This window comes from Rattus rattus, chromosome 15 (assembly GCF_011064425.1).
Source record: "Rattus rattus isolate New Zealand chromosome 15, Rrattus_CSIRO_v1, whole genome shotgun sequence".
Lineage (NCBI taxonomy): Eukaryota > Metazoa > Chordata > Mammalia > Rodentia > Muridae > Rattus > Rattus rattus.
This window is the reverse complement of record NC_046168.1, coordinates 70339927-70411749: the sequence shown is the minus strand read 5'-3', so window position 1 is coordinate 70411749 and position 71823 is coordinate 70339927. Positions and strand designations below refer to the sequence as shown.

Here is a 71823-nt window from a genome sequence, read left to right as displayed (position 1 = left end):
CAACTGGGGAGGGGGGCGGTTCCAGAGGACCTGGATTCAGTCCCCAGAACCCACAGGTCAGTTCAAAATAGCATTCTCTTCTGATTTGGGGGAGCACTGCACACACATGGTACACAGACACACAGAGAGGCAGGCTGGACATCCATATACACAAAATAATAAAACCAAACCAAACAAGTGTGGAACAAAAATCATAGCATAAAGCCAGAAAAAGAGAGTTACCAAAATCACTGTGCTGAAAAAAAACAAAAACAAAACCTCCGTGAGTTAAGAAGAGAGTGACACAGAAATGAAATAGAGCAAAGACACATCTGTGTCTGTCTGTCTGTCTGTCTGTCTGTCTGTCTCTCTCTCTCTCTCTCTCTCTCTCTCTGTGCTCTCTTTATAAACACATGGTCAGACAGGTGGTACGTGTCTTAACCCAAATTAAACGACAGCTATTTACCCTTAGCCAGACTTCCCTGGCTCTACTTGGAAGGTTGAAAGGGGTAGAGAAAGGAGACCATACAGTATTTAAAAAAAAAAAAAAAAAAAAGCAGGTCTTTTTATAGAGCAGTGGGTCTGCCCAGTCTGTGTCTTCACAATTGTCGATCCACAGATCTAAAGCTGTTCAGCCTGTCAATAAACAAGCCCCAGGCTGTGGACTGTCAGGCTTGGTGAATGCCATGCTGCTTGGGTGACAGCACTCGGACACACACCCCCTCTCCAGAGTTAAATAAGAAGCCATTGATTTGAGCTGGAGCAGAATCAACCAAGGCACTGTTTGCTGCAGTACTCTGCTGATCCAAGAGAGATGCGAGCCAGCTGTTGGCGAATGCTGGGCCCTGGCACAAATTCAATGAGGCCATGTGGCTGGGCAAGAATGGTGCTGCCAGGTCCCAGGTCATGTCCTCTCCTCTCCTTTCGAAACATTCTGTAAGGTTCTGGCAAGGGGGACACCTAGGGCCCACCTTCTTTAGAGTATCTGCGAGTTTCCATTTTTACTTTTGACTTATAGTGAACTGAGGGGCTGGAGAGAGGGCTCAGTGATTAAGAATGCTCGCGGCCCTTCCGGAGGACCTGAGTTTAGTTCCCTTTGCCAATGTCACTCAGCTCACAGCCACTTGTAACTCCAGCTCCATGGGGTTTGGAAGGCATCTGACCTCAGAGAGTTCCTGCGCTCACAAGCACATACCTACAAACAGGTACACACATACATGTGATCAAAATAAAAACAAGTATCTTAAAAATAGTGCATGTAGGGGTTGGGGATTTAGCTCAGGGGTAGAGCGCTTGCCTAGCAAGCGCAAGGCCCTGGGTTCGGTCCCCAGCTCCAAAAAAAAAGAAAAAAAAAAAAAAAAAACAAAAAAATAGTGCATGTAGTACCTTGCTGCACCCTTATTTAAGGTGCTCTCCCACGATACGAGCTGGGTTTTGCTAGTCACGATATCATTGGCTTTATTATACTTTCACGTGTACATTTTTGTCTTTGGGGTGGTGCATGAGTGTGGAGGCCAGAGATCCCAGTGGGATCAGCCTCTCTCCACCCTATTTATTTATTGGCAATCTCTCACTGACCCTGCAGCTCACCGATTTGGCTAGAGTAGCTGGCCAGCAAGCCTCAGGGATCCTTTTATCTCTGCCTGTCCCCACTCCCTGGGCTGGAGTTACAAACTCCCCAGCAAGACCAGCCTTTTAAGTGGGTGTTGGGGATCCAATTCCGTGTCCTCACACCTTTGGGCTTTGCCCCGTTCACGATCTCCCCAGCTCCATTCACATACACACTTTTTAAAGTTTACATTTTAGGTTACTTTGTACACAGCCTAGTTCCTTCCAGGCCGTTCCTAACTGGCACAGCAGTGTTTGATCGGATAATCGGCATCAGCCCTTCTGTTGAGCGTCTGCTGTGTGCCAGGTATCAAGCTTTATCCTCAAAACAAACAGGAGGGCAAAGTACGGGGCCTGGAAAAGGGCAAATTGGGCTTCCCAGATCATATAGAAGGTCAGGAGGCTGCCTACTTCTCCACTGTCTGTCTGTCTCTGTCTTTCTGTCCCTCTGTGTGTGTCTCTCTCTCTTTTTACCCGCCCATTCCCCAGGAACAAACTGTTCTCAGAGATTCTGCCGGGATTGGCAGTGGACGGCTTCTTTGCAGGACCACTGACCTCCAGAGGACTAAGAGCCAGCACCTGTGCTAGGGGTGCGCCGCGCCACCTCCAACTTGCCAGCACGCAGGAGCCACGGTTCTGCTTTCTGGACCCAAGTTCTGATACCACTTTACTACCGGGTCAATTCTCCCTTCAGTTCGTCTTGAATTTCTGACCCTTTCTTCCTAGGTCTTGACCGGTCTACTCAGTTTCTTAGCCAAGGCTCTTTACGGTCCTTTGAATCTTCCCTTTGTTTTAATGAATGCTTTATTAAAAGCCGCCTACCAGGCAGCGAGGTAAGAGACAGAACAGTTATCATTTGCTCTAGCCCAGCTTACTTTCCTGGACCTTCCTCCCACCCAGAAAGGGGATCAGGGGAGCCACCTGAATCTGGTGACTCCAGCTCCTAACAGGGTAGAGATCCAGCAGTGTGGGGCCTGGGATCCGGCCACACCCTGCCTCTCTGCTTACCCCCGACCCCCAACCTCGCGCACCTCATCTGTCCAGCAGCTGTTTCCCCGCAGCCCTCCTGGCGACATCCTGTCGCCAGGCTGGACTCACCGCGCACGCGCCGGCTGCCCTCCGGTGTCACTCGCACCCGCTGGGCTCGGGCTGCGAGTGCAGCTCCTCTGTCTGCTGTGCACGCGCAGAGCGCGCCCCCGCCTTTGTCAGTTGCCACTCTAAGCTTAGGTTGTTTTCGGCGCGCGCTCCTCACCCAGCAGTCGAGGGCGTTCCCAGACCGCGCCTCCGCTGGTCCGGGGCGGGGCAGCGCCACACCTGCCAACTCACCTGCCCGACTTCACCCCAAAACCAGGGCCACAGGTCGGCTAGTGGGCTCTCCTGCTGGCAATGGGTTTCTTCTGTACTGCGACCAGAAAACTCCAGGGCAGTGTCTTAACTTACTTTCCGTTGCTGCGATTAACACATGACCAGAAGCAGCCTCGGGGGAGGACTGCAGTGGGTATCAAAATCACAGCCAGCTCTCAAAGGAAGTCAAGGCAGGAACTGAAGCAGGGTAGGAAGCTGGAGGCAGGAACTGAAGCAGAGACTGTACAGGAATGTTGTTTACTTGCCTTCTCCCCGGGGTTTTATTTGCTCAGCCTGCTTTCTTCTACAAACCAGGGGCTTCAGGGGTGTTATCATCCAGAGTGGGCTGGACCTCCCCACAGCGATCATTAATTAAGAACATGCCCCCACAGACTTGCCTAGAGGCCAGTCTGAAGCAGGCATTTTCTCAACAGACCCTTGCTTGTGTCAAGTCCACAGAAACTAACCAGCTGAGGAGTTAAACCTGGGAAGCACTGAGGGTTCTTGCTCCAAGGGTCTGTGCACGCAATCTTAGACAAAGTTGCCAGCTTCTGGGATGAGAAAATGCTGGTGTTTTATTTCGTTTTATTACAGTGAGCGAGGGTGACCTCTGGGTACTGAAGATTCAGAAGTTAATTCCACAGCTAGGGTCCCTGTTAGCCTTGGACACTGAACCCACAGTTGGAAGAGAAAATACAGTGAAGCCCACAGTGTTCCTTATCAGTTACCTAAGTTTTGTTTATAGGGACAGCACTTACCAGCTCTACCCTCCAATTTATCTAAAGACAGGGTCTCACTATAGAACCAGAGCTGACCTGGAACTCACTATATAGACTAGGCTGGTGTCAGACACACAAAAATCTACCTGCCTCTTCCCTCAAGTGCTGGGATTTAAAGTGTGCACACTACACCTGGTCCAGATTTTTGTTTTTGTTTTTTAGTAATGATTTCTTGAACTTTAAAAAAAAAAGTGAATATCACTTTGCCCCAGTGACAGCAACCCAGAGAGAAAAACGATTCACCTCTACTTCTTTCTTCAATAGTCGTCGATCTTTAAAATTTACCTACCTAAAAGTTACATTTGTCCCACAGAGTGGTGGCACTGATCTCAGCACTTTTTTTTTTTTTTTTTTTTTTTTGGTTCTTTTTTTTTTGGAGCTGGGGACCCGAACCCAGGGCCTTGCACTTCCTAGGCAAGCGCCTACCACTGAGCTAAATCCCCAACCCCTGATCTCAGCACTCTTGAGAGGGAGAGGCAGGCGGATCTCTGTGAGTTTAGCCAGAGCTAAACAGTAAATTCCTGTCTCAAAAACCAAACCAAACAAACTACATTTATTTGTCTCATTTAAAATTCAAAAGCGTATTCTCAGGATTATTTCTCCTTGATCTTTGGCTTGCTTTAGTACCTGGCATACTGCCAAAGACACCGTTAGCCCTGAATTAGTGTTTGTTAAGTGGGTGGGTAAGAGACTACGAATTAAGAACTGTGAAAGACAGAGAGAGAGAGAGAGACAGAGAGAGAGAGAGAGAGAGAGAGAGAGAGAGAGAGAGAGAGAGAGAGAGTTATGATTTGAAATGGGACAGCAGATATTTTGGGAATCAAAAGACAGCTACCCTTTTCTCTGCCATTTCTCCTTTTTCCTGAGGTATACAAGACTTCAGAGGAACCCAGATAGAACTCCCAAACCAATTACAAAATTAACCATACTATTATTTAGAGATACGTACTAAGCTGCAAGATTGAACTCCCTGGGATTAAATCTATCTAGAGATGATGGACTAACTGTGCATGCTAGGGTCTTCAGCAGTAACAGAAACTGGTACTGGTTAACTGAAGCACCAGCAGAATGCATTGGGAGATCGTAGGGGGCTCGCTGAGCCAACAGAGAGTTAGAAGAGAACTAACGGCTCAGCAGTTAAAAGTGCGTGCTACTCTTCCAGAGGACCTGAGTTTAGTCTCTAGCACCCACACCACTGTGGGCAGCTTACAGCTCCAGGTGGGTCTGCTACCTTCTTCTGGCTTCCACAGGTAACTGCACACCCATGGCTCACAGGCATACAGGCAGGTGTGTGTGTGTGTGTGTGTGTGTGTGTGTGTGTGTGTTAAGTCTTAAAATCCTAATAAATCTTAAACAAAAGGGACAAAAGGAAAGAGTGAAGAACCAAGCTAGAAACATGGGCAGGCATCAAAGGAAGCTAGATAGTGATCTTCAACCTGTGGACATATCAGATATCCTCTATATCTGATATTTACATTGTGACTCATACAGTACCAAAATTACAGTTATGAAGTAGCAATGAAATAGTTTTATGGTTGGGGGTCACCACAACACGAGGAACTGTATTAAATGGTTGCAGCATCAGGAAGGTTGAGAACCACTGGGCTAGATGCTCAGATCCATGAAGAAACCACACCACAGGAAAGATGCTTCTGCTCTAACACTGGCAGTGGGCTCTGGGTCTGGTGATGGAGGTTCAGAGTTGACCCAGCTGTCATCCTCCGAACAAGTGTTGACTGATATCTTCACTGAAACTCACTACAGTTGACTGAACACTTTTATGAATTGCCTGCTTCCCTTTACCTCTATGTGTCTGTTTGTCTGTTTGTCTATCTACCTACCTATCTGTCTGTCTCTTTCTCATCATAGTCTAAGATGAACAGTGTATTTTTGTTGCTGTGACAAAATAGCTTAGGAGAAGAAATTTTATTTGTTTATGGTCTCATAGGTTTAAGTCAATGACTGTACAGGTGTATTGTTGTTAGGTCTGAGGCAAGGCAGAAATGTCATGGAGGAAGGTTCATGATAAAAGAAAGCTGCTCGCCCCCAAGAAATCAGAAGGGAGAGGGAAAAGGAGAGAGAAGGAGAGCGAACAGAGATCTAACCCTCCAACTAGCCTCAGCTCCTGATAAACCCATTCTTCTATGAATTCATCGGTGGATTGATCCATAGAGATCAGTGTTCTTGGGATCCATTTGCCCTCTAATAAAAACAAGTGTTGGTTTCATGTTGTCTTAACTACTTACTAATCGGTATGATTAAAATATCCTGGCAAGGGCTAGTGAGACGGCTCAGTGGTTAAGAGCTCTGACTGCTCTTGCAGAGGTCCTGAGTTCAACTCCCAGCAACCAATCAGCCGTAATGGGATCTGGTGCCCTCTTCTGGTGTGTCTGAAGATAGCTACAGTGTACTCATATAAATAAAATAAATCTTTAAAAAATATATATCCTGACAAAAGTAACTTATGGGAGAAAGGGTTCTTTTTGGCTTACTTTTTCGGAGAGATATGGTTCATGAGGGTGGGAAAGACATGGCAATAGGCAGGGAAGGTGAGTGGCAGAGCAGGAAGATGATTGGTTTTATTACTCTTGCACTTAGTAACCAAAGTGTGAGCAGGGCCAGGCTTTAAGACCTCAAATTTCCCAGTAACTCTCCAGCCTCTGACAAGGCTTCACCTCCTAAAGGATCCATAGCCTCCTCAAACATCATCATCAGGAGTGTGTGTGTGTGTGTGTCCCCAAACATGAGCACTTATCATAGGGGAGCATTTCATGTCAAACCACAACACATGCTGTGATCCTGCAGCTGTCCATTCACAGTGCCTTCAGTGTTCCGAGCCATCAATAGACCAGGCCCAGTCCTCTTTCTCTATAATCATAATAGATCTTATGAGGACATGGGCACAGGCTTAGGGGTGGGAGAGACTGTAGCAGAAAGAGGATCGGTAGCCATTTTGGCCACTTCTTCATATAACTCACACATGCCTCAGGATACACTTGAGCCTGGGCACAGACGTAGTACATCCATTTAAAGATGGATTGGTCCTGTCCGAAAAAGCTGGCTGTCTCAGAAGTCCCTTCAGCTTCCTTATATCTGGACCACACCTTGTGAGGTGCCAATCACATGGAGGTGGGTCTTCCCCTGTCAATTAATCATCTTCAGAAATACTCTCACAGACACGCCTAGAGATGTGTCTCCTAGGTGACTAGGAATCCTGTCAAATTACCAAGCCCAAGTATCACATTTGTGAAAGTGTTTCTAAGGAGAAAACGTTTATCAGTGACCTGAAAGAAGTTTGTATTAGTCAGGGTTCTCCAGATGGTGACAACCAATAGAGGTTATGTACACACACAATCCGGACAAAGATGGGGAGGGAGGAAGAAAGATGAATTTCAACAGTTTGGTTCAGGAAATTGTGGAAATGCCGTGAGAATGAAGTCTTCGGTGGATGCTAGTAGGCTTGGGACTTGGGAAAGCGTTAAAACTTGTGGTCCAAGCCATCTCCTGAAAGAGTTGTTTCCAGGTTGGTGGAGGTCAGTCTTTGTTCTCTTTGGGCCTTTGGGCTGGAACTCCTTAGAGAGACCAGGCTAACCTGGGACTGATAGAGATCAGGCTCCTTCTGTCTCTAGAGTGACTTGATTAAAAGCATGTGCTACAAAAGCTGATGTCTCCCTGAGCAGGGCTCTCAAGCCTTTTCCATTTATGACCCTTTTCTCCTAAAATCCCACAAATATAGATATATAAAAAAGTGTTACAAAACCGAACACGTATTAACACATCATAAAGAAATTTTAGGGTTGGGATTTAGCTCAGTGGTAGAGCGCTTGCCAGGAAGGCGCAAGGCCCTGGGTTCGGTCCCCAGCTCCGAAAAAAAAAAAAAAAAAAAAAAAAAAGAAATTTTAAAGCAAGTCTTTGGTATACGTTTTCTTCTAAAAAGAAGGAGGGAGAAAGGGAGGGAGAAAGGGAGGGAGAGAGGGAGGGAGGGAAGGAGGGAGGGTTTATTCTGGTTTCTAGTCCCAGGAGGTACACACCATCCTGGGAAGGAAGGCACAGCAGTAGGAACAGGAGATTGCTGGTCACACTATACCCACAGCCAAAAATTTGATGGTATAAAATTTAATAGTACAAACTTCCTATCATTTCACTCATGACAAAAGCACATTTTAATGGTAAGGTTGATATTATTTATTTTACATAAAGAATTCAATTGGAGGGGCTGCAAAGATTAAGAACACTGGCTGCTCTTTCAGAGGACCCAGCACCCACATAGTCCCAGCCATCTGTAACTCCAGTTCCAGGGCACCCGATGTCCTCAGGCACCAGGCATGCACATGGTCTACAGACTCACATGCAGGCAAAACACTCACCGCATCAAATAAAGCGAATGAATCTTGTAAAACGTTAATACTAAATTCTAATAAGCAGGTTTCTGAGGCTACCCTCTGGACCTTTAATCATTGGGCCAATGATGAAAGATAATTTAGAGATGAAGAGGAACCAAATTTCTGCCTGTTAAGACAAAAAAACAAAGCAAAACAAAAAAACAGGACACTGGAACTAGGAGTATACAAGTTGAAGAAGAGACAAACCAGGAACATTGAGCACACTTAGCACCCAGATCTTGACTTTTTTTTTTCCCTGAGCTGAGGACTGAACCCAGGGCCTTGTGCTTGCTAGGCAAGCGCTCTACCACTGAGCTAAATCCCCAACCCCCAGATCTTGGCTTCTAAGTAGCATTCCTCATTAAAGGAGCCACGGCTCTCTTGGAAGAAGGGGCTGGTAAGCCTACGACAGCTTGCTTTAGTTTGTTGTCCTGTTCCTGCAATAGAACAATGGCCAAAACCAAGTTGGGACAGGGGGATTTTCATTTTGGCCTTCCATGGCAGGAACTCAAGGCAGGGATCTGGAGACAGGAACTGAAACAGAGGCCACGGAAGAGCTCTGCTTGCTAAATTGCTTCTTCCTTTCCTTTATAGCCTAGGTCCATCTGCCTAGGAATGGTACTGCCCACAGTGGGCTGGGTCCTCCTGCAACAAACAGTAATTAAGAAAATCCCCACTGCCTGCCCACACACCTTTAATCCCAGGACTTGGGGAGGCAGAGGTGGGTGGGTCTCCGTGAGTCAGAGGCCATCCTGATCTACAAAGCAAGTTCCAGGACAGCCAGGGCTGTTACACAGAACTCTATTTCAGGGGTGAGAAGTGGGGTGTGGAAGAATATAATAGTCGGAACGGTAAAAGAGTTAACTTGCAAGGGTTTCCTGGCTAATTCTAAGCTAATTTATCAAAGTAAGTATCACCAAGGAATGATAAATCAAGTATAAAATCATCATCATCATCATCATCATCATCATCATCATCATCATCATCTAGGGCCTGACAAGGTGGCTCAGTAGATAAGAGCTCTTGCTGCTCTTCCGTTCCCAGTAACCCTGTCAGGCCTTTTACAATGGCCTGTAAGTCTCACTCCAGCAGCTCTAACACCACCTTCAGTCCTTAGAAGTCTCGCACACGTGGCATACATTCACACAGACAAGCACACATACATGCAGATAAAAATAAGCATTTTTAGCAATAATAATCCGCAAGCCCATACTGATATAAATAACAGGATGAATGAACAAATAAATGAAGACTGGGAAACTGTTCCTTACAGACTAATATACATGAATAGTCTGTTAGAAAACTCCTTAAAGGTTGTTGCTATAGTGAAAGTTTGATATGAATTGGGGTCAAAATATCTTGCCGAGCTGGGAATGATAGTAGAGGCCTTAATCTCAGTCACTTGAAAGGCTGAGGCAAAAAGAGGACTAATTCAAGGCCTGCCTAGGCTACAGAGTGAGTTCAAGGCCAGCCTGGGCCTGGTGTGGTGGTACTTGCCTTTTAATCTCAGCAGAGGCAAACAAAGCTCTGAGTTTGAGGCCAGCCTGGTCTAAAAAGCGAATTCCAGGACAGCCAGGGTTAAACAGAGAAACCCTGTAAAAAAAAAAAAAAAAAAAAAAAAAAAAAAAAAAAAAGCAAAAACATAAAATAAACAAAGTCAGCTTGAACAAGTGAGTGAGACCCTGTTTCAAAGTAAAAATTAAAAAGCACAGTGGTCAAATGTGTACCATACAAGGCTCTACACTCAGTCCTCCATACTGAGGGCTCACACTTCTGGAGGGCGTGGAGGTGGGGCATGGGGATTACCATACCCACTCATGAGTCACAAAAGCAAAATGATGTCTTTGCAGTGGAATAACTGCCTGCACCACCTTAACCAAAATTTAATCTCACCATCACTGAGATGTCCTGGCAGCATGTGACACCCACAGGATACAAAGGAAAGGACACAGCCTTGCCACAAACAGGCTCTTGCTCCAGATGTATAACCTGGATATACTTATGTGGAACCATAACATAAATGCAGATTAAAGGCCATCTCACAAAATAACTGGCCTATCATCTTCAAAAATGTTAATTCAGAGAAACAAAGAAGCCAGGAGTGCTGGCACAAACCTGCAATCACGACACTTAGAAGGCAGGTATAAGGGAATTGCTTGCTGTAAGGTCAAGCATACCTTGGTCTACAAAGTGAGTTCCGACTCAGTCAGGGAAGACAGCATATCGAAAAGAAAACAGAACAAAGAAAAATAGACCCATAAAGAAAGGCTAAAGAGTCCAGATTGAAGGACATGGATGGGATTGCGTAATGCAATGCAGTTCTCAATGCTGAATTGGATCCTGGACTGTGGGAAAATGGCATTATTAGGACAACTGAGGAAGCTCGAATACAGACTAGGGATCAAACAGCAGTATTGTGTCAACATGCAATTTCTTGATTTTAAAAATTTATGGTTGGAGAAATGGCTCGTGGGTTAAGAGAACTTTCTACACTTCCAGAGGACCTCGATCAGGTCCCAGTGATCAGTCAGGTGATTCACAACTGCCTTTAGTTTCAGTCCAGGGTCTCTGGTGCTTCCCTCTGGCCTCATTGGGCTCCTATATATGTCATGTATGCACTTAGACACACACATAGACAGACAGACACACATAAATAAATAAATAAATAAGTAACCAAATCTTTAAGAAACTGGGGTTAAAAAGAAAGATCCCATTGCGATTGGGAAATATACAGAAATATTTAAAGATATGGCATATGGTTATATATAATTAAAAGTTATATATATGTATACACATATTCATAAAATTAGAAGTAGAATGATATGCAGTTCTCAGCAAATAATAGTCCTGTCGGTATCTCGTAGTAAATAAAGTGGCCCTTGCCGTGTAGTAAAAGGAAAATGAATTTGAAAATTTCACAAACCGGCCCCTCTAATTATCTTTGTTATTAACTTTGGATGTATTCATTAGTGTTTCTGGGACTTAGTTTCTTGGGTAAAGCAAGTATACAACCTATATGCCTTTTGTTTTGTTTTTGTTTTTGTTTTTATTTTTGTTTTGAGACATGGTCTCCCTGTGTAACTTTAAGTGGTCAGAACTCACTTAATAGACCAGGCTGGCTTCAAACTCAGAGAGAGATCTGCCTACCTCTACCTCCTGAAAAGCGTGTAGCACCACCCTGATCAATCTATATGACTTTCCCAGCGTTGACTGACAAAAAAATGAAATAATGTATAAGAAAAAAAATATAGGGTTGGGGATTTAGCTCAGTGGTAGAGCGCTTGCCTAGGAAGCGCAAGGCCCTGGGTTCGGTCCCCAGCTCCGAAAAAAAGAAAAAAAAAAAAATAAACTTCAGAGTGCCCAAAATGGAAATCGCCTAACCATCTCCCAGTATTTTGTGGGATTCATTGAATTTAAACTAATTCTAAATTTATAGACAAAATGACATTTCTTACTCAGACCTTCTAAGTCTAGACTGGAAACATCCTAAATGCAGGGAGTTTAGAGCTTATCACTTACTACAGTGACTGGCCCACAGTGGCACTCAGTAAATAATGCCGTGCTAGTAGATGTGCCTAATGGCTGTCCTTAGTGGTCACTGAGAAGGTTAAATATGTTTTCATTTCTCTTAGTCACCAATATGCTTTTGCTAGTCCTGAATAGACTTGGTACAGAGTACTGAATGACCTGGGAATCTAGAAAACCTGCTCAGCTACGACCTTGAATTTGTCCTCTGTTCTCTATGTCCCTCACTCATTAGGTCACAAAATACAAACAGACCTGAGAGTCATCCTCATCGATCACTGTCTACAGAGAGACAGAACACACTGCACAGGGGTTATGACACAGCATGACGTCATTATAGTAGGAAGAAGAAAGGATTCTTTGCAGTATGTATTGTTCTGCACATAAGGTTTAATTGTTCCCGGACGTGGTCTTTTTCGTCTACCATGTTCTATAAGCATCATATTGCTTTCTTTTTCAGAGTGAGTTCAACATCGTGTATTTCCTCGGGGGTTATTTTCTTCTCTGTGATTGGCAAATGCCCGGTTCTGTGCATTTAATATTTGACTTCAGATACGGTTAAGCAATCCAAGTCACAGTACGGCAACCGTAAAAGGCTGGCTACAGTAAATGCCCACAAGATGGCAGCATTGTATAAATATTGAAAAGCAAGACACTGTTCTTGAAGACTCCCTTCTGTGGCATATTCTTGAATCTATTAAATAGATGTCTGCTTTTGAAGTTTCTTTTAATTATGACATATATTTACAGTTTCCTTCCTTGATATATTTTGCAATCCTGAAGTGGAGGGGCTTAAGTAATAAAAAGCACGATTTTCAACGTGAAAAAAAGAATCTGTTTAAGCAGATGAGCCTTAGCCGTTCTATCAAAACATTTTAAACAATGACAGATTGTTCCTATGCAATATGTATGGCATAAGCGAATGTATAAGAATAATATTACAGATTGGATGTAATGACAAATTCTTTAATCCAAGGACTCCAGAAGTAGAGGCAGGAGGATCTCTTTGAGTTTGAGGCCAGCCTGAGATACATAGTAAATTCCAGGTCAGCCACTACATTGTGAGACTTTACTTTTAAAAAATTATATAATAGAAACATGGTATATATTTTTGTAAATATTGTATAATGGGTGCAGTAAATATGGCAGGTAATGTTGCCGTAAGGTGCCATGTAAAAACCCAACATTATCACGTTGAGTAGAAGGCAGGGTCAGAGACCTTTAAAGTAGTCTGGACATTCTTATTTCTATTCCCTGTGACACACTTAAACACCTATAAATACCTTGTCATCAGGAATTGTCCCTGTGAAAAACGAGTTGTGGAAATGTCCTGATCGCTGCCTTTTCTATTGTGACGTTCCTCTTTTAGCTGGTAGCCTATCTCCTCCCTCTAGGAGGTGAGAGAATGTCGCCTTTGGTTTGTCGAATTGTCTAATAATAACTGTAGCAGCACATATTTCCGTGAGGTTTATGGCTGAGAGAGAATGCTCTCCCATATCCTGTTTCAACAAACGCAGGGCAGTGTGGTCCTTGACGCTGGGGGGGAAAAAAAAAAAAAAAAAAAAAAAAAAAAAGCTAAGGAAGGATGCTAATTGAACTTGAGCCTTTGAGAAATACCAAATAAGCCAGGCGGTGGTGGCACATGCCTTTAATCTCAGCACTTGTGAGGGAGGCGGTGGCAGGCAGATCTCTGTGAGTTCGAATCCAGCCTACTCTGCAAAGTGAGTTCCAGGACAGACGGGGCTGCACAGAGAAACCCTGTCTTGGAAAACCCTGAATAGATAGATAGGTAGACAGATACATACCTAGATACATACCTACATACCTACCTACCTACCTACATACATACATACATACATACATGTGTATATATATGTATATATACATCCATACAAACACACATTCATACATACATACTAAAATATGTTTCCTATGGGCTAAACAGGCTGCTAGGTAAGTAGGAGAATCCTGTCTATTATTTGACCACATAGGTAAGACATGTTTTTAGGAGTTCTGACCACGCTCAGAGCCCAACAGGAAGTAAGGAACTCATAAACTACAAACTACACTCAGAAGCGTAAAGGGTTGCTTCAATGTAATTGGATCTTCTATCTTGGTGGATCAGGGCCCTATCAGCCAAAAAATGTCACCGCCGCGCACACACACAACCACTCTGGCTCTGTCCCCTGCACTTCAGCGAGTCTCAGCCGGCACCAAGTGGAGCAGTTATTCCATTTCCTGTGATAACCATCAATGCCTCCCGGCCTCAGCCCAGCAAGTTGAGAGTTAACAGGATGTAGCTTTAGGACCAGCGCTCCTCAGGAATGGTAACTCGAGTGGCTCCACATTTAGTCTCACAAAGAAAAGTGGATTACTAGAGTGAACCATGAGTCACAGGAGCCCGGCTTCACGCCCTTACGAGTGAACAATGCAGAGGGAGAGGCCGCGAAGGACAAAAGAAAGGAACACAGCAATTGCAGAAACTCCAGACTTTAAGGACCTGTCTTCTGGTTAAAAATAGCTAATGAACGTCCCAAAGTGCCAGGCGGTGCGCTAAATGGTTCATGTGAATTGAGCAAAACCATTAAAGATATCATTTGATAATCTAAATATTGTCAGGTTGATCTAACCAGAATTGCGGGAGAAGGGTAGAGAAGGCCAGTCAGTGATGGCACTTTGTCTTTTACAACCTGATGCGCAAGGCCTGGCCTTAGTCAGGTGGTCAGCAAGGACCTTCTTGTTAACAGTCAGGATGTATTTCCAGCTTTTGTGCATTATACTGCGGATGTTCGGTTCAGACAAACAAGTCAAAGCCTCCAGCATTGTTTCAGAGTAATCCCAAGAAAGAGGAGGAAGGTTTGGCTGGGTCTTCATTGTTGAAGTTCATTACTTTATTGTGTTGGTGGTATAAGTCATTTTCTCCTTTCACTCTACATTAAGCTTTTTTTTTTTTTTTTGGCAAAAGGGGCGGGGCTCTTAGATATTATTTAACACCAGGTCCCTCTCCTATCTTCAGGAATAGCTACTCTGAAAACTGAGTTATAACTGCTGTCTTTCTTAAAGATCCTGAAAGGGAGTATGTCTCTCAGTCCCTTCTAATTACGACTCTGCTACTGTAGCAGCTGTCAGAGGACCATTTATTGTTTGCTTATTTGTTTGCTTGTTTGTTTAGGGTTTGGTTTGGTTCTGGTTTTTTCGAGACAGAGACAGGGCTTCTCTGTGTAGCTACAAAATGGAACTACAAAATTAAATCCGTTATGTTAGTCAGAAAGGAAGACCCTAACAGCCCCTTCCGGAAAGAAAATGAAAAGACTTGGATTAGAGTGTGTAACTATAAGATCAAGCGAAAAGCTAGACAAGCCCTTGAGTGAGTTGAATCGCTGCAGAGTGTATCAATACAGAATCAGTTTCTGGTGAACCTGCTTGATCATATATGATACAGAGGGTTTTTAGGCCAGTGGCATTTCTAGGGACATGCTCTCGCCGATTAACGTCACATGATAAGAAATATTTAGCTATGGTAATATTCATTACAGCATTGTTGGTTTAGACTAGAAAAGTCTGGAAAACAACAGAATATTCCACTGGGATTGGTTCAGCGTCCCAACTATACCATTCATATTTCCATAGACATTAGGGCTAGTTCTGAGAAGACTGGTTATACGGGACCACAGCTGCAACAAACGATTTAGAAGGGGGGGGGAACTGGTCTCAAGACAGAACTATGACATCTTGTTAATTTTTACAAATAAAATTAAACGTGTGTGTACACACATGTATACTTGAAATTTTAAACAATCTTTAAGATTTTTGAGATGTGAGTTTTACATAACCTAAAAGGGCTAACGGGTAAGTAGAGAGGTCTTAAATCTATATCATTTGCCCACTGAGGTATAAGAGACTCTACTAGGAGTTCTGGCCAAGTTCAGAGCCCAGCAGGGAGTAAGGATCTCAAGAACTACAGAATAGTCCTAAGTGTTAAGGGGCTACTTCAATATAATTTTTAAACTTCTTTTTCCAGTACTGTGTATAGCATTTACGTCATTTCCAGCCTTCCCCCCCATAGCTCCACTCCCATTGTCCCCCACTCCCTCACAACCATATTATATATATACATGTACACATATACACATACACACATGTAGGCATATGTATGTATGTCTACTTATATATGGGTGAACATTTGGGATTGGTTAACCTATCAGGGAGCTCCACCCCTCCCTCATGTAGCATCCATTACTTGCCTTCATCTAGAGGTGGGCACTTGAGATTCCCCACAACCATGTTGAGTATTAACTGGTGTTCTCATTGTGATGGTTTGTGTATGCTTGACCCAAGGAATGGCACTATTTGGAGGTGTGTCACTGTGGGTCTGAGCTTTAAGATCCTTATCCTAGCTTCCAGGAACCCAATCTTTTCCTGTTTGCCTTCAGAACAAGATGTAAAACGCTCAGCAACTCCTACATCACACCTGCCTGGATGCTGCCATGCTCCCCACCTTGATGATCATGGACTGAGCCCCTGAAACTGTAAGCCAGCCCCAGTTAAATGTTATCCTCATAAGGGTTGCCTGGTCGGGCTGAAGAGATGGCTCAGTGGTTAAGAACACTGACTGCTCTTCCAGAGGTCCTGAGTTCAATTCCCAGCAACCACAAGGTGGCTCATAACCATCTGTGCTGGGATCCGATGTCCTCTTCTGCTCTGCTAGAAAACAGCGACAGTGTACTCTCAGACATGAAATAAGTAAATTAAAAAAAAAAAGTTTCCTGGTCATGGTGTCTGTTCACAGTAGTCTTGTTTAAGTGGCCATCTTTAAGTGGAAGGTAACTTACTGTCATATATAGAAGACACTAAAGGGGTTGGGGATTTGGCTCAGTGGTAGAGCACTTGCCTAGGAAGCGCAAGGCCCTGGGTTCGGTCCCCAGCCCCGGAAAAGAAAAAAAAGAAAAGAAGACACTAAATAGCAATCCACATTAACAAAATCCTCTGAACAATGCACTAAGGGAGAGAGAGAGGAAGAAAGATAAAATTGCTGTCAAATATAGAGAAACAGGCTGAGTAGGTGACTCTGACCCAAAAGTACATTTCCGGTCTCCTCCAGTTTTTCAATCCCTCCATCGACTCCTGCTTCTGATACTTGAGTATCCTCAGGGGTGTTTGATAGTCAGCACCTGGGGCAGCGCTTGACGTACTTGTTCTAACGGTGTTGCATTTTTCTACTGATTTGTAGGTTTGCGATCCAAGCGATGGACAAGCCAGCTTGCATTTTCTGAATCCGCCTCAACTTCTTGTGTTTGTTCTTATTTTACCCCAAACACACTCTGATTACCAACCAGAGAGCTTGTCTTGAGGAGCACTGGCTTCAAAGCAATTGTAGCCACTCAGATCTAGATTTGTCAGTTAATACAGATGTAATTGCCGGGACATGATTGTTCAAACTTGTGTTCAACTCTTTTCAAAAGTTCTCCCTTGCTTAAGTTGAGATTCCAGTCCCGCCTTTGTCATTAAGGTCTCTGTGACCTTGGGCTCCACAGTTTGAGGGCACAAATGGCCTGTGTGAAAACACTCTGCAAGTTGTATTTGAAATGTAGTACTTATCAAACTCGATCTCTAAATTTCTCCAGGGCCTACAATTTTTAGTCATTTTTAAAGTAATTTTAGAAGGTCCAAAAGTGAGGTTTTTGGGGGTTGGGTTTCTAACAATTCCTTTTTTTTTTTTACAAGTTAGATATATAAGTTGACTTTTAAAAGTTTCCAAATAAAGATTTAAAATGAAAATCATTGACCCTCAGCACCAGTTTTTAAGGTTGTTTTTACTTGGGGTTGGGGATTTAGCTCAATGGTAGAGCGCTTGCCTAGCAAGCACAAGGCCCTGGGTTCGGTCCTCAGTTCCGAGAGAGAGAAGAAAAAAAAAGGTTGTTTTTACTTAATGTGTATAGGTGTTTTGACTGCATGCATATCTGTGCACCATGTGGGTAAACTGCTTCAGAGACCAGAGGGCATCTGATCCTCTGGAACTGACATTACAGACACTTGTGAATCACCATATAGATGCTGGGTGCTGAACCCAGATCTGCTAAGAGAACTGCAAGAGCTCCGGTCCTCTCGGCAGCCCCCCAACCCCCGAAGATTTTAATGACACAAATGTAGGAAGATAAGAATCTCAATAAAATACATGAAATTAGATTGATTGCAGAAGAACCACGCACTGTTCCTCTATAATTCTGTGGAACACTTTGCTAGACTTGCACCTATCTAAATGCAGACCTTTGAAAATCACCCAGTTTAGTTCTCTAGTGCTCTTACTACTGCACCAACACAGCATTTTTCATCCTCCATCAAGATGCCGTGTGTGTGTGTGTGTCTGTGTGTGTGTGTGTGTATGTCTGTGTCTGTGTCTGTGTGTATGTGTCACGTATGCTTTGCCAACCCTAGTTCACTTATCCTTCAGAACTACTTGTTAAGCCCTAGACAGTCTCTACTTCTAACTACTGTACCAGTTTTCAAAGTTGTATTTAAGACTTTTTTTTTTCTTCATTTTTCTTAGGTCTGGAGTGATGGCTCAGTGGTTTAGAGAACTTAGCTACTCTTACAGAAGACCTGGAGACCAGTTGTTACCTGCATCAGGTGCCTCTCAAGCACCGGTGACTCCAGTTCATGCAGTCCAGTTCCCTCTTGCATCCATGTATGTGATGCACAAAAACTCATGCATGCACACACACACACACACACACACACACAAAATAAAAATACACCACTTTTTCCATTTTAATGTTTATTTTAGCATTGACTTAAAAAAGTTTTACAGGCTATACTCATGTTTCATAGTGCCCGAGGGAGCTTCTGTAAACCTTAATTTTCAGTAAAATTTTGTACTTGAAAATAAAGTCAAGTCCCATTTTATCAGTTTTTAATAAAAAAAGTACCTTATTTTAAACGATGTCGGTTTTATTTTGTAATATTCATTTGTACCTTTTGCATTAATAATGTACTTCTCGACATGATCCAAGACGAAACTGCTTCTTTGAAGGATGAGTATAGCAAATTTTATTATGCGCAAATTTATTGTCAAGTTTTTCTGTTCATAATGAAGTTTCTATTAGAATTGCTCCTTTCAGATCAAGTGTATTCAAAGGAATACGAACAGACACAGGGTGAGACTAATACCAGGTTCTTCATGCTCCCTTAAAAAATGGGGGAAGGGGAATTAGCGACATTTCACGGAGCCCTGAACTCTTAATTACTAATAATCAGTAGGAATCTGCCACTTCCTAAACCCAGCTCGCCCGGCGCAGCTTTTCTCATCAGAGGCCACAACCTATTTCGACACACTGTGCAGGAAAAGGACGGCTCCAGAGTGACCTGAAAAAGGATCAAAGGCTATAAACCGCTTCAAACGCGGAAAAAGGATCACTCAACTCCCAAGGAGACCAGAAGCTTTCATTGGCCACATTTGAAAAGAAGGTGACTCCCTAACGCGCTCTCCTGACGCATAGCAAGACACTGCCCTCGGGGTCCAAAGTGATTAACAGGTAGCAAGAGTAGAGCCGCGGACAGCCGGAAGTGGAAGTGAGCTCGGGCGGGGAAGAGCACAGGCTACACCAGACCTGCGCAGCCCGCAGGCATCTCAGTGCGCAGGCGCACCTGGGCGTGGCTGGGTGACGCTGGGAGCGTGGGTTGCGACTCTCGCGGATCCGGTTCCGCCCTCCCTCTTTCAGCCCACCCTACCGAAAGAGCGCCCGAGATCCCTTTCCCAGAGTGCTCCGCGCCGTGAAGAAGCGGCTCCCGGGGACTGGGGGCATTTTGTGTTGGCTGGAGCTGGAGTAACAAGATGGCGGCATCGGCGGAGTGACGGGTTCCCTCCGGGCCGGAGCCGGCGGCAGTGGTGGCAGCGGTACCGCCGCCCTAATTCACCGCGCCCCTTCCCCAGCCCGCGACGTCGCCGCGAACAAGAAACAGCGGCGGCCGCCCAAATAGCAAGTGGCCGAGCTTCAGCAGCCGCGACCACCCTTAACTAACTGCGGCCTGGCCCTCAGCGAGCGGCGGCGATCCGGCTTCTCTCAGCCGCCTTTGCGCTCTGAAACGCCAACAAAGCCTTGGTTTTAGGTTGCCTGCCGCGCTCCTCAGATCTGCCGGGTGGAACAGCCCCGGAGGCTTCCATCCTCTTCCAGAGGTGTCGGGGCTTGGCCCCCGCCTCCATCTTCGCGTCTCAGGATGGCGAGCAGCAGCGGCTCCAAGGCCGAATTTATCGTCGGTGGGAAATACAAACTGGTGCGGAAGATCGGATCTGGTTCCTTCGGGGACATTTATCTAGCGATCAACATCACCAATGGCGAGGTAATCACCCGGTTCTGGGGGAACGTTAACGCTGGGCTTTTTTTCACCCCCAACCCCCCTAAGTACTCCAAACCTTCCCACTGCACGCACGCACGCACGCACTGGGGAGTCCAGAGCGAGCCAGTTTTCCTGGCTTAGCAGCCTCCCCCACTATTTCCCTAAAAAGGAAAAACCCGATAGAAAGGGAGGGTAAGCTCTGAGGCTTCCCACCTTGTTCAAAGTATTTCATTTTAACCGTTATTTAAGAGGAGAAGGGCGAAGTCGTGTATGATCGCCATGGTTTTCTTTGTATTTGTCAAATTTAATCTGGGGTTCTTGTTCCAGTTAGAACAGTTTCCTTTAAAAAGTCTCGCCTTACGTTCCAAGGTTGCCTGTTTTCTGGATGACTCCTTTTGTTTCACTCACTTTAGATTTAGAGGACATGCCCGTCTCTTCACGTCCTCATAGTGGCAACTGGAAGCAAGCATTGCTAACATTTCTCGTTTCCCAAGTGAGTTTGAATCCGTAGGGATTTTGATACCATCGTCCCCTTTCTTCTGCAGGAAGTGGCAGTGAAACTAGAATCCCAGAAGGCCAGGCATCCCCAGTTGCTGTACGAGAGCAAACTGTATAAGATTCTTCAAGGTGGGGTTGGCATCCCTCACATACGGTAAGAACCTTGAGCACGTAGTCGATCGCTGGGAATTGCGAAATGGTGAAAGGGGTTGAGGCTGGTAATTGGACCCGATGAATCGGTCTTGGTACTGCGTCCTCCAGATTCCATAGTTAACCGTAATCGTTGAGTAATTTTTAGTTCTCCAACTTAGTTGAAATTTTGTTGTACTGCTGCATTCAGCTTCTGTCATTTTTCCGCTTCCTGAGGCTTTCGTTTGCAGTTAACTGTGCGGGTCGTCTTTGGTCCCTACGCGGAAGGGTTGGCTTTTTGTTATTTTTAAGGAGGTACCTTTGGTGTTAATACGTTTGTCCCCTGAAGTGGTTTCGAAGGTGTGGATGTGAGTGAGTTTGGTCTACTGGGGTTGCTATCGGAACTGGTTTGGGAAATGGCTGCTCTTTTGTTGTGTTTTTGTTCCAACATGTCTTCCTCCTCCGCTTAGAAAATGGCGGAGCGACGTGACTCAACCCCCATATTCCTGCCTTTTTCTCAGCTTGGAACCACAAAATAAGCTTCCTTTAGCAGCCTTAAATGGATTAACCCTGAAAAGCCGAGAATTGAGTTTCATAAGGCCATGAGAATCTGGGAAGGAAATGACATGACAGTATGTGATCTCTGTAGCAGATGCAACATAAACTTGGGACATTTTTACTCGTGTAAAATTCTTACTATCCCTGTCCAATGTACTCATTGCTTTCTGCTTCTGTGAATGGCAATGTTTGATATGTTTCGGTTCCTACAAACTTTATGTGTAATTGCAAAGGCAGCTTTGAACAGCACCAACTGTTGAAATCTGCTGGTCAGCTGAATAAAAGAAAGCTTCGCTTGATAACAGTTTGATAAATAGTTTGAACCTGTTGAGTTATTTTGTTGGTAACATTTAAAGAGAATTAGAAGGGGCTCAATGGTAAATAGAAATAATCAGGGTAAAAACTGCTCTTTGAAATATTTTAATGTTATTGGGATAATTTTAAATTTTGATTTGAAATTAACCTTTTTTAAGATTAGTTTTAAATCTCAACTGTTTCGTAACAGTACTCAAAGATAACATTTGCAGATAGAAAAATAGTTGAGAATTAAATGGACTGCTACATAACGTATTCTCTCTTCTGTCCCTCCCTCTCCTCTAACTAGAATGGGCTATATAGACCACACACCCTGGTCCTGGAACTCACAGAGATCAGCCTGCCTCTGCCTCTGCTTCCTTAGTGCTGGGAATAAAGGATTGCACCACGCCTAGCCTTTTTTTTTTTTTTAAATAGAAACATTTTAATAAAGATGTTGGGAGATAAATAACCACCAGTCATTTGTAAATGAGCTCTTTGAAAAAAAAAATCCAGATTTATGTGGCAAAAGATTGCAGTGAAATTGGAGGTCTAAGTTTGAGTTTCTGAACACTTTTTGTCCCTAATATACATGGGGGGAAATAAAGCCCTTGGCCTCCACTGATTTGCTCTTATTACCATTGTTTTTCCGGGATTTCTTAGAAGTACTATCAGCCTGTATCAGGTCATTTGTGTTTGATTCTTTTTGTATGTTGCCTTCTGTTGAGAGAGTTGTAAATTTCAAAGAACAGGCATAGCATTTTCAATGCTAAACAAATGCTAATGTGTTGTTTAGTCTAGTAGCTTATTTAAGGACCTTGCAGATACAGATCATTAAGGGCAGTGGGTAGTATTCTAAATGAGTGGATGAATAAATTAACTTGGCAGCAGACTAGTAGGTGCCTACTATAAAGTGAGTGCAGAGAGAGTTAAGGCCTTAGTAAGCTTTCTGTGGGTGTGGCTAAATAGATTAACCTGGCTTTTAAATTAAGGCTTCCTGGGAAAGGAATGAGATTTCAGGAAGAAAGCTTGGTGGACTGGTTGGGGAGGGCATCCAAGAATAGATGGCTTCTGGGAGTGGTTCCTAAAGCAGAATGTGGTAATTAGGTAGGGGTGGGGAAAGTGTACAGGGATACTTAGCAATGGGAGCAGTAGGGGAGCAGTAGGTACATAGAAACAAATGCAGTGTGTTAGGTTTTGTTTTTAATCATCTTTGAGACAAGGGTCTGATTGTAGTTTCTAGCTGGCCTCAAACTCAGATTGTTTTATCTTTCTAATGCTGGTCACCCTGGCTGGCCAGTTCATTGGTTTTAAAGGGAAGTAGCATTTTCCCATTCTTTTTGTATATTGCTCAGTATTTCTATGTCACTTATGCATAATAGGTAGGTAGGTAGATAGACAAACACACACGCATATAATATTGGTATTTACCAAGTTGGTGCTAAATAGAGCAATATGGGGCTGGAGAGATGGCTCAGAGGATAAGAGCACTGACTGCTCTTCCAGAGGTCCTGAGTTCAAATCCCAGCAACCACATGGTGGCTCACAACCATCTGTTTGGGATCTGATGCCCTCTTCTGGTGTGTCTGAAGACAGCTACAGTGTACTTATATATAATAATTAAATACATCTTTAAAAAAATAGAGCAATATGTTTTATCCATTAGTTGATATTTTATAATTTAAAATTTAAATTTTCACCTCATTGTACCCATCCCCCTTTCATACTTAGGTTTGTGTACACAAATATATATAATCTGTTTATAAGATTGACTTTAAGATTATCTGGTATATCCTAAAAGAAACTCAGTTCTGGCCTACAAAGGTGGTGGCCTCCCTCTTCCTCTGTACTTTGAGGGACTTACAGCCACTTAGAAGTCTAGCCTCAAGAGTGAAATATGACATTCAGTTGTTGGTACAATAAACTAATTCCTTTGGCTTGTGGAACATCTGGAAGCCCATCTAGAATTGCCGTCTCCTTTATATTCCTGTTCTGTGTGCTGTCCTCAAGTCAGTTCACTTCCTCTAAGGGAAAAGGTTTAAATAAACAGGAAGATTTCTTACCTGAGTGGAAACAGTTAGGGATTGGATATTTGAGCTCTATATCTGCTCAAGGCCCTTGAAGCTAGGGTTATCTAGAGTTGGTCTCTTATCCTCTTTAAGGCTCATCAGCTTCCTCATCTATACAGTTAAAAAGTTACTAATTTATTAATGTCTTTAGTTTTGTTGAGGGTAGGGAATGTTGAGGAGGCTCGACAGTGAAGAGCATTTAGGTCTGAATTGAGTTCCCAGCTCCTGCTGCTCTCCCCTGTCACCCAGGCATTTGCGCTCACTCACATGACACACATTCACATAGTTATACCATTTCTTACTCCCAAGGAAAAAATGTTTGGGAAATGTATTTTTCTGGGAAAAGAACTCCTTCCCAGTTATTTATAGTCAAAAGTTTTGGTGTGAATAAAGATTTCCTATTTAAAGTGTTTTGATTGCTTAATTGCAGACCTCTCAGTTTGTAAGACCTGCTTCCAGGTGGTAATTAGAAGCATTCTCTTTGTCAGAGTGTGGTGCTATGTCAAAGTCATACCATAAAATGTGTTTTTATGAAACTACCTCCAAGACTTACCATCTGCTTCTGGCAACTTTTAGGTTAACTATTTAGGAAGACATTATAGTAAAATATACTTTTATAGGAAAATTATGTATAAAAGGTGTTTTGGATACGGGAAAATAAATTTTACCTGTGTTTTTCAACCACATCTTCCTGCATTAATTTGTATTTATATTTATGAAGCATTAGTTATTACATTCACTGCTAAAAGGAGTTTAGACAATTGCAGTCTTAAACTTTTGCTTTCAAGTATATATGTTGTGAATAAGGTTGTAATGTTAGAGACGAAAACATTTGAAAGTATTATGAAAAGTGACTTTCAAATTGTACCTCAGTTCAAGTATACTAAAAATGCTTTGTATTGCTAACTTGTGGGATGGTGTTTTGAATCGACAAAATGTGAGAGCATGAGAGAACATATGATACAAATTAAACCTTGAGTTCCTAGCTCCATGTTCTCCTGAGAGCCACTATTGCCTCCATGTCAAGGTCATATCATGCCTGCACTACACTCCACACCTTTATTTGATACTGAGAGAGATATACTCTCTCATTCGCTATCCACAGTTCTTATGTCTCTATTCACACATAATTAAACAAAAAACAAAATCTAGCTTAGAGTTGTATGTCAGTGATGAAACACACGCTTAGCCTATGGGACACTCTTAAATTTTAAGTACCAGTATTCCAAGGAACAATATAGCTAGGCTTGGTGACTCATACCAGTATTCCCAGCATTTCGAGCATTGTGAGGCCAGCCTGGGTAACGTAGCAGGACCTGTCTGCAAAGAAAAAGAAAAACATGTATAGACGGAAGGCTAGAATCTGTTGGCATCCTTTGGAGTCAGGGTCTTACTGTGTAACTTGTCTGACCAGAAACTCACCTTCTAGATCAGGCTGACCTTGAACTCATATCCTTTCTCTAGGTGTTGGGATTAAAGATGTTTGTTCCCCGGTACTTTTCACTAATTCAGTCTTTAAAATAGGTTATTAAGTAAGTTTATTAAGTAAGTTACTTGAATATCTTTCGTAGCTACCAGTGAATAAATGACTGCTTAAAACAATGCTCTTTGGTTAAGGCTTAGATATATTTATATATACTGAAGTGCAAAGATGCTAGTGTTTGGTTGAATTAGTTTTAACAAGTGCATGCCCTTACTGAGATATAAGAATTATGTATAAACTACAATCTGTGGCCTTTTTAGGGTAATTTTTATATCATAGTTGTGTGTCATTTCTTCTGAATTTAATGAAAGTACTAACAACAAGAAAGCCTTCAGGTGGCCAGTGTGCTTCTCTGTAGAGGTTACCTGACAAAATAACCAGGTGGTCGTGATGCTCCTGTGAATAGTGATAGTTGATAACTTTAATTTGATTCTCCCTAGACCTAGAATATTGCCATTCCCTAGTCTCAGTGACCAGTGAGTGGAAATGTATTGTAGCTGTTTTCATAAGGATTTTGAAAGTGCCATACAGAAAGAATTTGTTGAAAAGCATTAGATACTAAATGAAGGCAAAAGTCAAACTGCATTTTTGATGCAGGAGGTTCAAGCACAGCCTGAGCTACAGCGTTCAACAATAACAGCAATACAGCAATAACCTATCAAACAGAAAAGAGCTCAGTAGTTAAGAATGTGTGCTCTTACAGCGGATCTGATTTATTTTCTCAACACCTATTTTGGGTGGCTAATGACTAACTCCAGCTCCAGGAATTCAGCTCCTCCTCTGTGATCACTCCACGCACGATTCATATAAACGTTTTGAAGAAATGAATAAGATGAAGAGCAGGAGTCACACTGTTCAGGCCTTATGTATTAATTATCTCTTTTAAACAAGAGGCCTACGAGTTAGGAGTGTCGTATAAAACTAATATAGTATGTGACAACAGATATTTAAGACCTCATAGGGTGAGTCTGATGTCAAAAATACAGGAACAGCCATACTATGTAGGGTTTTAATAACTTGCCTGTCTGCTCAACTAACTTATCCCCATTTTTTTCTGAACGACAGATCAGTAAGACCTTGACCTTTGAGTTGGCTCATGCCTTTAATCCCAGCACTTGGGAGGCTGCCTTAGGTGGGCCTCCAGTTTGAGACCAGGCTAGTTCCAGGCCAGCCAGGGCTATCCAGAGAAACTGTCCCAGAGTTTCTGTACTCTTTATGTGCTGCTAACCTCATACAACCAAATGGTTTGGTGATTTTTGTTGTTTGGTAAGGGGTATATCTAAAACTGAATTAAAAACACTTTTTCCTGCATTCCTACAGTGCTTTGAAGGAAGAACTTGGTCTTGCTGATAGGGTCAGCATAGCCTTCGGGGATAAAGAAGCTCTTGATCTGACTTCATTGTATGTGTCTGCTTTTTTATCCAGCTGTAGAAATAAACACTGTACATAGAGTGTATGGTTGGGTTCCTTAGCTTCTCCAGTTCTAAACTAAGATTGGGCTAATGCTCTTTTTGCCTTGAATACTGTTGTAAAGAAACCATTGTATTGTTATGTCAAGAACCAGGTGTGATAGAACACACGTGTAATCCCAGAATTCTAGGTCAACCTGGGCCACAAGTGATACCTTGTCTTTTTTTTTTTTTTTTTTTTAATTAAAAGATCTTTAGCTTATTATAAGTTTAATTACTATCTTAGTTATTTAAAATTTCCAGGTTAATATCAAGAGGCGGTTGCTGCTTTGGGTATTTGAGTGTGGTGTGTAATTTTTTTTTTTTTTTTTTTTTAAGAAAATGGCTACAGTGGCTGAAGTATAGGTAGCATTAATTGCCCATGTTTAATTGGCATTGCCTTTAAATGTACAGTGGAGAAATCTACAAGTGAGCTTTATCTGGCTTATCTGAGATTGAAAGGCTTGGAAACAGCTTCACTCATACTTCCTACTTGGTAAAAATGGAGGAGAGCCTTCTGGACTAGAGCTCATACTTTTACTACTATCATTTCCTACTTTTTCTTTCCTTCACATTATTTTTGGTTTGTTTTGTTTGAGATGGGGGTCCTACTATGTAGATAAGGCTGGCCTCTAACTCAAGATCCACCAACCTTAGCATTCCTAGTGCTGGCATTGAATGTGAGCCTGCGCCACAACTCCTGACTTCCTTTTTCTGTTCTTCATTATGCCTGTTATATATTAGTTGGAACTGGTTTTGTGTGGGGTCTGTTGACACTGACTTTAAGTTATTCCTAACACCAAATTGTACTTGGTGAAATCAATGTTCCAGTCTTGAACTTCTGTACTTTTAATTCAGAAATGAATATTAGCTTTAAATCTATAGTTGAAACTGTCTCAGTTAAGTTAATATACTTAAACTTATAAGCATGCTTAATATAGCATATCTAAGTAAGCTGTATATAAAAAGCTCTTTTTGAGCGCCCACTGTGTAACAGTGAGTTTAAAATAGGCACACTTCGATGAAGAGTCAAAAAATTTGTTTGTTTTTTTTTTTTTAACATGTGTCATGAGTCAAGCATGTGGCACCAGTAACTTCCTCTGAAAATTCACACAACCATGTCTCGGTCTCAAAATAAGATTGAATGTGTAAGGGCATGAGAGTTTTCAAGAGGATAATATATAAGAGAGAATAAGCTTCAAACTGTACCTAGAGACACTCGGTTGCTTTCATTGGTCAGTGTCTTATTTAGAGGTGGCTGTTTCTATGACAAAGCACCATGACCAAAAGCAACTGGGAGGAGTTTGTTTTAGCTTAGAGTTCCATAGCACAACTGAGGGAAGTCAGAGTAAAGTTGGAGGCAGAAGTGCTCACTCGCTCTCTCAGACTGCTTTACAGCAGCATTTAGGACAACAGGTGGGACTTCAAGGAACGGCGGCACAGTCTTACTCACAGCCAGTCTAGTGGGAACATTTTACACATTGAGGTTCCTTCTTCCTGTGTAAAGCTGACATAAAAACTCCTTGCTGGCACAGTCAGACTTAAGGGACAGATTGCATTAATGTTGTCTGTTTGAATCTGGTGAAGTGAGCCTTTCTCAGACCTTAACGTGTGTAGTAATTAGCTACATCATACATGACATGGTGGAGAGATGGCTCACCATCTTTTCTTGGTTAAGAGCATCTGTTGCTCTTCGAGAGGATTGGAGCTCTATTCCGAGCACCAAGATGGCAGCTCACAGTCATCCATAACACACAACACACTCTCACTCTCTGTCTCTGTGTGTATATGTATATACATATATGTGTAGACATGTGTGTATCCGTATACGTACATGCAGAGTTGTTTGTCTTAACTTGGCAATCCTCTACCTCTGCTTCCTGAATACTGGAACTACAGGTATGGGCCACTGCTCAACACTGACATGGGAAACAGTTCCCTCACAGCCTCTCTCAATGTTAAAATTATGATCATGAGCCTCCATAAATACTCCAACTGTCTTTAAGATTTTATAACTTCTAATTAGAGTATAGGAAAAATATTAGAAATAACTTAAAATAACAATTTGCTAATGAAAAGTTTGAACCGTTTAATGTGTGTCTTATTTTGAGTACAGAGTTGTACAGTCATTACCATAATCCTGTTTTCGGATATTTTCATCATGCTCCTCAAAGATACCCTGAACCCATCAGCAGTTCTCTATTTTCTTGCTAGCTGCAGGAAACCAGCAGTTTTGTTTTTTGTTTTGTTTTGTTTTGTTTTGTTTTCCGGAGCTGGGGACCGAACCCAGGGCCTTGCGCTTCCTAGGCAAGCGCTCTACCACTGAGCTAAATCCCCAACCCCAAAACCAGCAGTTTTAGCTTCTGTGGTGTAGTTAGTTGCCTATTAGGAAAATACTGATCAGGACCTTGGACATAAGCCGTGGTAAAGTGCTTGCTGGGCATCTGGGAGCCCCTGGGTTTGAGCTACAGCACTCAACCAAAAGAAATGACTGTTAGTCACTTGTGATTGATATGCAGAAGATAGCTATATTTTCCACTTCCAATGAATAAATGTATTTTAATACTTGAATCTCTTGACCTTCAGTTGTCTACACTTTGCCCCATAGTACTACCACTGTTAGCAGTGTTTAAAGTAGTGACAACATGAACTGCCAAAAAAATTCATTCACTGTGGTTTTTGTCACATTTTAAGTAGTATAATAAGAGTGTGTTGCTTTAACCAAGAAAAACATTAGTAAAATAGCTGATATAAAATGGTTTTTTAGTGAATTAACTAGTGAATAAGATAAGGTAACCGATTCTTCTTTGTATACAAACCACACTGGTTACCTGCAGTTTATTGTGACCATTCATGCTTTCGCCTGACTCAGTAAAAGTAACTTTTTCTCAAGTAGAAATTGTCTGAAGCCTTCTGCATCCGTCTGCTAGCCTAGGCCTGATCCTGGAAGCATCTATAGCCTCTGTACAATCTAATCTAGGCCCAGAATGTTTTCAGCCTCTGAGAGCTGCCACCGAATAAATGCACTCTGCCATTCTTAGTTCTTTCTGAGCTCTGGCCGGCAGATTCAACTCTACACTGGCTGAAAACTTCTTTCCAAGCTGACTGAATCAGCCTGGCTTCTATCTTGTCCTCTCATGAATTGTTCTGCTTGGCCTCAAACTAAATCTAGCAATCTATTCTGACCTTCTGGTTCCTTCTCATTCTCTGGCTTATTCAGTCTTCATTTGTGTCTAGTTTGTTCCCTTCTGCTTTTTTTGAACTGTCTGTAAAGCCCTCCCAGTAAAAATGCCTGGTGTCCCTCCCCACCCAACCCCTACCACCCTCTCTCTGCATTGCCCCTCAAGTAGCTTCCCTTTCCTCGATTCCCATGAGAGTTGGGCATATCCTATTCTGTCAAATCTTAATCTGATGTGTCGTGGCACTTTGTCTGCCATTCAGGCATTTTCAGACATTGGTGCTTCCTTCTGCAAACTAAATCGACCTTCATTGTTTGGGATTAAAGGTGTATACTAAGGGTGTATCTATTCCAGCCAGAAGGATTAAAGGTGTATGCTAAAGGCTAAGTCACAGCACAACTAGAGACAGGCTTTTCAGTAAAAACACGATCTTGGTGTTTACAGTGAGGTCAAGCATCCTGCAAAAACTCTTTATAGTGTGATTTTTTTCTCTGACACATCTTATTTGACCATACATATTGTATAGTAAACAAATATAATTGTGAGAGAAGATATTATTTAATTTTGTCTTATTAGCTACTAAAAACATCTAATTCACACATGTGCAGTAGCTTGAATAGTATTGCAGGTTTTAGACTGATGAGAGAATTCAAGAGTACATAGCCAGAAGAAAATGTTCCACAACAATACCCTTCTACATCTTGGTCCACTTTTATATTCTTTGGGAATATTCCCTGGGTCTTGGAGAAGAAGATATAGAAGTCTCCATTTAAGGCCCATTTGCAACAGTTAATGTCAGCACTGTGACCAGTTAGCAGTCTCTGCATAACTGCACATAACCGACTGCCAAAAGAAGTCTCTGATGGCAACTGATGGCAGCACTGGTGCATGGACATAAAAAGAATATGTAGAAGGCATTCTGATCTGCATGCAGTCTCTAGTCAGCAGTACAACAGTGGGGGCTTCCCTAGCAGGGCCCATGAGTTCCCAAACCACAGGCTTTTGACCAAGTTCATAGTACCAGATGTGAATTACTGCCTGGGAGCATTGTATAGTGAAGTCTTCATTTCTTAGGTTAATACTAATGTTTGTAAGTCAGTGCTATTTATCAACAGTGCAGCATATTAGAGCACAAGTGTAAAAAAGAAATAACATTAAAAGACCTAAGAAGTAGTTTCCTAAATACCTGTAAGTAATGCTCCCCTTTTTTTGTCTTTTGAGATAGCATCTCATCTTACCCTGGAGCTTAGGTGAACTCAGCTCTACCTCAGGCTCCTGAAGGCTGGTGTTACAGCCAACATTCAAAGTTTTTATTTTCAACAAATCTTGGCTTTAGTTCCTATTTATATTTGAAACAAACTGAACCAGGTTAAGCTTTTTATGTCACAACAGTTCTAGTTTTCCTGGAGACAAAGGCTTGCTGTATACATAGCCCAGTTGGTTCCATATTATTTTGGAGAAGAATTTGTATTTGCAGACACTAAAATGTGAAAAACTTAGGGTGGTGATTTCTAGTCCTTGGGACAAGAAAAATTAACAATAATAGCACATGAGTTATTGGGGAAATTTACCTAATGTACAGAACAGGATAGTTAAACAATCCTTCTTGAAAAGATTAATCATGTTTGCCAATTAAAGTACAGTTTGGTGTGGAGGGAGTCATGAGCAGATGATAGGCCTTTCTGATGACTTGTAGGATGGCTGATGGAGCCATTTCCTTATTACAAAGAATTTGTCCAAGGTCCAGGGGAATGATGCAGAAGGCTACAAAATCTAGCTGTGCTGGTGCAGTCATTAGGTGGTTGTGCAAGAGGGAAAGGTCTATTCTGTTGCTCTGTATTTTCTGTGTAACAGTGTAGTCAATTATCCAGTTTGTTTTGTGACTGGAGGAAAGGTTATCTTAAATTAAAAGTATAAATCTGTCTTTGAGACAGCGCCATCTTAGCTGAGGATGGCTTAAAACTCACCAATTCTCCTTAGTCTCTCAAGTGCTGAGGTTATTGCGGGTGTGAGCTACCATGCCTAAAAAATGGTTTGAAGCCTTAACCTTAACAATTTAAATTTTATGATCTTAAGTGATGGTTAATGTTTTGTATTGACTCTTCTTGTTTTGTTAGGTGGTATGGGCAAGAAAAAGACTATAATGTGCTAGTCATGGATCTTCTGGGACCCAGCCTTGAAGACCTCTTCAATTTCTGTTCAAGAAGGTTCACTATGAAGACTGTACTTATGTTAGCTGACCAGGTATGTGAACTTTTGACAAAACAAGAAACAAAAAGGTTCTTAATAAAATGTCAGAATTTCATAGAACTGGGGTTTTATTTTTTTGTTTTGTTTTGTGCATGATGGCATAGACTCTAAAATCCCAGCATTCAGGAGACTGAAGAGGGGTTACCAATTCAGTTCCAGCTTGGATGGACTTTATACCAGATCTTGTTTATGACGATCAAAGAATAGCAAAGAACTTTTTTTTTTCTTTTTTAAATTAATAAGGCACCCAAATAACTAGCAATGAACCTGGACAAATTAATGCCTAGAAGAGCCAACACTCTAGTGAGGGGAAGACCAGCTAAAGTTGTAGCAAAGGCTTTCTTGCCGTGTAGTCCTTGGCAGTTACTCTTTTCTTGGTGTGTAGAGCCCAGAAAGATGTACCTGCTTTTGTCTTCTGAGTGCTGGGATTAGAGGCAGATGCCACCACATCCAGCAGCCTGTGTATTTAATCATTTCCACTCAAAACAGGCCAAAGGCCATTACTAGTTTAGTCCTGAATAGCCAGCAAGCTTGAAATAAATGAGGGGCTTTGTTTGACTTCCTGTAGTTCTAGTGCTGAGTTAAGGGATTTGACCTACTGCAGTGTTTCAGAATCTCAGCTGCTTCTTTGATCACCTGTTCTACCCTTTTTCTCTTTCAGATGATCAGTAGAATTGAATATGTGCATACAAAGAATTTTATACACAGAGACATTAAACCAGATAACTTCCTAATGGGTATTGGGCGTCACTGTAATAAGGTTAGTTAAATGCTCTTTGCATGAAAGAACAAAGAGTAAAATATTGATATTGCTTTGATAAACTTTAAATCTTTAAGAAGCCATAGTAAATTGAATTTGCTGTGATTTGCTTAAGAGATTGTGCTAGAAGGATAATGAGTTAACTATTAACTTAGTAACTTGAAATATCTTCTCTACAATTTATCCAACCAAGGTTAGTTTATTTATGTGAAGCTTTTTAATGAGCTTTAATCAACTATATTTAACTTGGACAATTGAATCTATTTTTCATTCACTTAAATAGTGAAAATACTTATATATAATCCTTCCTGAGTGAAACAAATCAGATATTTAACCTTAGACTCTAAAGTGTGGGTTTTGTAATACATGCGCTTGTGCCAATGTGGTAACCACCGACCCATTTTTCACTATGGCTGAGTGTGGTTGATACTGAGAATTCTTCACTCCTTGGATTGATGTATTTAAAAGACTAACTCTTGGGCCTGCTTCACAAGTGGCTTACAGTTTATTACTTACAGTTTATTACTTACAGTTTATTACTCGGGTTTCAGGTTGGGTGGGTTCTCCACCCCTCCTCCCTGCTGTTACAAGAAAATGCTGACTAGTGAATTGAATATTTGTAGAGTAAAACGAGTGCTTATTGGGGTTCCTGGTGATCATTCCATATATGGGGTGATTAGGTTGTGACGCATGATTGCAGTTAGAAACTAATGATATTGATTTTGTCTGCAATGCTTAGTCTTCTTGAGTGAATTGCTTTCTTTATTCCTTCACTGTTGAGCTCGGGCAGACAGGCAGCATTGGCAATGCACGAAGCATGCTCCGATCTGATGATCTCAGAAATTCTCAACTTCAGGACAAACGAGGTGGGGGTGGGGGGGCTTTTTATTTTGTTTGTTTGTTTTTTTGGAAGGAAACTTCCCATTTGTTAACCAGGTAGGGGATGTGGTGTTTTAGGTCCAGCTGTAAATGTTTACCTTTGTTTGCCTGTATGAATGCCAACTTGGAGCCATTATTAGAACTGGTGTTACTTGTTAATGCTAGAGATATTAATGTTGGTCTGACCAAGTTTTAGGAAATTAGATTTTTCACCGAATTTCATATATTGAATGGCTTTTTAGCCATATAATTTATCTTGCATCCCCAAATTGCATATAAAGAAACGTACCTTCTCTCTTTGAAGCATCCAGGTTCTTAGTTATTACTGTAAACCTGGTAATTGGTTGGAAAAAATATCGGTCTTAATTTTTCCTCCTGTAGTTTTGGTAGTTTGACTCTTCTTTTGGCCATCTCCCAGCCTTCTCCTCCCTGTTTCTTGTCCTTAAACACCCCTTATGCCCACGTGGTCCCTGTTCTGCATAGTGGCAGAGCAGTGAGTGCATGGTTTTTGCCCTTACTTTAAACAGTGGCCTAGATAGTAACACCTTCCACTCTTTCCCCTTCTTAGGAATAGTCTGTTTAACCATATAGATGTCTTGGGAAGTCCATGCTCCATTTTTAGAATCTGTGTCGGTACAGATAGTAAAACGGATTTGTGGCACTGCTTACCTGTAGCAGTTTTGAGAGAGACCATAGATATAAAGTGCTCTGTTTAAGTTCAAATATAAATGTTCCTCTTGGACACTTTAGTGTCTTGTTTCTGTAGTTGGTTTTTTTTTTTTTTTTTCTTTTTTGTTATGTTTTGTTTTGTTTTCTGTACTACTGTAGTTTGAAAGTGCCCATTGTGTAAGACTGGCTCCTTCAGTCAGCTTGTACCAGTAGATTTTATATGCAAGGGATCAGGCTTGATGGGGTGGGGGCAGCTTCCAAGTTTGGCTTTTGAAGTTAAATTTCTTACTTGGAAATTGTTCTGAATTTGATATTGGAGTAGCTACTCCAATCTTATTGAATTTGCTCATCTATTCAAGTAATCGGCCCTGCATGGTTTAAAAATAAATTTTAAGGTGACTAAATGCCTTCTACCTCTTCCTTACTGAAGATTTTTCCCCCCATTCATTCTTTTTTGGGGGAAGGGCAGATTGTGGTTTTAAAGATTGCAGATCCAAATTCCCCGTTTTTTAATTTAAAAATTAAAGAGCCAAATGTCACCATTGATATCCCTGTTTCAGGCAGTGACACAATCATAGTGGCATTAAAAATGAAGTATTTTAGAATTCAATGTTCTTGAGCATGTGATTTTTATTTGGAAAACAGAAGCTACAGTGCTTGGTGGAAGAAGGATGGCATTTGGCTACCCTGTTCTTTCTCTAATGCCTCGGTGTTGCCTGTCTGCGCCGGCCATTGTTGCAATGTACGCAATACTGTTTGATGCACTGCCACCTCTATTGTCTGTTCAGTGTTTAGAATCTCCAGTGGGGAAGAGGAAAAGAAGCATGACTGTTAGTCCTTCTCAGGACCCATCTTTCTCAGGATTAAACCAGGTCTGAAACTGTCTCCTATTCCAACCTCAACCCCAAATTCATGTGCTTTTCTTTCTTATTGTTTTATTTTAATTACCTTTTATTTAATTCTGGGGAATATAGATCTCGCTCAAGCACCTCTTACGTTGGCATTATTCAGACATACTTGGCAAACATGTAACATTACTAAGATATTTTCGTGGCTTTTGCTTAAAACTTTTAAAGCTTAGATCAAGCCTGAATGAAAATAGGATATTGTCTTTATTTTAGATTGCTAACATTGATGTGAGGAAATGCTATTAGTTTAGTATTGGAACCTTTACTTAAAAAATAAACCTGAGGTAGACTAGCTTTAAAATGTGTTTGGAGTCAGAGAACTTAGTATAGAAATTGAGTCTCACTGTATTGTAGTGACCGCTCCTCTGTACTTTCCTCTCCTTCCCTAAGAACCTCGGGTAAGTATAGTCAGGCTTCACAGCCAGTATTTCTCAAACTTGATTCTGAAATCAGGCTGTCAGTTCTTAGCTTCAACCAAATGCTTGCTTAAAAAGCATTCTATGATCTAGACTAAAAGGCACTGTATTCATAATAGAACGGTGACAATTTAAGGAGTAAAGAAACTAAATGGTCAGTGACCATTAGCAACACAGTACCTTAATATAGGACCTGAATTTAGATTTGGGCAGGACAAACAACTCAGTAAGTTAATTACTTTATATTTTATTTACTTCTCTAGAAGTTGTAGTCCACCCAACCTCACCCCCTGCCGTGTGAACTTGTTTGTTTTTGTTTTGAGGCCAGGTCTCTGTAGCCCAGTTGGCCTAAAACTTAATATGTACATGGGCTGGCCCCAAACGAGAGCCATAACACCTACCTACCTGTGCCACCATGTCAGTGTGAATTACTTGTTTTGGTTTTCAAGGCAGAGCTTGTGTCTGTAGAGCAGGCTGGCCTGGAGAGCTCAGATCTGCCTGCCTCTACCTTCTTAGTGCTGGAATTAAAGGTGTGCACCACCACCACCCAGCTCCAGTAGGAATTTTTATAGAGACAAAGGAACATTTACTTTAGGGATGTGAATATTTGTGCTTCTGGAACCAACAAGTCTTTAGTTTTTGATAATATATTCTCTGAAAAGATTATATTGGCATAAATAACCAAAAAATGAAGGCATGTGCAATGCTGCACACTGGTTGAATTGTCTAGATGACCTCTCACTGATCCTCTGCACTGCTCCAGTTTTTGTTTCTGATTTTTGGTATGTTCAGTACTCTGAGGGAATAGCCTACTGTGGAAAGATTTCATATACTCAACCTTATGTAGACAAAGAAACACCAGTATTGGACTGAGTTGTGGTGCATGCCTGTAATCCAGCAGGAAGAGGAAAATCACCAAAAGTTCCAGACTGGGACTAGTTGCATAAGGAATTCCAGATGACCTAGGGAGTTGTTATCTGTATACCCAGACAGGTTCTCAATAAATAACTTCCAAACACCTTACTTAACTGCTGTGGCTTAATCTTGGTTAGGGGTAAGAGCACATGACTTGATGCATCCATTATAAGAGGAAACAATTTGTAAAAACTGGGTAGCCTCATTTTTACTTACCTTCCCATCTGTATATTTTGCTTACATTTTGTAGCATGACAGCTTGATAGTCTAAATGTTTTAAATTTTATTAATACTATACAAGCTAGTTAGGTTGCAAATACTTACTACAAGTTCCCAGAAAAGTAACTCGTCCCACTAATGACTGCCTGTGTCTTTGCAGGTGCAGTGCTTATGCTTAACTGATACAGACTTTCCTTACTTGGTTCTCTACCTTTAGGTAGTTTCATAGTAAAGATCGGGCATTTGAGGAGGTAGTATTTGCTTTGGGGAGTTTTTTTGTTATACTTTTGTTTTTAATACTGTTTCGGGCTGGAAAGATGGCTCAGAGGTTAAGAGCACTGTCTGCTCTTCCAGAGGTCCTGAGTTCAATTCCCAGCAACCACATGGTGGCTCACAACCACCCGTCTTGAGATCCAATGCCCTCTTCTGGCCTGCAGAATAAATAAATATTCAAAAAAAAAAGAGAAAAATTTAATACTGTTTCCTCATTTTTGTAGAGGAAATAACTTGAGTATTTGAGTTTCTTGTATCAGTTTTCGGTTGTTTACACAGTACTTGCTTATTGAGTACCAGCTCTCAGACACATTACATCCACATTAGCTCCCTTTCCCTTCTCCGGAAAACTGAGGGGAGTAACAAGACTCCTTTGTTAGTTTTTCTGTTTTCGGTGTCAGTCTGCAAAACGGTGCGCTGGTTTTCTATTAAGAGGAATGACAGTGTGAGCTGAATGTCAGTTAAAATACTTACCCATATTCCTAAATAACTCGATTGCTTAGGAAGTGTAATATTAGATTTACAGTTTTGTAAATAATGAGAGATTTGTAATAATCTCTCATTAGTTTTGTATTATAGTAGACCAAATGAAAGTGTATAGTTCATAATAGCTGGCAGAAACAAGTTTTGTTTGGTTAGGGGGTATTGTCTCACTGTGTAGCCCTGGCAAACCTGGAACCTTCCTTGTAGAGCAGGCTCTCCTTGAAGGAAGAGATCTGCCTGTCTTTGTCTTTCAGATTTGGGAAATAAAGGCATGTGCTGCTACCCCTGGCTGATATTAACCCAAATAGATAATTTGTTTACTTATTTAATGTGTTTTAAAAGATTAAGTTAGTTCAAGGCCCTGGGTTCGGTCCCCAGCTCTGGGAAAAAAAAAAAAAAGATAACACATTGCCTAAAACATCACAAATTCCACACTGGCAGAAGAGACCCAATAGTTTAACAAAAAGAATAAAGTACAGATAGAATTAGAAAAGACACAGTCTTCATGTGTTCTATGTGCACGTGGAGATGTCTAGCTTGATAATGTTGGAGATAGACTTTTATTATAGCATAGTATGATAAATAGGAAGTTAAAACTTCAAATACATTGGTAAATAGAAATGAATTTTATTACCTTTTCATCAAAAACTAGGTTTCCCTTTAAAAGCTTCAGTTTTGTAAGCAAATTTGAATTACTTAGTAAAATGTGCTGTTAGTACTTTATTCCTGGGGCACCATGTAGATTATATACAACTAAACATTTGCTTCTAAAATGCTGATGTGATTGGGTTAGGTCGGTTAAGCAGATAATTTGTAAGCCACCTTAATTTAAATGCTATGCTTTTAATTTTTGTATTAACATTTTATATTTTTCAGATATCTTGTGAAACAATGTAGTGCATGCTTTTTATTTTAAAAAATATTTTATTAACAATATCACACTTTGAGGATTATGTTATTGAAATAATTAGCTTTTTATTGACATTGATGTACTGAAGAGTCTCTGTGGATGAGAAGATACGCAGAAAGCTGTGCCTAGATTTGATTGAGGCATGCTTTGTTTTATCCATAAAAATGGGCTGTCAAGTTTCATGAGTATCCTTCTTATTGTGAGAAGACAGGCTACTCTGTGTATAAGAGCTAGGCAGATGAAGTTACACAGATAAGGATAAATTACTAGGTATAATGAATGGGGGGTGGTTGTTACTGGTGAAGAATAGTAAAGGCTTATTGGGATGTTAAATCTATAATCTGTTCTATTTAGACTACATTTTGATATTTGAATATACTACTGAGTAAGAGAATGTTTAATTGAGCAAGGTGAGAAACCTAATGTCTCTTTATTTCTCTTTTAAAGTTATTCCTTATTGATTTTGGTTTGGCCAAAAAGTACAGAGACAACAGGACAAGGCAACACATACCATACAGAGAAGATAAAAACCTCACTGGCACTGCCCGATATGCCAGCATCAATGCACATCTTGGTATTGAGCAGAGGTGAGTCAGTGCTGCGTGTTTGGGTCAAAAACTTGATAAGTGGAATATGAGAATAGAGATTAATTTGTGAATATTCCTGTTGTACTGTGATTGGACTGCACTTTATATATTTTATGGTATTATATGTCCAAATAAATATCCCCCTAAAAAGGTATTTTTTGTTATTATATTTCTTCCTCATAGTGTGTGTGTGTGCGCGCGCGTGTGCTCAGTTTTTTGTTCATTTACTTAAGCATCTGTGGCCTTTAGGAGTGAGAGTTGTGTAGTTATATTGACATTCTTTTAAAAAAAAATAATAATTTCAAGTCCTGTAACAGTCTTGAGTAGCAATCTATTTTGAGCTGTGTTACTTTTACTGCCCAGTTTTGTAAGACACCAAGTAGTTCTTTATCTTCATTTATGAGCATTTCTTTTGTGTACAATGCTTAAGTTTTCATGTTTTCCCATAATCTGGTTTATAAAATAACATTCTCTTTTCTAGTCGCCGAGATGACATGGAATCTTTAGGATATGTTTTGATGTATTTTAATAGAACCAGTCTGCCATGGCAAGGGCTAAAGGTAAGAAGACTCAAATTTGGGGGTGGCTTGGGCCTAGTAGACTAAAAGCAACCTAGGCAACATAAGGAGCCCTTCCATCTCAAAGCAAAGAAAGCCTTGTAAGGGGAGAAGAGAAATATCTAATATGAACTTGCGGTTTTTTTTACTTAGTTTTCATATACTGAATCTCTAGTATATGTCTGTTCGATGAGTTTAACTTGTTGCACTTCTAAATATTAAATCAATTTATCTTTGCGTTCCTCATTTTCTTATAGGCTGCAACAAAGAAACAAAAATATGAAAAGATTAGTGAAAAGAAGATGTCCACTCCTGTTGAAGTTTTGTGTAAGGTGAGTGTACGTGATGCATGCTTAACGAAAGTTAATGTGGGCCAAATGTGGTACACATACACCCTAATTACAGCTCCGGGGGTGGGGGGCAGGGACAGCCTTGGTCTATATACATAGCAAGTTCAGTGCATCCAGAGCTAAAGAGGTAGACTAAATAAGTTAATAAATGATATGGGCTAGATGATGTGGGCTGGAGAGGTGGCTCAGTTTTAAGAGGTGTCAGGTGTGTTGCACTTGAGCCTTTAATCCCAGCATTCTGGAGTCGGTCAAGCTCCGGACATGATTTTCTGTCTTTGGCCTCTGTGCACCAAGTATACATGAGGCAAACACAGTGCATACATATGTACACATATATAAATCTTTTAAAAATAAAACTAATTTGTAGAAAGGGCAGGCAGCAAGGAGGCACATTAATTAAAGATGCCTGCCATCAAATCTGATCACCTGAGTTTGATCTCTGGGACAAGTGGTGAAAGGAAAGAACCAGCTCTTACAGGTTGTTCTCTGATCGGCATGCAAGAACCGTAGCACATGCGCACGCACTCACAGACACAGTACGTAAAGTAACAATAGTCATGCCATTGAGAGGAAACGGGCAGATCTGACCCGGACAGAGAGGCGTCTGATCTTAGTCAGTTGTCTTTGTATTGCTCTCAAGACCTGAAATGTTTGGGAGCACGGGACTCTGGGAAAGGTTGTTTCTTTTGCAGTCGTATTGGAGTTTCTATTGCCGTGATGAAACACTGTCCAAAAGCAATTACAGAAAGAAGGGTTTGTTTCATCCCTTAGCACTGAGGGAAATCAGCAGAGATTTAAGACAGGAATCTGAAGTGAGAACTGAAGCAGAAGCCAGTGGAGAACTTGATGCTTTCTTGCTTGCTTGCTCCCCAGGGGTGGCACTAGCCCCTGAGAAAGACTCGAATATCAGTTATCAATCAAGAAAATGCCCCACAGGTTCCTTCCCAAATGACTCTAGCTTTTGCCAAGTTAACAAACAGAACAACAAAAAAGACTAACCAGAATGACAACGGCATTGAATATTCTAGAGTAGATGGTGACGTTTAAAATTGGTGAGAAAATCAGGCATAGGTTCCTACAAAGTAGGGAAACAGCATATACATTTCTTTTTGCTTATAGTTTGAAACTTTGGTAATTTTTTTTCTCTAACTTGGTGTTTTGCTTTTCACTCTGTTTTAAATGTTAAATTGATAGGGGTTTCCTGCAGAATTTGCCATGTACTTAAATTACTGTCGTGGGCTACGCTTTGAGGAAGCTCCGGATTACATGTATCTGAGGCAGCTGTTCCGCATCCTCTTCAGGTCAGTTGGTCAGAGAGAAGTGGCCACAGAGGCTAAAAAATGGCTTACCAGGAAAGGGGGCAGAATGTTCTTGCCGATAACCCAAGATTGGTGGGTGTGTGTGGGTGTGTTTAAAAGTGAAAAGGTGTGTATAAGCAAGTGGAATAGACTGGAATGTTGTATATCCTAGATATCAGAGGCTATACCCATAATTTCACCAACATGACTGCTTACACTAAGAAATCTTGAGTGCCAGAGACATGCTCCCTAGGGAAGCCCTGAAAATATAGCATACAAGTAATGTCATACATACTGAGTGGATTGTGCTCCTAGGTGGGGGTGGGGGAATAACAACAACTGATCAAAAAAAAAGAAAAAAAGATCATGGTTGGTGTTGGTGTTTTTCTTTAAGAAAAGGAGTATGTAGGTATGTTTGGAGGGAAGAAATGGTGTATATTTCAAAGTAGAAATTTTAATGATGTTTTGGGGGGAAAAAAAAACAGTTGCTGTGGTACAGAACCCCATTCAGTACCAAATAGAAAGCGGCAAATCTGGGCATGGTAGCATTCATTGCTCGGAAGGCAGAAGCAGGCAGATCTCTGACTTCAAGACAGCCAAGGCCACACAGAGAAAGCTTGTCTTAAGGCAGTTTGGGAGTGGGGTGTTAAAATACAGAATCTGACAGAGGATACCTGAAACTTCAGCACTAAGACTAGACTTTAGAGTATTTAGGACTCAGATTCTCTAAAGGAGCCAACAAGTAATTCATTAGTCTCAGAAATGATGTCCCAGGATACTGTTTCCCTCACAAGCTGCCAGTTCTGTGCATGCTCCCCTAGGAGGTTCTTCATGAGTCTTTCTAGGTATAACTGACAGCCTAACTGCGGTCTCTGCTTACTCTGCTTTTTCATTCCAACATGCCCCTTTCTAAGAGATGGGGTTGGAGGTGGGTTTGGTTTTTGAGACAGGGTTTCTCTGTGTAACAGTCCTGGCTGTCCTGGAGCTTGGTTTGTAGACTTGGTGGCTTCAAGGTCACAGGGCTCTTCACCTGCCTCTGCCTTCCAAGTGCTGTGATTAAAGTGTGCGCCAAAGCGCTGACTCCCCTCCCCCGCCTTTGGTCTCAACTATCAACTATGTGACTTCAAACTCACAGAGATCCACCTTGTGCGTGTGGAGGTTAAGGAGCTGTGCTACTATTCTGAGCTACTTTGGAAAGTTACTATTACTTTTTTTTTTAATCTAATACATCTAAGGTTTTCTCCTCAGTTATGACATGTGAGAAGTAGCTATTTACTGAGCAATTTTTAAAGTTAACTTATAGGAAGGGAAATCCTAAAAGTTATCAAGCTTATGAGAAAAAACTAAGTGTAAAGAAAAGCCCTGGCAGGAGTGCTTGCCTTTAATCTCAGCAGTCAAGAAACAAGCAAGCAGGTCTCTAAGCTTGAGGGTTCCAGACCAGCTGGGGCTATCTGTATAGAAGAATTTCCTGAACAGTTTGAGTTTTCAGCTGTCTTGGAAAGTGAGTCTGACATTTAGCTGGACAGTGTTATTCAGAGGTTAACACAGCACTTTGTTTTCAGGACCCTGAACCACCAGTATGACTACACGTTTGATTGGACAATGTTAAAGCAGAAAGCAGCCCAGCAGGCAGCCTCTTCCAGTGGGCAGGGTCAGCAGGCCCAAACCCCCACAGGCAAGCAAACTGACAAAACCAAGAGTAACATGAAAGGTTAGTAGCCAAGAACCAAGTGACGTTACAGGGAAATTAAATGCAAATTGGATAATTCAGTCAGTTCTAACAGTGTTAGATCAAGGAGGTGGTTTTAAAACATAAAATTTGGCTTCATATTTAAAAAAAAAAAAAAGACGTCCTTGGAAAATTTGACTACTAACTTTAAACCCAAATGTCCTTGTTCATATATATGTATATGTATTTATATATACATATATGTGTGTATATTATATCATTTCTCTTGGGATTTTGGGTCATTTTTAACAACTGCATCTTTTACTCATTCATTAACCCTTTTCCAAAATAAACATTTGGTGTTGGGAATATGGTATTGCCAATCAATCCAAAATCCTAGACCTAACACTTGTTGATTTTTAATAAAGAATCTGGTTAGCCATGGTATTTTGACTTACTTTCAAACTAACAGTGTTAAGATATTTAAATTTTTTGTTTGCATGTTAATGCTTTGGCATTTAATGGGAAAGGTGAACATGATCTCAGTTCCAGAGGTGAGTCTTGGCATTGCCTTCAGCATGTCTGTCTTCTCAGTTGCAGAGCACCTTGATAATTGGAAATCTCAGTATAGCTTCCGAAATCAAATTCTCTCTCTGCCAATGAAATATGACATCTCAATTTCAGAATGATGTTTCTTAAGGGGAGCACTTTTATTTAAATGCTAAGGAACTTCTGGCACTAGGGTTCGGTGTGGAACCTGAACCCTGCCTGCAGTTAGACTGTGTCAGTTGAAGATAACTGAGGCAAATGCCATTCAACTGCTGGTCTGTCTTGCATCTTGAGTGCTTCTGAGGAGTGGAACTGTTAGAGCACAGCGTCATTCCCTGTTCCTGGTGCCTTAGAGTTCAACTCCTGTTTCCTTCCGTGTTACTGACTCCCTCTGGGGCTCACCTACTGAAACCTGCCTGCTTTGTGCAAGTGGTGGGCAGGTACTTGGGTTTTGAGTTTCTAACTATTGAATTTCTGAAAGACTGCTCTAGTCTGAACATGGTTTTCAAATAATAGTATTTGTTTTATATTTCAGTGTTGTATTTAAATGATTCTTAAATTTAAGAATAGATTCTAGAGCTGGGTGTAGTAGTACAGGCCTTTGATCCCAACATTTGGGAAGCAAAGGCAGACGGATCTCTTACTTCAAAACTGGCCTGGTCTACAGAGCTCCAGGATGACCAGGGCTAAATAAGACTTTGTCTTTTTAAAGAAACAAAGAAAAACTTCTAGTGTCTGAGGAACATTTGAAAAAATAAACTAAACTGGCGTCATCCTGATCCCAGCAGCTTAGTTATTTACGTTAAAGTCCAGAGAGGCTTCCTTTTTGAGTCTATTTGGGAAGGACTGAGCTGAAGATTTGTTATGGGTGGGGTTAGATGATGCGGCCTAAGCTAAGAGCAGAGCAGTGTTGAGGCCACTCTTGACTCTCACCTAAATTGGGACTTGGATGCCTCCTTCAATCAAATTCTTTAATGTGTTGTGTTAAAGAAGCTAAGCTTGAGATCTCATCTGGCCTAGAACAATTTTCTTCAGGCATTCAGCAGCCTTCAGAAAGAAGTATCTTAATTTTGCCTAGTTTTATTGTTCCAATTTACTATGTGTTTCTTACTCAATAAACAAGCAGAATTTTTGTCCTGCTTTATCTAGGTATTAAAGACGAGAAGTTGGATCCACTGAGTTAGTATGTTTCCTTGAAAAAGAAAAGTGATTAAACTTAAGTTTAAGCCTTCTTTTGTATTGTAACTTTTTCATAAAAGTAACTTGAAATCTTAACAAACTAGACACAGTGCAAATTATTACATGTACATGGACTTGTAGTGTTCTGAAATAAGGGATTTTTAAGGAAATAATTGCATTATTATTGACTGTGTTCAAAGGTACATTTAAGGCCAGTTTCATTGGCATAATTGCGTATAGTCTCAGCTACTAGGAGGCAGAGCAAGAGGATCAGGCACTAGAAAGAGTTCCTTCAACAGTAGGTGGGTGGAGTAGGTTACCAAGAGGTATTTTCTTTAAGCACAATACTGCTTGCTACTAAAATAAGTGATTCTGGGGCAGGAGAGATAAGTTGGTGCTTGCCTTGTAAGAAATAGGACCTGAGTTAATCCCTGGAACCCACATTTAGAAAGCCAACAAGCTCCGATAAGCAAAAGCTACACAGAGAAAACCTGTCTCAGGAAAAGAAAAAACTAAAGAAAGGAAGAAAAAGGCCAGCAAGGGCTGGGCATCGTGTGCAGCACATGCCCTGAGTTCCAGCAAACAGATCTCTGAGTTTAAGGCCAACCAAGGTGACTAAGACCCTGTCTCAAAAACAACAGAGCTAACAGGCTGTAATGATGTGTACTTGTGAGCAAAGCTCTGGGGCTTGCTGGCCAGCCTGAGTCAGCCTAATCAATGAGTTCCAGGGCCCCAATGGAAGACCCTGATTATAAAAGGTGAGATTTCTTTAAACATCTGTAAAAATTAGTGTCTAGATAGAACAAAAAGCTCTCTGTGTACATAAAGTTAAGAAAGTGCTTCTACCCCAATGGTGGCTTGAAACAAGCATGAGAAACCTAGTCTTAGACCTTTTGCCTCTCCCATTATGTAGGTTAATGGTGACTTGAAACTCTTAAGTTATAGTGTATACATAGAACTATAGGCTATTTCATATCTATCTACTCAAAAATTAGAGAAAATGGCTAAGTGGTGGCATACACCTTTAATCTCAGCCTCAGGGGACAGGAGTATGATCTCTGAGTTTGAGGACTGCCAGGGCTGCGTAGTAAAACTGTCTTCGAGACAAAAATGTAGAACTTACTTCTTAGAATGCTCCTTTTGGTCATATCTCAGAAGCTTGCATGTGAGTTTCATAAATCTTCAGCAAATGGGTTTCTATCATAGACACTCTCTTCTGCAAAGAACTTCTCAATGTTAACATTTACTGATAATTTTTTATAGTTCCTTTGAGTTTGTAGAGAGGATGTTTTGGTTTCTCGACAAGTGGTTTTTTGTTTTGTTTTGTATATTTCTTTCATAGAAATTACAGAAAGTTTAATCTTGCTTTTTTGGTTAATACTTGTTTTGTAATAAGGTGGGTTTCTGGTCCGATAACTTTACTTGTAGGCCTTTCTTTTCAGTTATTGCATATTTCATAGACAATGGTTTTTTTCTAATGTCTCTTGAATTTTTTTTCCAATGCTGAAGTGTCTAAAACAATAGAATAATTTGGAGGGCTCCCTAGTGAGATCTCTTATTAGAAGCACAGTACATATAGAAAAAGTTTAAGATCACTGTTTCTTCAGTTATAGACAGCATAGGAGAGAAACTTAGCTAGATCATTTAGAAGGCAGATTCTCATGGGATTCTGCTCTCCTGTCTTTAGCTGCTCACTGTCTCAGACATAAGTATTTATGTCTTTGTTACAATAGAAAAGGTTGTGACGACCTTCCAAGGTGTGGCCTTCCCTCACCCTCACCTGCCTGTGTCAGTGTTCCCGCAGCAGTGAGTGGGCTTCACCTGCTGTGTAGCCTAACCGTTTCTGGCTTCATCACCCACTGCCAGGAACACAGCTGATAATTCAGCAACTTAACCTAAACAGGGAAGGGAAGACCTTAAGATGTCTGGAAACACTTGTCTACCCTGGATACACACAGTCCAAAGAAGACCAGGGAACTGAATCGTCTTGCTGAAGTCTGGGGTTTTTGTCACCCTTTTTCATTGTGGACAGTAAAGCTGGGAGAGTAGCACAGTCCAAGAAGAAATGAAGATGGAAGCCAAAGAGATCTCTCTCAGGCTTGCTGGGCCTGCTGACTCTTCAGCATGTCAACCTCTGTGATGATGACTGTCAGAAGACCCTAACAGTGCTGCTGAACCTGTGTACTGCCCAATCAACTGTCAGTTGGGAAGGATTCATTCATAACAGGTATTTTAAGTTAACTACCCTAGAAACCTGTTAGAAAATGAAATCTGAGTAGAGAAAACAGTAATTAGAGGCTGTTAATCTGTTGGTACAATTCAATCTTTCACAGTTTTAGTTATTTGTAGATGTGAGTTACTAGGCTTTTTGGGAGTTGGTAGGGTGTAGTAGATTTGTACATATAGGCAGCTTAATTCAGAACTCATCTAGCTTGATTGTGTATAACTAGAAGACCATATGAGAGCATTGTAGGAAAAGTTAGTTAATATAAGTGACACTGCGTGGTGATTATTGAATTGAAAATAACTTTAAACTGTTTCATTCTTACACTGTGGAAGGAGTCTAAATTTCAAACACCCATCACAGATATATAAGCCTTACACGTGATGGCCCTTCCTTATGATCCCATCAATACAGAAGTATGTAGAAACAGGTGGAACTGTCTCAAAACATAACAGTGTCTAGTTAAGATGGAGTCTGGTTCTACCTTTTAAAAAAAAGGGGCGGGGCGTTGAAATTGATTCACGAGTAAAGATTCATTTACTTTAAATTTCTTTTTGAAGGGATAAAGTATGTTACATAAAAATTAATGCCCTTTTCCTGTTTGAAAACTTGAAACAATATGCCTTAATTACTGGGTAATCACACTAATGCTCCAGTGTTAGTAATATTCTTCATTCTCCACTCCTGTAGGAACAGAGGTTGTCATGCCTCCTTTTTAACTGAGATTACAGTTCAAAATGGAGCCCGAGATGCCACCCAGACTGCAAGATTTTAAAAACAGACAGAAGACTAAAGCTAAGGCCACTGGAAGACAGTGCTTGTTAGTAACTAAAGATTGAAAGTCGGAGACCTGCCAAGATGTCTTTCCTTCTTGAGTACCATCAAAGGACAGCTCATTGGAGAGATGAAACCTGGGTAGAACGTCTACTATTGGCCTGACTAGCAGAAGAACGACATCTGGACTTGACTGCTTTATTCTACAGGAATACTGTTAGACTAACCTTCAGCCAGCCCCTAAACAATTGTTTGACTGAACTGCCAGGTCCACACAGATAGACTTCTGACCTAGAACTTCCCTATTATTAAAGAAACCAAGTTATCTTGTATTTCGGCTTAGAGTTTGTAGTGAATGATTTTTCCCTTCAAATCTGCTTGTGTGAAGGGATATTCAGTGTAACAATCAAATTACTAAAATACAGTTACATGATTGCAGCAAATTATTATAAAAGGGGGGAAATCCTAGTTTTAGGAGCTAAGAAATCATGTTTGTTTGTTACAATATTTAACATCCTGATGGGGTAAAGGTCATTTTTCTTTAACTTGTCCATAGTTTCTTAATAGCTTAAATGCTATTGAAACTGGAATTAGATCACAGGTGTGGTCAAGTTTTATAGATACAATTAAGTCTTGTTTGATAGCCTTTGTATGCCTTACTGTGGCTGGGGAGCTAGTCTAACAGATAAAGCACTAGCAGATGGCGAGAACCAACATTCAGACCCTTCAGAATGGGTGGAATATAGGCCATGTGTAACCCTAGCACTGGGAATGCAGAGATAGGATCCCCAAAGAAAGCTGGTGGGATTGTGAACTCCCACAAGGTGGTCAGCCATCTGGAAAGATGCCTGATTTCAACCTCTGACATGCATATGTGTGTGCCTATACACGTGTGTGCCAACACATAAAAGAACATACTGTACAGAGCATCTTTGATTTTTTTTTTAAGTTTACCAATGCTATTTCAAAACCTTTATTTACTGTTTGCTTTATGTGGTCTTAGGATTATGGAATCAGTATTGGTTATTTACATATTCTTTCATAGTAGACACTCTAAGAAGAGGGAGTAAAACATCTTTGCCCTCAGAGCTTATAATGTTGTATTTAACAAATGAGTTCCTAGTTAACGGATGAAGATTATAAATGTTTTTGCAATTTTATTCTTGGAAATACTTGTAATAGAGCAAGTAGTAGGAGAATTTTATATCCCATGAAGCCCAAAAGAAATATCCTACCAGTGCTTGAGAAGGAAAGGGGAGCAATCTATTACTGACAAAAGCATGGGTTTCTGTTGTAGTGGTGGTTTTGTTTTTTTGTTTTTTTTTTTGTTGTTTGTTTGTTTTTGTTTTTTTGTTTTGTTTTGTTTTGTTTTTGCTAAAGAAGTCAAGAAACAGTGTGAAATGTATGTAGTTAGGTCACCTTGGGGGTTTAGGAGGGAGTAGTACGGGATGTTCATGTTACTAAGAGGTGGACTGTTTATTCTGTTTTAGGCAAAAAGACCAGCCATTAAAAGTAGCAGCCCTGAGTTTCCCTTGTGAGGAGAGGGGACTGTATAGCAGGACAATTTGGGAAGTACACAAAGCATTCCTAGCTTAGGAGTTAGTGACCGGTGTGATCTTTTTAATGCAACAATGGAAGTAGAGAAGTAGTAAGATCAACATGAGCGTTTTATATAGAAATTATTTCTTAGAGGTTCAAAATTCATTGAACCTTACTGTTGGATAATCTCATCAGAAATAATTCATGCTTCCGATCTAGCTAGAACCATATTCTAGTGCTGCAGTAATGTCCTGTTTTTCCTCACTTGTTGGGTACCAAAGGTGAAGAGCTGAGCATTTGAATAACAACTTTGAATAACATTTGAATAACAGCAACTCTATTATAGCTTAGAGTTGAGTGCTGAGGCTTTGATTGACTGTGGACTGCTTCCTGGGTTATTCAAAATGAGGGCGGGTGGGGAGAGGCTTTAACAGAGATGAGCGTACTCTTTTGAGAAGTTTGGGTTGGTGATTTTCCAGATGAAAGCAACAGCACTTAAAAGTGATTACTGCCCTATTTCTACCTAATTTAGGGAGTACTTGTAAAAAATGTTTAAAACTTGTAACATCTTTTTTCTGTTTCAATTTTTTAATAGGTTTCTAAGCATGGAGGAAGAGAAGCAGCAGAGCAGAAGATTGGAGCAACATTTGTTTCTCCCCAGATCTAGACCTTTTAGTTCATATGTACACTAGCCAGTGGTTGTGGACAACCATTTACTTGGTGTAAAGAACTTACTTTCCGTATAAACTGGCTCTGGGTAGCACCGCTGATCCTGAGCTGTAGCCGCTGTAATTGTGAATATTAACTGAGGTAGTGAAACATGGTGTCCGGTTTTCTATTGCATTTTTTTCAAGTGGAAAAGTTAACTAAATGGTTGACACACAAATTGGTGGAGAAATTGTGCATATGCCAATTTTTTTGTTAAAATCTTTTATTTTGAACTATACTGCTTTGAGATCTCATTTCAGAAGAACGGCATGAACAGTCTTCAGCCACAGTTGTGATGGTTGTAAATGTTCACAATTGTGTGTTCTTAGGGTTTTCCATCCCTGGGGTTTGCAAGTTGTTGACGTAAAAACATTCTTTAAATGGCTGGCTTCTTGTTTGCAAGCTAGCTGATAGGGTAGCAACCAAAGATTCCAGTGTTCGAGCATTTGAAAGACTCTGCCTGCTTACTGTGCTAGAAATAACAGCATCTAAAGTGAAGACATGAAAAAAACATAGCGACTACTAGATTATCTTTAGGACTCTGCATTAACTCTATAATGTTCTTGCTATTAAAAAAAGCATATTTGTCACGGAAATTTAGTTACCGTCTTACAACTGAACATGTATGTGTGTTGCTTAGATAAATGTAATCACTGTAAACATCTATATGATCTGGGATTTTGTTTTTATTTTGAAATGGGAGCTTTTTGTTTACAAGTTCATTAAAAACTAAAAACTGTTTCTGTAAGGAAGTGAAATTTTTTAAACAAAAATGCCTTGCTAACTCACTATGAAGTGTGTGTACATATATATATGTGTGTGTGTGTGTATACACATATATATCCATCCCCAGTTATTTGTTTTTGTTTTATATTTTGAGACAGAGTCTCGTTTTGCAGCTCTAGCCGGCCAGGAACTTAACTGTGTAGACCAGGCTGGCCTAGAACTCGCAGAGATCCTCCTCCCTCTGTCTCTGTGAAGTGCTGGGACTGAAACACGAGCCACCACGCCCAGCTTTCCCTCAGTTTGATAGACTACTTCAAGCCATTTGTTCTATGATATTCCTTTGCTGAAAAAGATTTTGTTTTCCCTTGATCTGAAGAGAAGGCATTCTTTGACTTTTTGTTTTGTTCATAGCTCGCAGGCACACTACCCAGTGCTACAGCTGCGGGCGCTTTGGCGTTGACTTCTGCCAGACTAGCAGACGGGCTGATGACAGGGAAAGTGTTAAAGGGTTTAACTGTATTACAGAATGTTTTTCTTCAGAATCCTTGTGAAATGGCTGTAAGTGTGTCATACAGTGTGAAGTTAGTGATTGTCGACCCTCAAGCCCCACCTCTCCAGGTACCTATGCACGCTTCCCCAGGTTGTTCTTGGTCGCTCTTCAGTTTTTTCTCTGATCCAAGAGAAGGGAAAACTTAACTGACAGTAATTCTTTAAATGGTGTAATTTATTCATTTAAAGCATGTCAAGATAAATTAAAAGAACATTTGTCTGAAAATGCTGCCAGGAGCCTATTGTGTAACTGTAGGTATTTTGTATAATAATCCTGAATTGTAAATTGACCCATGTTTGGTAAGATTGATTTGTAGTGGTTTTTTTTTTTTTTTTTTTTGTTTTTTTTTGTTTTTTTGAACAGCAATAATTAATTCCATGATTGCCACATTCTGTCACCATGAGATGTGTTATTACCATAGGCTGAAATAATCTTAGGAGGTGGATCTGATGGTGGGGTGGCAGCTACATGTTTCTTTCCCAACCATGCTTGACAGTTAAAGTATTTGTGTCTTGACTAATAAACCCTTTGATACTTTTAGCCGGAAATCAGTCTCATAAAGCTATTTTTGAGTATAGTTTGTGTAAAATAAAAGTGTTCGGCTTTGGCAACAGCTTTCCAAGCTGAGCTCCCTCTCGAGCAAGATATTTTTCAGTGCTTTTATTTACTATGCACTTAGACTATGCACTTTTTCTGAAATATTTTTGTAACACTTTTTTGTATTTTTGCCATTTGAAAAGGCTGTGGTGTCATTGGTCTGTCATTAAGTTGCAGGTTCGAAACCGCTGTTAGCTTTGTGAATCAGAAACTAGAGATGTGTCCGTCCTGTGATGTTGTCGTCCCATCTTCACCTGGAGCTGGAATCCATTGATCTTCTAGCTACCATTCATTTTCTTCACAGTTCACAAAGAAGAGTGTGAAATTCAGTGGATGCAGTTACTAATCTTGTCTGGAAATGAATCTCATTTCACCAAATCAATTGTTTTTCCACTAAAACGATGGTGTATGTTGAAGACATCACTGAGATCGGAAGACCTCACCACTAAAGGCTCCAGTGGCTGGCTCAGCTGAACTTTAGGTTTCCACTTCTTCCTTTGGTCACCCATTGGGTGATGCAGCTTTTTAACTGTTGGGAGATGGCCATTCTAACTACTGTTGAGTGTATTTGTTTTGGGAAGGTAAAATAAGAAAATAAAAAGGAATATATATGAAGGGAGAGGCTGGTTGTCTCTCCCGTGTGGTTGTGCATATGCTCTTAATGACCCACAAGTGGATCTAGAAGGCTTACCTTTGCTGTGATTTCCTCTCTGCTTTAAGTCTATCATACTGTAAATATTTCAGAGTGTACTGTAACACGAGATGAATTGTTATAAATCATGAACCACAGAGATGGTGTAGTCTAAGCCAGTAGGCTGTTTTCCCTGGAAATTGCTGGGATAATAAAGAATAGTTTATTGTAACTCAACTAGAATGAGCTATGGAGATTGTGCAGCATCAGTGTGGGTGCACTAAGTGGTCCTCCAACTTCCCTTGGCTGTCTTTTGTTTAGTCTTTCTGGACCAAATTGTCTTATATGCTGAATAAGACAATGGCCAGGGTGTGGGGTCTAAGTCAGGAACTTAGACCAGATAGATGTGCTGGCCCATTCGGGGGTTGGGTGGTCCAAGACCCATTGCACTACATTCTCGGCTTGTGTCACTTTGAAGTGCCACTGACTACATTGCTGTTACAGCATTTTTGGGACCCAGTCATTGAGACATGTCACAAGTATCAAAAAATTTTAATGGCGTTTTCTCTATTCCTGTTGAGTATAGTTAGTACATGTTTTAATTGGCTTGTTTACAATTTGTTTAGCAATAACTGGGCATGGAACCGGAAACCTGCCTGTCATGCAAACGCGTTGTACTACTAATGGGTCTACCACATACTCCATGATCAGCCGAACACCAAACATGGGCTGGTCTACATTTCAGAACACTGAAAATGGTTACAGGCCTAAAGCGGAGGTGGCCTTTGAGTCCCAGTGCTTCAGTGTAGCTCTGGAAGTTGTGGGCCAGCTAGGGCTACATGGAGAAAACAGAAGGGACTTTTTGGACCATCCTTTGCCAGAGATTTCAAAATGTGCATCTGTCAGAAACAAGCCACTTGCATGTTTTGGAGAGGTGGCGTCTGCCAGTGAACACTGGAGGTGATTAAAAAGTAAAGGATTTCATCATTTTACAGAAATAGGAGTTCTATTTTGGAAGTCAAGAAATGAATGGCATGAACACTGCATACCTGTCCATGTATGCCTACAATCCCAGAATTCAGGGGGCTTAAATGGAGAGGCTAGGAGTTACGGACAAGCCTGGTCTGGGGGTGGGGTGGGTTAGGGCGTTAAGGGGGAAGAAGAATGACATCACCAAGTATTGGTGTCTTTAAGTGTCCTGTTTGGTCCTTGTAAGTCAATGAGGTAAGTGGGACTGACTACCCTTGGTGCATTGGTCAGTTTTTCCAAACCCTCAGCTTCCCATAGAGCCCTGTCTTTCACATGTGACAGCACCAAAGCCTAGTGTTGAGAGATGGGGTGTTTAGTTTTTGGGGTTTTTTTTCCTCAACACTAGTTTGGCTGTTCTGGAACTTACTATAAACCAAGCTGACCTCACACCCAAGTGCCATCTGCCCGCTGACTGCTGGGGTTAAAGGAGTACTTTTGCCGCCCAGTTCCTAATAGCTTTGATTTGGGTTGTGTAGGCTGACTCGCCTGGCCTTGAGAAATCTCCCCTGCCATACCTGACGTGAGCTGTGGTAGACTGACTTCCACCTACTGTATCTGGTGTTTGATGGACACAGCGTCTCCACTTTCCCACGCTAGAGCCACTGACACCTGCTTTTTACACGAGTGCTAGATGCTTTGGTGTAAATTTTTGAGATAAGGGTGGTGGTTTATAGGATTTGTTTGTACTTTTATTAGTATGTTTGCTTGTTCTTGAGCCATGAGTGGACTGTGTCTTAACACAAAGTCACTCAGAAGTGCAGAAGGCCTTAAGGTCAAAGAGCTATGACACTGTATTGTGAGATGTTTGCAAGTCTCTCCCATTACACTGGTTTTGAGGTTTTTCCAAGAAATAATCTCACATAACCTAGGCTGGCCTAAAATTTATTGTGGAGTGGAGCATGACCTTGAACAACTGCTCTTCCTCCCCTGTGCTGGGATTATAGGACTATGTCATCTGTTAGCAGATCCACAAGAGAGGTGGATTCAAATTGGTTGTTTCATTGGTTGGCTTTCTGAGATGGCTTCTTTGTGTGACCCAGATTAGCCTGGAACTCTGGAGATCTGCCTGCCTCTGCCTCCTGCGTCCTAGGATTAAAGGTGTGCACCATCTCACCCATCTTTCAAGTTGATCCTTTTTTTATGAAAGGAGTTACCCTTGTTTGTTCCTTTTGTGGTTCACTAAATTAAGTACAGAAGTGCTCGAGATCAGGTGTCAGAACTACAAACCTAGCCCCAAACCATATTTTTATTTTGTCAAGATGTTCTCACTGTATAGATGAGACTGGCCTTGAACTCACTGAGGTCCTCTGGGATTAAAGGCATGTACCACTTCTGACCATGAACTGGGTACTTTTTAAATCACTGTTTCCTAGTAGCACCATTCAGCCAAGGTGGTCTCATTACATTCCTTAACCTTTAGCAGTTTGTACCTTGATATCAGCTCCCTTGGGTGTTGGTAGTGAGAAAATGAAGTCAGCCTGCGTTGTCTCGGCAACTTCATTAAAAATCGCAGTTAGGACTGTCTGTTTGTTGGGTTTCTCTGTGTATAGTTTAGTTTTATTTTACTGCATTGGTGTTTTATTTACATGCATCTCTGAGGGAGTCAGAAAAATCCAGTTGTAAGCTGCCACGTGGGCGTTGGGAACTGGACCTAGACCCTCTGGATGGAAGAGCAGCTCTTAACAGATGAGTGGTCTTTCCAGACCTGGGGATATTTTTTTCGTCAGTTACTATTGATAAACTAGTATTGGGTACATTTAAGATACAGTTCTTGTGGTCCAGAATGTAATGGTATGAACTCTGTTACATGAGACAGAGTTCTCTCTGCTTGTCAATATAAATATTTATACCATTAGAATATTTCTGTATATCCAGGTATATATTAGTTGGTCTGATACAAACGAGGGTATAAATGGAGAGAATTTTTTCCCCTTTTACTCTAGAATACAGTACTTTTAGAGTCTGTCATGGAGCAGAACATTTGTTGCAAAAGTGCAAGCCTTTTATTAGTGTATATTATATATATATATATGATAGTGGGTTTGACATTTCATACAAATACGTACTTTAATTGTGGAAAACCTATTACCCTCATTTTTTTTTTTTTACCACATTCCGAGTCAGTCCCCTTTAATGTCTCTTTGTGTGTATGACCCAGTTACCCCAGAATATTTCTAGGCAACTTACTAATTGTTTGCAGTACTGGAACAAAGTCTAGAGCAGTCAATAATTGCCTAGAGCAGTGATTCTCAGACTTGTGAATTTTGACCCTTGCAAGGCTGGGGGTCAACTATTTACGATAGTCTTCGGAACTGAGATGTAACTCCTTTATCCAACCCCAGGCAGGTCCACCCTGGAGACAGCATCAAGCCTTTCAGGATCCAGCTTGTCATTTACTCCCTCTATGGCTGTCATTTCCTTCAGTCACAATGAGAGTTGGTTTTTCTGGTCTGTGGCTCAGCACAGAGCTAAGCTTGCAGTAGGGGTTCTGCATGTGATTGAGCTCTATCTCTAGGCGTCTGACTGGTTCTACAATTGGTTGGGCTCTGGAGACTTCTCAGGGGGTTGCTTACTCATTCTAGCTACCTATTCTTACTTCAGGCCAGATGTCAAGGTGTCCTCGGATTGCCTGCCTACGTCTGTTGTTACTGATCACTGGTTCCTGTACCTGGGTCCTCATTTCTGAGAAACAGAAACTTAGGCCTTGTCTCCCAAACTGCCAATTTGCAGCTGTCATGAAGTCAGCCTGGCTCTAGCTAATTCAGTCCTCTCATTCTCCCCCACTGATTTGTAACTGAATCAGATCATTGGTTTGTCAGTTCTTTTTCCCAAGGTCCAAGTCATTGACCAAGGGGTCAGTTGGAACCTAAGATCCATAAGTTATTGCCAAAACATGGACCTTTTTGATTTAGCATCTCAGTCTGTAAGGTGGGAGTAATGGATGTCATATTTTAGTGCCTCCTCCTGACATGAGGATATTGTCTTTGGAATCCCAGGAAGTCTGGCTGTCCACAGTTCAGGCAAGGCCCTGACAGCTAGTGAGGCATTGGGGCAGTTATGGTTATTATACCACAATTTAGATGATGTCCTCTGTCATTGTGCCCATCTCTTCTTGGAGACCTTGGTGAGTCACTGTTAGGACTTGGGAATCTCTGACCATTATGGTAAGTTTAAACATATTAAATGCCATATTCAGCAGATCAGGTTTGAGAGTCAATGTTTACATAGTATATCTGAGTTAAACAATCTTTGTTTTAGTTAGCTGTTCTAAGCTGTACCTTGCAAACATAAAATGGGAGTCTAAATAAGGCTTTAACTTAAAATTAACTGCATCAGTACTTAGCATGACTTCATACATATTTCTGAACATTTATAAGGTTACTGACTATCCCTGTTAGGTTTGAGCCTTAAAAGTTACAGTTTTGAATTGAAGATCTTCTAGTATTAAAATAATACTTTTAAACTTGAGAACATACTCCATGAGGAGGCTTACATTACAAAACATAACACTTTCCTGTATGATTTAGTTTATGCTGAAACCAGTGTCAGGACAGGAAAATGTTAAAAAGTTCAAGTTGAGAGAATTCTTATCAGCTCTTTGGGCTGTTAGAACCTTGCAAAAGTCCAGGCAAATTGAAAGGAAGTGGGGTGGATTCCAAGAGCCAGTGACTTTTAACCTTTTTAATGTTTTAACCCTTCAATATAGTTTTTAAATTATCAAATTATGGGGTTGGGGATTTGGCTCAGTGGTAGAGCGCTTGCCTAGGAAGCGCAAGGTCCTGGGTTCGATCCCCAGCCCCGAAAAAAAAAATTATCAAATTATTTCATTAAAAAAGACAAAGCTACACCAAATAAAAACCTCAGGAATGCATTTCTAGTTGGTATTGTATTGCATTAATCAATAGCTGTATTTTCTGCACACTGGCTATGCCAGCCCTGAACAAGAAGGTTTCTTATTTTAGCTGCAATAACTTTTCTGACCATGGACTATCATTTTTCCTATGGCAGATTTTTATATTTTTTCTAATGCATTTTGAATAACTGTCTTAAACTGCAGTTTCCCCAACAGTTCTGTTTTTTCTCTTGCCAAGAATTATAGCCCGTTTCTGTTTTGTTTTAAAACATTTTGTTACCATATCCACTATTTTTATCATCAGATATATAGCCATCATTATAGGGACTGCCTGAGCTTTTTTCATCAAAATGTCTCCCTTCATAGGTTTATAACCTGATTGAAACCTGATTGTTGTCCAATAAAACTTTTTAAAATTGTAAGTATTATACCAACAAAGACATTTTAATTATTTAATAAAATTTAGAATGGCTCATGGTTTTATATATATTTTGAAAATTTCCTTTGCAATACCAAAATATAATATCCTTTTTTAAAGAATGAAGTTATAGAGCATAACCATAACTTTTAGAAGACAAAACCAACTTTTTGTTTGTTTGTTTGTTTCTTTTTTTCAGAGCTGGGGACAGAACCCAGGGCCTTGCGCTTGCTAGGCAAGTGCTCTATCACTGAGCTAAATCCCCAACCCCCCAACTTTATTTTTTAAAAAGCAGTTTAAACAATCTAGTGTTTCTAAAGTCAATATCAAGTACGTTATTTTCATGTTACAAAGTTTGTCTGCTAGCAAGTAAAGTTCTTGTATACCAACAAATGAAGGTGCAGTTTTAACACCTCATTAAAGAAACATTTTTACTGAGCTAAATCCCCAACCCCCCAACTTTATTTTTTAAAAAACAGTTTAAACAATCTAGTGTTTCTAAAGTCAATATCAAGTACGTTATTTTCATGTTACAAAGTTTGTCTGCTAGCAAGTAAAGTTCTTGTATACCAACAAATGAAGGTGCAGTTTTAACACCTCATTAAAGAAACATTTTTAAATCTTGTCTGGTTTCTAGGACAAAATATTATCCCAATTTAAAGATACCTTTAGAGACCTTAGTTGGCTCATGTCATGTATTGTTGCCCAGGATGACTTTAACTCTGAGTTGTTTTAAACCAACTTTCTGTTACTGATGTTACGTATTATTAACCATATATTATAAATTACAAATTAATATTTTATAACTAAGGCATGCATAACTATATATATGACTAATCAGGTAAACATGCAGTGGCCATATATATTTTCATATTTAAATCAGACAAAACCTTTTTTACTTCTTTAAGCTATAATTTCAAGGAAGGAGCACCTTGCTGTGTGCTGAATCCAGTTCTCGTGGGCGCAGAAGTTCTGCAGCAGGATCATCTGTCAGCTTTCTTTTTTTTTTTTTTTTTTTTTTCTTTTTTTTTTCGGAGCTGGGGACCGAACCCAGGCCTTGCGCTTGCTAGGCAAGCGCTCTATCACTGAGCTAAATCCCCAACCCCACCTGTCAGCTTTCTTACCAGAAAAACTGGGAAGCCGTTCGTGTCCCTTTAAGAGCAGCTTACACTTCATCATCAAGCAGTCTCCTGCCTAATGCCACCTTGATTCATTACAGGAGGTGGGTTTTTTCCAGCAGTGTTCAGCTCTAGCTGCAGGTGCAAGGCTTTTGAGAGCAGCACCAGTTTAGAAATCCCTGTGTTAAGACTCAGTTAAGGGTGAACAGCAAGCAGATAAGTTTGAGCCATCTGTTTGAGTATGAAACAATCGGTCCAAACTAAGACTGGCTGGCATTCCCAGGGAGTCTGAGGATGACATCTCAGACAGGTTAAATGAGCCCTCAGACAGCCATTCAAGCTGGCAGAAGAATGGAGCAGAAAATGTGGGGGCACACAGCGTTCTTGCAGGGCTAGGAAAGGTAAGGGCTGGAGCCATGGCAATGGGCTGAGCATGCCTCAGACCTCCTGCATGGCAAACTTTTCTCTCCTTTGTGAATTCAGATAGTAAAGGAAGGCTATTTTTCCTTAACCAATTTTTCCCTTCTGAATATGAACCAAGGGCAGCAATTAAGCAACAAAATGAAACTATAGACATAAACAGACATGGCAGACAGTGCCCCAAGGACAACCAATGGAGTTTGATGGGTGGGGAGATGGAAGGCTCCATCCTCAGGCCATCCTACTTAGGGCCATTCATTCTTACAAAAGATGGATAGTTTGCCAGGAAGAATAGACCTAAGTCTTCCACAACTCGGCAGAAGTCCTTGAAATGACTCAGGACTAAGCCTATCCCATCTTAGGAATCAAAACCTAATTTATACACAAGGGAAGAAAAATTACAAAGGTAGAACTGTATTCCCAGGTAAGTGAAAGCAAAACAGGAAGGCTGACTCAGATGCTCTTCCTCTCTGTGCATATGAGGATTGAAGACCCATAGTCTTGATAGATAGATAGATAGATAGATAGATAGATAGATAGATAGATAGATGGATAGATGGTCTTTCACCGGCAGGCTGTCTTTCTCCTTGCACACAAGAGGCCCACAGACCTACAGAAGATTCAGAAATCAGATAAGCACTAACAAATTCTCCCAGATGAGTTTCCAGGAGCGTCTTCCTTAATCCCAGGCCTGGTGACAGAGTATGCATCCGCTCCCCCCCATTCTCCAGATTGACAACATAAAAACAGATAGAGACACAGATGGAACACTCCTAACTTACCAATTGGTGGGGAGAGAAATTTCCCCAAAATACTCGGCTCGTCCATGATTCGATAGATTTGAAGGGTGGGGGTTGAGTCTCCATAGAATCCCGGACAAGCCCCCAAATCCAAAGTTTACCAAAGAATGACAGCTTAGACGCAAATAGTATGCTAAAGCAAAGAGCATTTATTCAGCTGAATTTCCTGCCTGCAGGGATCTCCACATTTTGGAATGGAGACCTCTGGTTGGCCTTGCAGGACCAGTTTTATTGTCAGGAGAATTCCAGGGAGGGCTGTGTACTCTTTTACCTTGGTTGGTCAGCTCTATCTCTAGGCGTCTGACTGGTTCTACAATTGGTTGGGCTCTGGAGACTTCCCAGGGGGTTGCTTACTCATTCTAGCTACCTATTCCTGCTTCAGGCCAGATGACCAGGCGTCCTGGGATTGGCTGCCCACATCTGTCATTCGCTGACCCCTGGTTCCTGGATCTGGGTCCTCATTTCTAAGAAACAGAAACTTAGGCCTAGTCTCCCAAACTGCCAGTTTGCAGTCTGTCATGGAGTCAGGCTGGCTTTGGCTAACTCAGTCCTTTCAGTTTTACCTCAATTATAACAGCAGGAGTTGGGAAACCACATTACAGCAAGAGTTGGGATCGTGACATGTTATTTGTCGTGCAGTTCTGTCAGTCAAATCTATGAAGCTAAACAAACTAAGCCGCCATCTTGACAGTGCGCCATCTTGATAGCGAACACCCAAACCCTACCAAGACTACCAACTAGTTTAGAAGCAAAGCTGAGGGACTCAAGAAAGCAAGACTTGACCCTGGTGGCAAGTACCACACACAAAACATAGCATCCGTGGAAGCTTCATATTTGATGGCGCTCAGAATCGCCAGAGCTATGGGACCTCACGCCTTTGCTGAGGGTTTTCCGTTGCCAACGGCCAGAGACGTTGTCCGAGTTATGATCGGAAACATGACATTGAACCAGACAAAAGGGTCATCATGATCGTTTCTGTGAGAAGTTCGCACATGCTTGAAGAATTTCTTCGTATTTAATCTACCTGACACCCCACTTGTGCTCGCCAGAAGCCCATTCACAGCCAAAGTTGAATATGTTCCTGAGGAAGCAAAAATGACTTCAGTGAAGTTATTAATAGAGATGCGGGGAGAACTGATTTCTCTACAATGCCGGTTACAAGGTTCTGGATCATGCTATTGCAGTCGCACTTACTCTGTCTGAGTCGCTGTTGTACCTTTTCCATTTCCAACAACGCATCTTTGCGGAACAGGGTTTTCCAGCTCGTTGGTTTTCACGTCTACATACAGAAATAGATTTGTCGTAGGAAGAGGTCTAGGCTGCACTCTCTTGCAAAGACTGTCGGGCAATTTGTGATTAGGTGTGAAAGAAGCAGCCTCAACCTTCACACCGATGTTGGATGTTTACACACACTGTGGAAATGCTGTCTGTGTAGTTTACTGCTGTCATATTAAAACTGTTACCCATGCTACACCATGCTTCAGGACAAAATTGCATTTATTTGTAATTCGAAATAAATATTCCATGATATAAAATTACATATCATTTTGTGATTAATCCCTATGCTTTAATTATTTTCTAATTGTAACAATGAAAACACATCCTGCATATAAGATATTTACATTATGATTTATAACAGTAGCAAAATTACAGTTATGATGTAGCAATGAAAATACTTTTATGGTTTGGAGGGTCACTACATGAGGAACTTTATTAAAGGGTCCCAGCATTAGGAAGGTTGAGAACCACTGGTTTAGAGTTTCTGCATGATCCCTCCCTCTTTGCTGTAGTTAACTCACTGTCAATCCTAAGTGGGTAGTGGGGCTCAAAAGCCCCTCCTCCAGAATGTAGCCTTTTCTCTACAATATCAAGTCTGAAGTGTTACTGGCTCAGGGAAGGAAAACAGTTGTAACAATCCCTGTGGACCTGAGCCCATCAGCCATTGGCTCTAGTGTATAGCACTGGACACTGACACAGTGAGGTTACTGTGTTCTGTAAGCTATTTAGAATCGGGAGGAGACAGGCGGGTTTTCATTGCAAAGCTGATTTGCTTAGCTAACATGCACGACTACTGAAAGTAAAGACGTAGTCCGGACTTTGTAAAACTGGTCGACTTGACCTCCAGCTCTGGGTAGTTTTAATCTGCAACATGGAGACCGTGTAAGTTGCTGCTGCTGTGAGTGGTTTATGACTGAATGCACGTTTTGGCTCTGAGATGGAGTCTTGCTGCTTTGTCCAGGCTGTCCTTCAGCTCCTGGGCAGCTAAGAGCACAAGTTTGTACGCACACCATGGTTACATCTTAGTTTAGTTCGTATAAAAGTGAAATTGTCAATACTATACAAACAGTAACAAATTATTTTTTCTCACCGTTTACTAAATAGGAAGAGTTTCAGTGGCCAGCATTGTTGGTCTTTCCTAGGAATTCAGACATGGTGTTGTATATGGGACCCATATAAAGTGAATATATGGTGAAGCAAAACAGTGCAGAAGCAGGTAGGGGCCAGAGTAGGATGCTTCTGAATTACATGTACAAACACCAGCCTCTTGAGTAATCTTTTTTTTTTTTTTTTTTTTTTTTTTTTGGAGCTGGGGACCTGAACCCAGGGCCTTGCGCCTTCCCTAGGCAAGCGCTCTACCACTGAGCTAAATCCCCAACCCCCTCTTGAGTAATCTTAGCCAGCATAACAGCCTTTCCTTCTGCAAATGCTGGAGATTGGTGTGTGTTACGTGAAAGAAGTACCCTTGGGTGCACACTATGTACATTTTGACAAAAGTTCAAATATATGTATGAAATATTAGGAGAAACCCCAATTAGCCATTTTCCCTAGCCAATAACATGGTTTTGGTTTTGTGGTGGGGTCTGTCTGTTTTTCTTCACGGTTTCTATTAGTGTCCATATGGGGGAGGTACACAATGAGCCTGACACGGCAACATGAACCTGGCAGAGAAGAAGGTGTTTGGAGGATTGAAGCAACCGATGCAGCATGGAGGGGTGATAAGCGGCAGTCAGAAAACAGGTTCACACTTGAGCCAGCCTGGCCCTTTAATCAAGTCATGTCTGTTCTGCCAACTGTTGATTAAACCTGAAAAAAAACACATCACGAATGGGAAAGTACCATGCTATCCTGAAGAACGTTTCCATTTTTAGGCTGGTAAAATGCCCTGCTGGAGTAAATACATGTAAATGTCTTCTGGGTGCTGCTGTCTGCCCAGGCTGTTGTAGCAGGGTAAAGATTCAAACCCAGAACTCATCTATGAAACATTGTAATGCTCAGCTTTGGGCCTTTCTACTGTTTCCACCCTTGCAGTGAGGAGAGGCTCTGTATACATGGGGAAGGAGACCCCATACAGTAAACTACTGCTGAAGGTCTCAGAAAGCCACATGCACTGCCACCCGGGAGGATACTAAACTTAAGGTGAAGACTTTGGATTCTGAATGGTGAAGAGATGGCCCAGTGTTAAGGGCACTTGCTGTCCTCCCCGAAGTCTTGGGCTTAGTTCCTAGAACCCACATCACGAGTGTGTGTGTCACAACCACCTGTGACTCCAGTTCCAGGACATCTGATGTCCTCCTGCCTCTGTGGGCACGTACACATACGTAGATCCAGACGTACACAGCTAAATCATTTTTAAAAATTGGACTCCTTGCCTTTCTTGTTGTTGTTGTTGTTGTTGTTGTTGTTTTGTCTCCAAGTACTATGTTCAAAATGGTGATGGAAAGAATAAACAGAATGAAATGCCAAGAAAAGAGTAAACAAAATGTGGAATGCATACAAATGCATATATATATATATATATATACACACACACATACATACACACACACACACACACACACACACACACACACACACATATATATATATATATATATATATATATATATATATATATATATATATATATATCCCAGGACCATTGAATTTGAAAGAGGTAGAAGAGAACTTTAGGCATAGAGCTGTTCCTCCTCCTCTTCTTCCTCTTCCTCCTCTTCCTCCTCTTCCTTATCCTCTTCCTTTTCCTCCTCTTCCCCTTCCACAGTATCTCAGTTTTTATTCCCAGGTTGAGCTTGAACTCTCATGCTGGGATTATAGACATGCCCTGTTGAAATGTATGTTCTCAAACCTTGACCTAGACCCGTAGAATGGGTAGGGTCCAGCAATTTCACACATACCATGCACGGTCATCTCTGAGAGTCCTGGCAAAAAGAGATGCCAAGGGGTTGGGGATTTGGCTCAGTGGTAGAGCGCTTGCCTAGCAACCACAAGGTCCTGGGTTCGGTCCCCAACTCCGAAAAAAAAAAAAGAGAGATGCCAAGTAGACAGCAGGGTAAGCCAGGCGTGGTGGTGCGTGCTTTTAATCCCAGCACTGGGGAGGCAAGGCAGGTGGATCTCTGGGTTTGAGGCTAGCCTAGTCTACAGAGCAAGTTCCAGGACAGCCAGGACTATACCCTGCCTCAAAAACAAACAAACAAACAAACAAACAAACAAACAACCACAGAATAAATTAGGACCTAATGCATGGCCTGGTCTGAGATGACAAGCCGTAGCTTTTTGTTTGTTTGTTTGTATTTTTATACATGTTCTGCATTTTGCTGGTCGTGAATGGAATGAAGTCGGGTTAAGGGTGTGCTCAAATGTTAATGAAATCCACTTTGGTCATCGTAGCTCTCATTTCATAAATACACACACGTTTATGAGGGTGGCTCGTGCATACATTGGTGGGAACTGATTCTCTCTTTTCACTATATGTATTCAGGCTCAGGCTTGGCAGCAAGCATCTTTACCCGCTGCGCTGGCTTGCCAGCTAGAGTTCTCTGAACTAGCCCAATCAGTGTGCTCGGGTAATCACCGTTTTCTAACCCCAGTTCTGGGCTTACATGTGCACGCTTCCTGACTTGTGTGCTAAAGATTAGAATCCAAGTCCTATACTTACAGCTTAACATACACACATACAAACATACACACATACAAACATACACACATACAAACATACACACATACAAACATACATACATACATACATACATACATACATACATACATACATACGTACGTACGTACTTTACCTTTTGAGCTTCACCCTGTCTATCCCTTACCTATCATTTCTACAAAAGCTACAGTCCCATGAACCCTGTGACACCCGAGGAGACAGTGTGGGGCAGAACTGTGACTTTGCTAACATGCAGAGCAAGGTGAATCCTACACCGAAAACTTGGCTCTAGAACTGACCAGCTGAACATAGTGCCGGAGACACAAGGACAACAGACAAGGACAGAAGGCATTGAACTTACTGGAGCAAGCTAAACCCAGTGGGTTTAACAGGACAATACAGACAGGTCAACAAGGAGACTTTACTGTTTGGTTAGCCAGCACTACCTAATGCGGATTATTGCAATGGACAGGGGCAAAGTGGATTTCTCCTTAACATGAGCCCTGTGTTGAGCCCCCCAAGTGGATGAGGCAGGGAAAGCCAGTAGAAACAGACTAGCAACCAGTTATCTCATCTCAGGGAGTATGACAGCCAGACATGTTTTGACAGTGACTGCCCTAGGTGTTCGGTTCTAACGTTCTGTGTCACGGGCTGTGCAGAAAAAGTTGGAAGGGGTTGAGAGGCAGTTTCTGTCTGTATCCTCAGGATCTGAGTTAGGCCTTCCTTCCAGGAAGGAAGAGAGGCCAGGCCTGGTAAACTCACAGCTTTTGTACTGGCTCCTTGCCTCTCTTTCAGGGCTTGTCACATAGGAAAACAAGCTGTGTAACTCCCTCCGTTGCTAGGAGATGTACAAACACAGCCAGGAAAAAAAAAATCTACTGAGGGTTTAGTGTTGCAGCTTTCCCATAAATGACAAACAGCTGTTTGAGGAAGCAGGGGGAGTCGGCGGCCATATCTCTGGGCTGGTGGCAAAGGAACAAGAAAGGAAAGATTTTCTGCTGGAGCTGTTTCTTGTCCTCAAATTCTAGAACAAGCATGCCAGCGAACGCCCACTTAGAACAGAGTTTGCTTCCCAGCAGCCTCGTGCCGTAGGCTCACAGGACTTGGGCTCTACCAAAATGGAGAGAAAAGCTTTCACCCGTATAGAATCTTAAACTCTGAAGGGGCCCCACCATTAATCAACAAAACCCCCTTTCTAGGTTAGGAACTGTGCTGTGCTGTCTCCCTGGCCGTAAATGGATTTGTTGTTTGTTTGTTTGTTTGTTTTATTTTGTTAAAACGGGGTCTCACTGTGTGGCCCTGCTTGGCCTGGAACCATAGACGAGGCTGGTTTTGAACTTGAAAAGACATCTACCTGCCTCAACCTCCCCAGGGTGCAGGGCTAGAGGCAGGAGCCACCACTTCCAGCCGTCAAACGAAGTTGTAACAACATCTATCCAGATGTTGGGAGTCTGGCTTTTAAAGTTCACATTCAGAAGACCAGTGCTGCAGACCTAAATTTGGTAGCTTGAACCTTTTCTTCCTCCAGCTGAGGCAGGTCCTACAACCAATGTGTTTTCTCACACTCGCCTACTGTTCGACGCCTTGGTGTCTCTTCCCACAAGACAAGGCTGTGACCTGAAGTCTCCCTCTGCCTCCAACTTGGTCCTACAGCCCACCCTGGGCTTCAGGTGGTTACTCTAGTTCACCGCGTGCCTCAGAGTTTTGCCCCCTGAAAGCTTAATTTTGAGAGTTTTGTGCGGGAAAGTCAAAGCCCATGCTTCCCTATGGTTACTGCGTCTACAGAGGGAATGTAATCTGCCTCTTTAGTTATGTTTTCTATCATCCGCATATCCATCACGTCCATCCTCATTGCCTCCCTTAATTTAGCCTTTCTCATTTCTGAAGGTTTCTTGAGATGGGCTCATGTAGCTTGTGTGGTCCAGGCTGCTCTTGAACTCACTCTGTAGATGGAGTAACCTTGAATTCCTGATCCTCTTGGATCTACCCCCTGTCTTGTGGGTGCGTGTCATCATGCCCCGTTCCCGTGACATTCCTGTCTATGTGTTGCTTCCACGGCTCCCTGGTTCTGACCCCTGCTCACGAGTCTCCCCAGCCCTACATCTTGGCCCCTATCGATCCCAGCTCTGGCTTGTATGCCGGTACCTCCCACATCACGTGCACTTGCGTCTCCTAGGACGCACCATGCATCCGGCCTCTCTCAGAAATGCTTTGTACTTTACCAACTCGCACGTCTCTGGGAAGCCTCCCCATGCTCATCAGGAAAGCTGCTCCCCTGCCCCCACAGTAGCTCTGACCTAACTATATTGAGATCATATTTCTGTGATTGTTCAGACTGAGAGCCCCTCAGGTGTCATGACTCATCCATGTCTGAGCCTGTCCTCAGTGTTCAAAGGAGAGCACACTAGAGCCAAGGTGAATTCTGTGATAGGTTCACAAAGAGCCAATTATATGTTGAGGCAGGTAAAAATCTATAGGACATAGGGTCTCAAGAATGAATGTATCTGTCACCCAAGGATGTGTTCATCCTTCTTCAAGAGGGGGTGTAGACCAGAAAGGTCACAGAATGCAAGATTTTGTGACTTAAGTAATCACATGGGCCAACAAGGTGGCTCAGTGAGTAGAGAAGGTTGCCGCTAGACCAGGCTTGGCAGCCTGAGTTTAATCTTTGGACCCACATGGTAGAAAGAGAGAGTTGACAGCCACACAAACTTGTCCTCTGACCTCCACAGGTATGCCGGGCATGACACACTCAAGGAAACACAAACACAATTTAAGACAGGAAGAATCTGAAAATGTCATTGCTAGACATTTAAGACTATCAATCCTTAGTACAGGATTGACCTATTACATGTATACTTTAAAGGATAAAGAGGAGGTCACAAAGTCCTGCCCCTCCCTGAAGATCGAAGGCTGTTCATGCTTGCTAAGAGTCCTCAAGGGGTGTAGACATTGGGAAGTTGTCCATTAGAAGTAATTCTAATGTCATCAGACTGGGTGAGCATAAAAGCAGGAGCAAGCTAGTTGGAAAGAGGAAAGAATCAGCAGAACTGCTAAGGGGACAAGGAAGAGTAATGGGGGTGACTGATTTCATTACAATGAAATTATTATATATTATAACTTATAATGATATAAATAAATACACATTATAATTAGTGTATGCCAATCTAAAAGTTTCAAAGCTATGAGGGCAGGGAGTGAGCTCATCTTGGGTTGATCTGTTCTCAGGGCTGCACTGGTCCTGGATTACAAGGCGTCTTATAGAACACTCTCTGCTCCTTCTCTGGACTGAAGCAATCGGGTGCCTACATGTCTTATATTTTGTATCTTGGAGCCTAGAAGGGAGCTCAGAGAGTCCCTTCTTAAACAGTCCGTGTCTGGCCCGTATGTCCATGTGTGGAGATAAAGCAGCAGTGTTGTTGGGTGGTGCTGTCACACACTTTTAATCCCAGCTCTCAGGAGGCAAAGGCAGGCAGATCTCTGAGTTCAAGGCCAGCCTGGTCTTCAGAGTGAGTTTCGGGATAGCCAAGGCTACAGAGAAAACCTGTCTCAAAAACAAACAAACAAACAATAGCAGCCTGACCCTGAGTTCCAAGAGAGGAGGAATACAAAAGGAAGGCAGGAATGTCAGGCCTTTATCCTTTCGGTTACTCTGTAGACCCAAGGAGTCGAATTTCCTGTGTCTGTTAGAGTTAATGGTCCTTGGGACACCTTCCAACTGTCACACAGCCTTGCTGCTGCTGATAGTTGTAGGACCTTGTCCAAGGACCTCCCCTTTCTTTTTCTGCGCAACATCCGTAAATGTCTGAATCCCTTGGTCACCAGAGTTCTGTGTATCATGAGCTAAATAAATTAATAAATAAATAAAGCCTGAAAGATCTTTTATCCAAAAAATAGCAGCCAGGTGTCATGGCACACACCTTTGATCCCAGTACTCCAGAGTCAGAGTCATGAAGTTGTGAGTTTGAGGCTAGCCTGATCTACAAAGCAAGTTCCAGAAAAGCCAGGGCCATTACACAGAGAAAAGTAAACAAAGTAGTATCTAATGGAGGGATGTCGTTCGTGCAGCAGAATTCTTGTTTGGTGTACACGAAACCCTCCTCAGTCCCCAGCACCACGTACAATAGGCATGACACTGAGCACCCGTGATCTTAGCAATCAGGAGGTGGAGGCAGAAGAATTGAAAGTTCAAAGTCACCCTCTGGTTCAAGTCCAACCTGGAATACAAGTGCAGTAAACAAGCCAGGCACAGTGCATCTGCCTGTAAGCCCAGCACTTGGGAAGCAGAGGCAAAAGGGTTAGTCCAAATTCAAGGCCAGCCTGAGCTAAAATCAGTGGATAGCCCAGCAACTTCTCCTTCATCTTATGCTCTGACTACCTCTTTTCTTGGAGACTGTTCTGAAGTAGCTTCTCGAACAGTGTTTCTTAACCTGTGGGTCATGACCCCTTTGGGGGTTCCACATCAGGTGATAACACATGATTCATAACGGTAGCAAAATTGCAATTATAAAGTAGCAACAAAATAATTTTGCAGTTGGGGGCCACCACAACAGGAAGAACTGTATTAAAGGGTGGCAGCATCAGGAAAGTTGAGAACCACTGTTCTAGAACAAGAACGGAAGGTGCAAGTTTGCAATCTGTTTGCTGGGGTTTCTTCTTGGGATGGTCTGCTCTAAGGGGTTGAGATCCCTGGGGCTCTGCCTCTCTTCTTTAGGTTTGAACTGCTGTGTCTGATTCCTGAAATTCCTTTGGGCTGAAAAATCCGGATGGTTTTCTGCCCCTCACCCTAGCAACCTAGCTGGCTGCCTCCGCCAGACTGACTGGGCCCTCGGCCCTTGCAATGAGCCCAACAATCCAGTGATGTGCTTTTCAAAGCCCAGTTTGCTGGAAGCTTTTGGTGTCAGCTGTTGGAGCTATTTACAACTGGCGCTGACACAATGCAAAGTCTACTAAGTCACTGAACCACTCTGGAAAATTTTCCAGAGACTGGTGCTGGCCCCTGACTCTGTGCCCTTAGCATTTTCACTCACACAATTAGCTTGGCTTTTGTCTCTGAATCTGCTTGGATTCCTGCCTCTTCTGGGCCACATTAATCATCTCAGTTTGCATTAGAGCTCTCTCCTTGGCTTCCTTCCATGTCTAATAAAGGCAAAGCCTCAACATCAAAGCAGCTGCATTGGTAACTTTCTTGTGCATTAGCCTTTGTTCTAACCAGAAGCCACATCCTCTTCCTGGAGGAGCTCCATCCCTTAGAGACAGCACTGAGGCTGGTGAGGATGAAACCCAGTTACTAGACTGTGTGCGTGCGTGCGTGTGTGTATGTGCATGTGTGCGTGTGTGTGTGCATGTGTGCGAGAGTGCGTGTGTGTGTGTGTGTGTGTGTGCGTGCGCGCATGTGTGTGTCTGTGTGTGTGTCTCTCTGTGTGTGTGAACCCAAGGCCTCTGACCCTCAGCGTACATACCCACAAGCCCCTGGCTTTCATTATGACATTGTAACTGACCTGGTAAACAAAGATAATCTCAGACTATTAAAACAATGGATCCCAGAAAAATGGGGATTTCCCCCCCAGGAAATCATGCTGGGAGAAGGAAAATGCACCAACCAGATGGAAAACTTGTAAAGGGATTTTACACAGATCTAACAACTTGTCAGACTGTCTTACAGATGAGGCTAAAGCCCAGACAGTGACGTGTTGGAGATGAGGAACCACACCTTGGCCTGCACTGCTTAGATGTGCACATCAGTGCAGTGAGAAGTTTGGAGTTTTTGCTTCTTTAAGAAACACAGAAATGTTATAAGAATATGAATTTGTTTTAATCCTATGTGTAAGGAGGCAGGGCTGCTTTGGACTGTCCGCAGCAGCCGACTATGATTTGCCTCGAGCTCTAGCAGAGGCATGGTTTTGCCAGCTGAAGATGATTTCTGTGATTGTGTGATGTTTGGAATTCTGGGAAATTTTCAGAGGGTACATAAATGCCAGGACCCCTCCCCGCCATGGTTAGGGTCAGTGGCTGTTGGTCATTTAGACAGGTTGGTTGTAGTTTGTTAGCAGTTGTGCTCAAAGAAGAAACAAAGGGAAAAAGATTAGATTCAGGGATTTTTCTTTCTTTCTTTCTTTTTTTTTTTTTTCTTTTCTTTTTTTTCGGAGCTGGGGACTGAACCCAGGGCCTTTCGCTTGCTAGGCAAGTGCTCTACCACTGAGCTAAATCCCCAACCCCAGGGATTTTTCTAATTCCTCTCTTCCCTCTGTCCCTCTTTTCCTCCTATCTAGTGGTGGGGGTGAAACTAGGGGAGAAAAAGTGTGGAAAAAAGAAGAACCCACAAAGTAGCAAAGACCACCTACATCTCCTTGGTCCTCTAAACTTTGATCTCACTTCAGGAGCCTGGAAGATGGACTCAATAGAATTCGCTGGCTCTCTCTGCCCCTCTTCCTGAGGTAGCCACATTGAAGAGGTTTTTTTTTTCTGCTCTCCACGTAAAAACTCAAATTTTTTTAAAATTTATTTTATGTGTATCAGTGTTTGTGTAGGCATGCCACATACATGCCTGGTGTCCACAGAGTTCCGAAGAAGGCATCAGATCCCCCGGAAATGGAGTTACAAATGATTGAGGTCACCATGTCACTGGGAATCAAACCTAGGTCCTCTGCAAGAGCAAGTGCTCCTAGCTGATGAGCCACCCCTCCAACCTCTCTGCTCTCCAGTTTTAGTCGGCCCACTGAGCATGGTGGCCGGACTGGACTTCGGGTACAGGTTGTGAGCCAGGCTGGCTCCTTTCTTTATTCTGAGATAGTTCTTGTGTCAACAGGACATGGGATGAACAGGCTGAAGTATCGGGAGTTCAAGGTTATCCTCAGCTTTCTAGTGAGTTGGAGACCAGTCTGGGCCACACAAGACCCTGTCACAAAACAAGGTGGATGGTTCTTGTGGCTAAAACACTGTGTACACAGTTTTCGCTCTAACCTGGCTCTGTGGCTCAGTGGCAGGGCCCTCTGCCTAGCTTGTGCCCTGTCCTGGATTCCA

The 71823-nt window shown here is 41.7% G+C and overlaps 2 protein-coding genes across 6 annotated transcripts in view; one reads left to right on the top strand and one right to left on the bottom strand.

Annotated features, from left to right (window-relative positions):
* The window catches only part of Arhgef37 (Rho guanine nucleotide exchange factor 37), a 46229-nt gene extending 43464 nt beyond the window's left edge, over positions 1-2765 (bottom strand). Inside the window, exon 1 of the mRNA XM_032885770.1 lies at positions 2686-2765. The gene's annotated coding sequence lies outside the window, so the exon portion shown is untranslated. The remainder of the gene's footprint in view (positions 1-2685) is intronic.
* A 16557-nt stretch (positions 2766-19322) lies between these two features.
* Positions 19323-52466, top strand: Csnk1a1 (casein kinase 1 alpha 1). Of its 5 annotated transcripts, none has more exons than XM_032886012.1 (11): positions 19323-19954; positions 20497-20603; positions 31727-31853; positions 32521-32619; positions 34956-35039; positions 38739-38878; positions 39360-39438; positions 39693-39767; positions 40980-41086; positions 42646-42758; positions 49613-52466. In XM_032886012.1, the coding sequence occupies exons 1-11, from the start codon at positions 19832-19834 to the stop codon at positions 49618-49620; spliced, it is 1062 nt and encodes a 353-aa protein (XP_032741903.1). In that variant the 5' UTR covers positions 19323-19831; the 3' UTR covers positions 49621-52466. The 5 variants fall into 5 exon arrangements, with proteins under 5 accessions (XP_032741903.1, XP_032741902.1, XP_032741904.1 ...); XM_032886011.1 differs by having other exon boundaries at positions 42646-42794; XM_032886013.1 differs by lacking the exon at positions 34956-35039 and having other exon boundaries at positions 19326-19954; positions 42646-42794.
* The last annotated feature ends 19357 nt before the right edge of the window (positions 52467-71823 follow it).

What these genes read in the sequence shown, in the direction of transcription:
- Csnk1a1 (XM_032886011.1), top strand. Translation starts at nt 19,832, where the DNA reads ATGGCGAGCAGCAGCGGCTCCAAGGCCGAATTTATCGTCGGTGGGAAA. An exon ending in TACTTATGTTAGCTGACCAG is followed by an intron (nt 31,854 to 32,520) that starts GTATGTGAACTT and finishes TTTCTCTTTCAG; the next exon opens with ATGATCAGTAGAATTGAATA. An exon ending in TTGGGCGTCACTGTAATAAG is followed by an intron (nt 32,620 to 34,955) that starts GTTAGTTAAATG and finishes TTGTCTGTTCAG; the next exon opens with TGTTTAGAATCTCCAGTGGG.